Source organism: Larus michahellis, chromosome 3 (genome assembly GCF_964199755.1).
Source record: "Larus michahellis chromosome 3, bLarMic1.1, whole genome shotgun sequence".
NCBI lineage: Eukaryota > Metazoa > Chordata > Aves > Charadriiformes > Laridae > Larus > Larus michahellis.
This window is the reverse complement of record NC_133898.1, coordinates 92,858,671-92,930,759: the sequence shown is the minus strand read 5'-3', so window position 1 is coordinate 92,930,759 and position 72,089 is coordinate 92,858,671. Positions and strand designations below refer to the sequence as shown.

The following is a 72,089-nucleotide window of genomic DNA, read 5'->3' as shown; positions in this document are numbered from 1 at the left end:
CTTCTCCAGTAGTATAGAAATCCGATCCCCAGCAGCCTATAACTGGTGTTTGCCCTTGGCTGCCTCGCCTATGGAAAATGTTGGACTCCAACCCAGCTGATCATTTGCATGCTTAAAAGTTTTTCTCTTCCATTTCTCCCTTTCCCAATCTCCAAACATGCTTCCCATGCAGTTGCATTTGCTTTTTCTCCTTTCTTGCCCACTTTTAGTTGGGATTTCCTGTTTTTACTTTGTTGATAAAGTTCTGTAGCGTCCAAAATCTGCAGTGCTCTTTGGAACACTTCGATGTATCATAAGCTTGGAAGAGGGGCTTGAATTGACAGTTCGGTTTGCTTGTTTTTTTATTAATTTCTGCTTTACTCAGGAACTCAAGGACTGGGGTCATGTATCAGGTTTCTGACAGCATGCTTTGAAATGTCAGAAAACCACTAGATTGACTGCCACAACATTGTTTATCATGTCTTCCAAATATAATAAATTTTGACTGTAGTCAAACTGGTACCTTGCCATCTACCTGAAATTAACCCACAAATGGGAATAAGTTATCACCGCAAAAAAATGATTGCATTGTACTGAAGCAAACCCACCTCTTCACAATCCTACACATAGTTTGCTGCCATTTTCATTCAGATAGTGTGGACAAGAACATTGATGAAGAGATGAGTTTCAACATTTTCTAGTGAGAATGTCTTGTAGACTTGTATTATCCCTGCTGGCATGGTCTGAAGAGTCTCCCTGGCATATTTTAGTTGCTGCTTATTAGTTGAAAGTAAGCTTGATGCAATCAGCAGCAGTTAGAAGGGGAGACCTCCCCTAAGAAATGAAATTAAAAACCAGGAAAATGGGGGGGATGTGGGTTATTAGACAAGTTTCTGCTTTCCAAATTCTGGTTTCCTCTGTAACCTCAGCATCATATAGTCAGCTATGGAGAGCTAAAATAAAGCAGAGCAGAGCACTGAAGCTGTCTTGTGAGATAGGAACTATACCAAATATCACACAGCATCTCCATCCCAACTGCACTTCACCCACCACTACCACCTTCCAATACAACCCTTTGTGAAGGGATTTTCAGACTGTTGAGTTTTGGTGGTCTTTAGGGCTTCTCACTCTTGCCTCTTGGGAACAGACCTTTTAAAACACGTAATCGATATAAGGGACCAGAAGGCTAGCAACTGTCTTATCCCTTGTTTTTAAGCTGCTGACTGAAGGGGACCCAAGAGATCTCAGTGACTCTGAATGACCTATGTATGTACTCTTCAAAATTCATGTGCTGTCAAAGTCAGGTAGAGATTTGCAAATCAACTTATGAGAAAGTAAGTGGCCCATCTCATTTATCAATGTAAATGCAAAGTGGTAATTTTGTAGTAATAAACATACACACCCAAAACATATATTTATATTTGATTCCATAGATCAATAGCTTAGACTCATATAGCCAGAAGTCATGACATTTAATAGCTCTATCAACTCAAGAACGTGGTCCCTCCACACAGCTCAAGTACGCAGGCTGAGATCAGGGATGTTCCAAGGGATTTGCTGGCGAATGAATTGGCAAAACTTCCGGCCTCTCCCAGATCAACTCACCTTCAACACACTGCTTCATTCAGTTGTAAATAAAACCCATGATGCAAACCGCTCCAAAGAGATTTTCTATATTCTGATCAGTTTGGGAAACAGATCTGCTTCAGTTCTCACTCAATAAGAGGCGCTAGCAACCTCCATTCCCTCTGCATCAAAATAGTTGACTCCATATGGAAAATAGACACAGTCCCACGCCCCTCAACAACCTAAAGCCAGAAACAAACCACTGGTGAGACGCAAAGCCTTAGCTAAGGTAAACTGCCAGTACATTCTGGTTGTGGCACAGAATAGAGGCGCTCAAAACATTAACAAAAACCCAACTGTGGAAAATTTGCCAGGTTCATTTTTCATAATAAATGGCCAGGCCGGGCCAGGTCTGTCAGAAGATTTACTTATGTTTGAAACTTTTCAGGCAAAGCCATCCAGTACAGTTATACATAACTGAAGAAACAAGTGGGTTTGAGTATTTTTAACATAAGGCAGTATCAGACTCTGCTATGCCAATGAAAACTTACTTTTCAGCTAAAAGCAAAGCTTGGTGTAAACTGGTGCATAATTAAGCCAAATAAGATATTTACACACATCTACATAGTAAAAACACTAAGTTCTACCTATATATAGACTGTATCAGCACGCATGTTCACTCTGGTAAAGACAACATAAACTTGTCTTGATTAAACCAAGTTGATTTCACAGTTTTAGATTTGTTTGTCCTTTAAACCATATTTGTCTGATTTATTGTCACAAAAGAAGGTGATTCTGTATTTGGGACAGGTCCTTACATAGTTCAGTGGTTTTTGGAAGTGTCATATAACAGGGTGGTGTAAACTTCTACTTCAGAATTTATCAAAGTAAAAAAAAAATAATGCATGAAAACAAAGGAATACAAAAGAAAACCTTACAAAAGGGGCACTTGAAATTTTGCAAGTATGGCAAAATAGTTTAAAGCAGCTAAGGAAAAAGAAAACAGTGAAATCGGCTATTAGGATGAGGATGACTGTGGTCATTTCCTCTGGCATTTTTAAGATCGTGAATCTATCTGTGGTATGGAGTATGTTTGGGTTTGAAATATATCTTGCTTTTCTGCATCTAGTCCTTGCTTTTTGCACGAAAAGTATGCATTGTCATTGTAAGTTTGGGGTGGCAATGGAAAGACAAATCAGAGGGAGGTAAAATGGAAAATGAGAGTTATGGGAGGTTCTGTTGGTGGGGCTTTTTTTAAATGAACTGCTTGTTTTTCTACCAAGTCTCACTGACTTGTTAACTGCTTAGGTTGCCTCAAGGGTGTCATCAATTAATTGAACTCTGGCCTTGAGGAATTTGATTGATAGGCAGGTGATTGAAACACAGACTGTCTCACCATTAATGACCCTTCCCAGAATGCTGGCTATTACTCAGCACCCCAGAAAAACTGCAGTGGTGATAGAAGGGTGGGTTTGATGTCTAGAGGTGTTGGTGTCATGCTTGCACTATGCTCTGAAAGCTTTATATTTAAGAACATAGGAAAGAGCAGCAAGGCACACAAAAGGTTCTCTTAGAAGACGGCCCATCTCTCCCTGCCCAGACAGCAGCCGCATAGATTACAGGACCCTGGGCTGTTTATGATTCCTATCAGGACTTTAATATTCCCAGTGAATTTTTGTCAAGGCTTAAGGCTCCCTTAATAGTCTTGGCTAAGAAATAATAAAATAGGCATTGAATAATCCCAGTAGGTGGGATTATCATCTTCTCCTTGCTAACGCTTCACAGCAAAGATGTTTATCTTGTCCAACTGTTAGAAAGAAAGTGTGTGGTCAGACAGGTATATTACTGTCCATATTGTAACAACCCCAAAGAGGCCGCAGTGTTACTGAGTGAGACACTGTGAAAAGCACGGGTTCTTCAGAAACCACCTTTCTGTTTTGTAACTGAACTACCTGAAATTGTACTGTCAAATATTGTATCGCCTTTGGAGACAGACCAAAGTACATTAAGTCAAATAGAAAAGGTTTCAGGCTAACAGTTGCACACAAAATTATGTCTTTGTCACCTCAAATATGTCTTAACAGCTTTACAGGTTATAAAAATAGGTTGACTGGACAAGCAGAAAAAGTGGATGGATGTTCTTTCTTTAGTTAGACGTGGTTTCTTTGGAAATTTAGTATCTATGGCTTTAAGAAAGCCATCTCCAGTAAATTTTTGTACTTTGAATTACTTCATGTTACCTACAAATGCCAAGTGGCCTGTAGTGGAAGGCTAAACTCTACAGAACTCTGTAAACCCTGGGGATTCTGAGCAAGAAAATTCTGTCCCACCCACTTTTAGGTCTGGCTGTTCCTGTTACTCACCATGTACTGCTTACTTGCCTTACTTGTCCTGCACTTCAAGAAGATTACGGAGGTGCACATAAAAGAGATCCCTTCTGCGTGCACAATACAATCTCTACATCTATACTCATAAATTAAATATCAGTTTATTAACTATTACAATAAATGCAATAGATTCAATAGTCTATATTTTACAAAGGTCCCAGGCACGGTTTCAGCCTGTGCTCTGTAGCACCAGGAGTTAGCATGAGGCAGAGATCATTCCCAGCAAGATGTTAATAATATGGCTGCGGGTGCTCTGTGCCAGCTGGCCTCACAGCCAGGGAATGGTCTCTGGCATATTTAAGTTGCTAGTGCAGATACAGCCAGTGAGGGCAGTCTGAAAACAAGGCCCACTGTGACCAAAGATGGGTGGGGCAGAATGTGCTACTCTAAAAAACATGTATTTTTCTAACCAAGAAAACCAGGAAGATGCCTATGTAAAACCCCATCTAAATAAGACCTTTACTTCCCTGTATGCTGCTGTGTATTAGTAAGCTCTGCCGTTCCTGTACTTCCAGTTCTAATCGTGGACAAGCAGCAGGTATGCAAAATTCTTTGAAAATGGAAATATACTGACACAGCATATTTCTTTAAAAAGCAAAGACTTTCATTACTTCTTATACAATGTCAAGCATTTGTATGGTTGGCTATGTGGGACTGAGAGGACCATAAGGTAGCATTGCTTCTTAACCCTCCACCTTAGTCGTATTTTTCTTCAGATCCAGTTAAGGATCTGCTATTGTGATTCGCGTTGACACAGTGAGGCTATTACCACGTTGCTGTTCTTAAATCAGGACTGTATGATGGTGAAGACACTGAAAAAGTGCTCTTCTACTTTATTTTTGTATTCTGTGCTCCAAGAAGTAAAACATCATGTACTCTAAAACAGCAACAGCAAAAAATATGTTACTTGAAATCATTAGATCCGTGGTTTTAATGATTCAAGTAACTAGCCATGAGCCACAAGCAACCAGGAAGAATGTTTTTTCCCCTACAAGAAAGCATTTTTATAACAGATAAACACTGCCTTGAGCTCAAATTTTCACACACTGAGCAGTAAATTGAATTATATAGTGCTGGAGAGCTGACTGGATTTCTTAATTATTTCCAGACTTGTTAACTTTGGGAAAAATGGGAGAAAGAGAAGAGTGTGTGGGGAAGGAGTGGGGCAGGTCATTCCTGGGGAGTAGTAGAAGGGGCCCACACATACACATAACCTTGCTGAATTTCCCAGAGAAAGATAACATACTTTTTTGCTACTGCTACTGAAACCATGGAGTAAATGCGTAAGGAATGAAGGACCTTGATTTCTTACTGTTCCTGGGCTACAGCAAGTACTACAACCAGTCCCCTTGGAAGGCAGAAAAGAAATTGCCCTTTTTCTTACCTGTATGAGACAATTTGGGAAGAGACTTTTTTTTTCTTCTTCCATTTCTCCTTCCCTAGTTTTTGCAGAAAGGACTATTTATAATAGCATCAAACCCCAAATCCCCACATTTGAAAGGGATTTTAACAGTCAAACCCTTATCTCCAAGACAGAAGCAATGATTTCTCATCACAGATTCACCACATAGCGAAACTTTTGACTTACAAAAATTACTGATACGAACCTTTGATTTTATGGTTGAGTGTTCTTGATGTGAATGAGAGGTCAGCAGTCTTCTCCCCCTCATTGTTTTTTCTGTATACAAGGACTTTCTGAAGGTTTATGATGTCACCTTTAACCCAAGTTATAAATACACAACACTGAGATCATAGGACACATTAATTTCCTGCTCTGACACTACACATTTTTAAAAATCTGGGTGAGACATAAACATATAAACCAAATTCATCCCCAATTTAAACCCACTTGCTTCTGAATTTGTCCTACTATGTTGGCAAACACAGAGCATTTATTATCAATTAACACAGTAAAACCAGAAGGCAATGTCCATGTAAAATTCTCCTCTTTGTATCCATACAATTACTCATAGCAAAATGGACTCTAAACTCTCAGTGTAAGCTGTAACACATGTAAAGCATGTAACACATGTAAAGACTGCATGCTGCAAATACTTGGCATTTTTTTATGTAGGAATAGATGCACTGCATTCAAATAAGTTGTCAGTATATGCAAATTTAGGCACAAGAACAGGGAAAAAAAACTGCAGGGAATCCCAGAACATGTGGTTTTGGTCATCCCAAGTCTATTTGCAAGTTTGGGTGGGGAGAGTTGAATAGCTTTGTCTGTGAAAATATTTTCCCTTGTTGTTTTTGTTTTTTTGGTTTTTTTTTTAGAAAAGAAAGAGGTACTAATTATCCTGACTTTTGCCCAATTTGTTTCCTATAGTTTACTTGCGTTACCTGAGATTTTGTTTGGGTTAAACAATGTTTTTTTCAGCGTGGGTTTTTTTCAGCTTCCTTTTGAGGAAAAATTATGAAATAATAGCAAAGCTATAATTTTCCATTTGTTTACACAGCCCTAATCATTACATCCTAAGTGCTTGCCAGATTGGAGCCCACCTAAGTGAATGAAATGATCCAAGTGTCATTAGGTCTTGAGTTCTCACTTCCCGCTGAGGGTGCCCAGCAGGTCTGAGAGTCTCTTGATTGTTCATACGCTCTGAGACTGAGGGAGGGTAGTGTTGGTCCAAATTTTACACTAATGATGGTTTCCTGAACACAATTAAGAAGCTTTGTACTTTCAGAAAAACAGCCCTAGAAATTATTTGCTTTAAGGATACCCATATCTGCTCCAGATGCAAAGTTTAAGACATTCTGTTTTCTTTTCCTGCTCTCAGATTCTTGTTACAAAATATCGCTGCAAAATATGAAAGATATACAGTCACTGATGAATCCTTAATTTGTTTTTAAACTTTCCATTTTTTACAGTTTCCTTGTCTCTGTTGTGAGGTATTCATTCACTCCTTGCATGCTTTTCTAGTCCGTGCACATTTTTCTCATCTTGAGAGATTGTTGAATCTGATTTAAAACACAAAATAGAAATGGACTTTGATTTTTGTTAAGTGTTTGCTCCTTAGCCTGTCAGCAGACTCCTCTGACATATTAGCTTCATTTTGCATCAGTAACCATTTCATGCTGGTGATGAACGTCTTGTAGTGGCCACAGAGAACTTGTAAGATACCAGGGGAGCAGATTGTCAAATATATTTAAAGGTAAGAAGTCATGTAAAGCAGTCCTAAGTTTAGTCTTCTGGTTTGGAGATAATGTCTTACGTTAGATTGATTACATACAGCCTGAAAAGCGTGGCTCATGCATCCACTCTTGCTGCGTGCTGAAAGATAAAAATCCCATTTGCTGTATTTTATATTGGTGGTCTTTGACACTGGTAATGCAGATCTGTATGTTCCTTGTAAATCACAGATATAATGACTGCCAGATAACAACTCACTTAACTGCCGAATGAAGTGTTTCTTAGCTGGAAACTGAGCTATGCCATTTTCATGGTCTAATGACTTACAACACAGAGCACTGGGTGAGTCACTCATTTGTATCCCCATTAAAATACACACATGCAGAACTCTCTGTAGTATGATGCAGTAGTCATGATCCAACATGACTCACTAGCCAAGCCTCTACCCTGTACTTTAGCTAAATTTGTTTGTTTCTTCATGTTCCTCTATCACTATCCTCAGCACAGTATCCAGGAACTCTATGTACATCCAAGACAAGTTATAGCACCTGCCTGGAATGTGGAGAACAAAACAAGACCGCTTTCTCTCTAAGAGTTTCCCATTCAGTAGGTAGGGCTGCCATCAAACCAAGAGTGTCTGCGGTCACTTCTGAGCCCACGGTTATTACCACTCATTGTTTGAGGAGCAGTCATCCTACTGTAGTAACAGGGCTGCCAGGGCTTCTCTGAAAGGTCCCCTCCTGCCAGCTTCCTTCCTTCATAAACTATTTTGGTATCTTAAGACGCTGTAAGACCTAGGTATTAACATCAAGTATGTCTGCAGCACTAGCACACACCTACCCAATTCTCTAAATTAAAACTTTCTTTTCTGCAATCTGATGTATTAATTATTTTAATCAAGAGATATTCAACCCTGCTGCACCTGCAGCACTTATACCTAGGTTGCCATCTTTCCTGAAGCCCTCACACCACTTTTGCTAGCCCGGGAGCTGGTAGTCCCCAGCAGGCAGGTAGTTCCCGCAACGGGATTTCCAGGTGGACAAGGGTTCGGGCAATGCCTGGAGCAATATTCATTTTCTGTCCTTCCCTGGGCAGTTGCGTGTCCCTTTCTGAGCAGATGAGGAGTGTCCCTTGAGAAAATCCCCATTCCTGCACTGACACCCTCTCTTCCCTCTGGTTGCCCTGGGAAGACATTCTTTCACCAAGCGGTCTCTTGGCCATGCACGTCTTCTCCTCAGCTTCTCCACATGAACCAGCCAGCCCCAGAGGGAGGCCTAAACATGGCCATCTCCTCAGAGACACCCACACACGGCTGTCTCCTCAGTGAGAATGATCTGTGGCCATGTCCTCAGAGACACCCCCACACAGCCATCTCCTCAGAGAGGCTCGCGTGCAGCCATATCCCTAGAGAGGCCCAAATGTGGCTGTCTCCCCAGCAAGGCCCATGTGTGGCCATCTTCCAAGTGAGACCCACATGTGGCCATCTGCCCCGCAAGGCCCAGACATGGCTGTGTCCCTGGCAAGGCCCAGACATGGCTGTCTCCCCAGCAAGGCCCATGTGTGGCCATCTTCCAAGTGAGACCCACATGTGGCCATCTCCCCCGCAAGGCCCAGACATGGCTGTGTCCCTGGCAAGGCCCAGACATGGCTGTCTCCCCAGCAAGGCCCATGTGTGGCCATCTTCCAAGTGAGACCCACATGTGGCCATCTCCCCCGCAAGGCCCAGACATGGCTGTGTCCCTGGCAAGGCCCAGACATGGCTGTCTCCCCAGCAAGGCCCACATGTGGCCGTCTTCCCAGTAGAGGCCCACGTGCAGCCATCTCCCCAGGGAGGCCCAGGGTGCCTCTGCAGCCATGCCGGGTGCAGCGGCACTGCTCGAGGTAAGGCACAGCAACCATCTGGCAAAATTTACAGCCAGACCCAAATCTGCAAGCATGCACATTTCACGGGCTTATTTGAAACTTCGCTTAAAGCGTCACACATGGAACTGCGCAGGACTTGGCAGCGGAGGGTTATGCAATATACAGTCATCCATCTGCCGCCTCCGCGAAAAGCGCTTATTCAGATGTCTGCCGGGCGGCAAGCGGAGGCTGCGCTACCCAGAGGCTGGCTATTAAAACCAGAGCTATTACTTATTGACAGTGACAACAAACCAGTAAAATCTCTCTGAACCTCCTTTTTTTTCTCACTGCCAAGCCTATCGCGATCAGGGGGAGGAGGCTACGCCAGATGACGGGAGTAATAAAGCCTGTCTAAATGGGTTTCTTTGTATGTCTTCATCTGGTGATGGTATTGCTCCAAAGGAAAGCAGGGGCTTGAGCACGCCAGGCCTGTCCGTGTCCTCTGGCAAAGGGGATGCCAGACAGGAGCTCTCATCTGAGGCTCTGGGGAACCGCTCTCCCAAATGGCACGGCCATGTTGAGAGAGGCCAGGGTGGCTGGTCCTACCCGCCGCCCGGCCCCTGACACAAAATGGACAAATATTTATTTGCCTTAGATCCAATGGTGGGAGTGTTTAGGCCCAGAAGGTGACAGACGTGCAAGTTTGTTTTTTAAAACACCGAGAGGCTTACAGAACAAATACAGCTCCTCATCTTAAGCTGAATATTTTTAAACACGGTTGTCATAACGTCACGTTTGCCAGTGCTTTACTGCGGGAGCAGCACTGGGGAAAAATGCCTATAATGCCATCCCGATAACGGGAACAGCTTAAAGTAAACAGAGTTTTTCATCAGTGCTACACCAAGAACTGGAATAATAAATAGAGATAGGAGGTAGCCCCACACTTCAAATAATTTGTGGAAACCTACTTCCACAAACTCAGCCCATTTCATATTTGTGCAGTTGCTGACCATAAGGACAGCCATAGCCCTTGCTGTGTCTTGGACAAGTGCCGTGCTAATCACTCCTCACATCATCTCCAGCCTCAGAAACAGAGATCACTTGACACTGCACAAGTGTCCAAAATGTAATGAATTTCCTCAGCTTTCAGGGTAGCCCGTTCAGTTTGACTGGCAGGCCAGCACAACTGTCTGCCTGGGTGGCAAAGAGTTGCTCATTTCTATACCTTCTGGAAGTACCAGCACCCAGAGAAAACACGGTCATTTAAGATTTTTAGGTAAAGAGAAAATGCAAGAAAATACACCAAACTGGGGTTCTCTTCAGCAGCACTTAAAAGCTTTAGAGTTGAACGTACAGAGCTAAAGAACAGAAAATCAACAGTCTTTCAAAAATTAGGCTCTGGCCGCTAAAATTACTAAAACTTTCTCTGAAGATGTCTGATTATTCATTTATTTTCTGATCTTGACATTAGGAGTCACCATTCACTCTGAAATCACAAGTATGACTGTGATATTTAAAAACAAAAACCCTAAAAGTAATAATACTTACTGTGGGAAGAATACGCATTTTCAGTAGACTTTCTCTACCTTTGTTTCTTTATGATTTCCACCTTGGGTATTGTTTTAGAAGGATGTATGTGAATTTCCTCTCCACATAACTGCCATTCTTGATAATACCATAAGCCAAATGAATTCCTGGTGAAATTTGGCTTGCTTTGATTACAGCTGGGAAAAGCTGCTTTGGTAGCTTTGGAATCAGTCACTGAGTAACTAAAAGTTATGCTGCAAAATCCACAGGAAGGATTTTTCTAAGTCTTCACTTCAAGAGGATTTCCTTGTTAAGATTTCTCATCTTTGACAAGGGTAACGCATTTATTCCCTGCTTTTGCTGACCAGAAAAGTATGCACAAGCAGAGCAGGTTTCAAGGATTTTTTGTAAGGTCACATCCATACACATGGAGGTCACGTGTGGCTCTGCGACAATGCACATCCCCGAATTCACTCCTGGATCCTGGCAATGCCATCCATGTTGCCAAAAATACCAACTCTCAGTCTCCTGTTTTTTCACGGTGAATCTGGGCAGCAAAGGCCAGACGTGTTTTCACACAGAACTATATATCTTATAGTTACAGTTACAAGGAAAAAAGACATAATGGATGTTCTCCAAGCTGTGTATATACTCCTGGCCCCACATCTAGCTTACCTTTTCCTCCTACTTTTCTTCTATTATGTGCTAATGACTTATTTAAACAGTGGCAATAAGTAGCAGTACCTAATAGAAACAACAGTAAGTAACAAGCTTTTGGCACGTCCCAGAGACAGCTCTCAAAGGTCTGGAGAATGCAGACCCGTTTGAGCCCCCAGCCCAGCCACGGAAAATCTTGGAAGGTAAGATTATCTTGCCGTGTGTCACTTAGGAACTAAAAATGAATATCACAAAGAGTTTGATTCCTGGCACTTAGGGGATGGTAAATATTATTATTATTTTTAAACCAATGTTATTATTGGACAGACATTAATAATTTGAAAATAAGATTAGTGTTGAAATGACTTCTTTGTTTTGGGCTTTTTGTAACCTTTAAATCTGGGTAGACTATTCCTGGACAAGTATTTCCCATGGAATTTTATTTTCATTTTTCCTCTATTTACACTGTGATCTATTCCAGTATACACAGTGCAGTGCTGACTTTGCCTTGGGATATCATCTACATTTTTTTAAATTTAAAAGGTTTCAAAGAAAGAAAGTTAAAAAGCTCCTACCACAGAAATACACTAGGCCATACACACCATTCCTTGAGAAGCTCTTACGTATTCTCGTAGCTTTGGCCATCATACCAAATAGAAGTGTGGAGCAGGCATAACAAATACATAGATAATTCTATCTACTACTCTGTATTTCTTGGACGTAATTTTTTTTTAAATCTTATTTTCCTTTTTTTCTAGAGTGAGTTTAAGATACTATTTCACCACTTTCTAGAAATATTCCTATGCAACCAGCTGTTCCTACTCTCTAGTGGCTAATTCTGATGAACTACGCAAACATCACTGGCTTTCCTCTTCACACAATAATCTTTGATATGCAATGTATCGGAGATCTGCATGGTAAAAGTGGATCGGACACCTGCAATTGCTACAGAGAAAACATAGTAGAACAAAACCAAGCAGAATAGAATGTGATGTATGCATACAGACTTACATATTTTAGAATACTGGTGTAAGAGATATTAAATGAAATAGAAATACTAATGAATGTAGTCCTGAAACCAGTGCATTTAAATCACCAACACTAGTTACTCATCCAAATAAAGCTTTGCATATTTATGAAGTGTGAAGAGAAACACAGCAAATAAAGACACACAAATGTGGGGTAGATATGACAAAGGAAACTTCAGAAAAGAAGTGCCTACGTCAGATGTTTATAGACATAAATTAATATTATTTGTTGGATTTTTTTTTTCCCCTTTGGTTTCTACATGGAACTTGGAATAGGAAGGAAAATCGGAGGTACATCATTGTGTCTTACAGAATTCAGAGAGTAATGTCCTTCAGAGGTGTAAATGGCAATTCTATTTTTCTCTCTTCTGCTAGATAGATAGTCCCTGCTGACTGGAAAGCCTCCAGGTCTGTAAATCTCTTCTGGCACAAACACGTAGACCAGAAATTAAAAGTGTTCTTGTTAAAAGTTCTTACTTCTTTTCCAAAATGTCACAGGTATGCCTTCTGCAATTTATCTAAGCACAGAATAGAAAACATTGTTTCTGTGACAAGGTTGCAAGAGAGACCTGAAAAACATCATTAGTAGTCTTCTGTATCGTGAATACTCAGAGATGCGTCTCAGAAGCTTTTAAATACATAGAATATTAATACATCTATGAATACATATATTGATAGATAGAATTGATAGAATTTTAGTGAAAAGTGCTTGCTTAAATAAATAAATAAGTAAATTTACCTCATTGAGAGGGGGTTTGCATTAGTCTAAAATGAGTTTGTTGAAGAAAGGAAAGCTTTTGGGTCATTGTTGAGGGGATTCAGAAGGAGCTGAATTCATGAAGCAATTTTTGAAGCAACTTGCCTCAACAAATGTTATTAACCAGAGGTTGGGGATGTGTAAAGGGCACACAGAAAATTAATCTGTAATTGCCAGGATGTTGAGAAGAAGGAAGAAATACTAAGAAACAGCCAGTAATCCCTTTTGTTCCAACCTTAAGGAGATGGGGGTAGGTAAACACTCCGATGAAGTTTCACAGGCATGAAGTCATGCAGCAGGTATCTTGAGTGGGGTGGCCACTCTCCTCTCTTCTGGAAAGTGGAAGGAGGCATTTGGGCAGGAGCAGGTAAATCCACTGTGTACTGTCCAGCAGTCCTCATGGCCTGCTTGGCAGGCTCAGAAGTGCATTGCTCTTAACAACAATCTTTTTCCAATACTGACTTATAATAACATATTTGGCTTGCATCAGGCCTATAACGTGCTGGGTACATTCTAAAAATAGGACCACATGGGACCTGCCCCAAGCAGCTCAATATCTAAGATGTCAACCACTAGATTAAGGGAGGGGAAGAGGGATAAAACCTTTTAAAAAATAGTATCAGCTACTTTGGTGTGTTATCTAACCACTATTATCTGGGAATTTCTTGCTCAGAGGCATGTTCAGCGTGAGAGAGAGCCAAGCTCCAAGCACCCAGAGGGCAGCGCAATCATAGTTTGAACAGCTGCACAATCTACTGCGAGCGGCAATTCATTCTGACATCTCACAGGGACAGAAGTAATTTTGTGGGAGGACCCTGAAGAGCTGCATCGTCTTTCCTTCCTGCTCCAGTCTGACCCCAGATACTCAAGCAGATCACCCACATATGGCCAGCGATATGTGTAGGCCCTTGCTGCATAGGGACTTCTGGTTGATTTCTCCCTCTCTCCCTCAATGATATATGAATCGTGGCCAGACTCAAGAAGATTAAGGTCCAAAATCTCCATTCCTCTCACTCAGAAGCTGTTCACATTTATACGGCACCTCCCTGTTTCTGATTAGGATGCTTTCCTGGGAGATGGAAATTTGAGCTCATGAAGACTGAGCAGGGCACTGAACCTCCCATTCGATTTTCTGCTTTACGGACAAATACTTGAATATTACCAAAGGACAGGCAGGGCTGGCAGATGCTGCCTATTTTTTCAGGTACTGGTTTTGGGGAACTGCCTGTGTGAGAGGATGTGAAGTGTGCAGGTGGGTATAGGTGACTCCTTGCAGCCCCCAGCCAGGCGCCTACTTTCTAAAGGGAGGGATTTGTAACCACTGAGCATTACGCACTTCTCTCTCCCCCACTGGACAATGCTGGAAATTTCTGTATTTTTACTGCGGGGACTGGATTCCTCTTGAAAGTCTGGCGTTTAATTTATAAGCACCTAAATGTCATATCTAGATCTTAAATAGAAGCCTTTCAGGTCTGACTGAAGTAACTGGAAATTGCATGCACATGTTGTAAGAAAAATTTTCATTCTATTTATCCCTCAAATATATTGAGTACTTCCTTTCCTTCTCCTGTCCTACTTTCAGAAAGTTTTACTGTTTTCCTTTAACAAACTATACCTTCTAGACTATGTCTCTCAGATGTTGTTCCTAACAATGTCGTGGAGTGGAAGATACCAGTGTGCCTGTAAGAAGTGCCCAGTGCTGACTCTTGCTGTGAACACTCACTCAGGTTGGGTGCCTGGCACTGCAAAATGAAGTGCACACTCCTGCCAGTGCACCAAAGTGTCAGCCATATATGATCAGGAGCTTCGTAGGCACAGGGCACATTGTTAAAAAGCAGAAAAGTTCTGAGGCACCTGCAGGAAGTAGCCAATATCATACCTTAATTCTGAATATAGCTATCTAACTTTTCTTCAGATCTGTCTTGATGGGCAAATCTTCCTCTACGCAGTAAGTCTTGTTCTACTCTTTTTAAGGCTAGCCATTTCCAGCTTTTCAGTCTGAAACACATGGGGAACATTTTGAGGTTTTTAAGTGTTATTTTTTTAAGGAGCACAGTCAAAAAATCTCTTTTGGCCAAGACTACATGAAAATGATCTGAGGGTAGTTAGGAGTGGGTTTGTTGTTACTATTGTTATTACTGAAAATCTGAGCAAATAAAAAAAAATTAAAACAGGGCTGTGCTTAGTATCTTGCAGCGGATTCTAGAAAAAGCTGTAATATACATTTATACCCTGCGTTTTCAAATTTCTGGAATCATCTTGTCTTCAGAAACAGTAAAAGAACTCCAAGTATACAACTTCAGAGTTTTAAGGAGAAGGATTAATAAAACTAAAAAGTGATGCCTCATAAACATGCCATCGGATTAATTCTGTCAGTCTCCGAGTATGTTTTTTCTCTTGCTTGGCCGATAGCATGAATGACAATGAAATGTATTGTGAATTTATGATCTAAAGATTTAGTTGATAGACATGCCTGAGTCATTTTTTTCTTACCCTTTCCTAGGTTTCCATTCTCATGGGCATGGGTGTTAAATGTTTCAGATGTTATGAAATTTTACACAGGCTGGTGGTTAATGAGTTCTAGAAGTTGTGAAGCTCAACAGTGTTGTATTCCTAGCTTCTCTTAAAAGCCTCATCTACCTCCTACAGTCAGTGATGTTGTGCTAGGGACTCAAAGGAAAACAATATGAGTTCTGATGTGTGCTACTTAAAAAGAGCGTATCCATACTAGCATATTAACATGCAAATTCTATGTGTGGGCCTGCCAAAAAATATAAGCGTTCCATCCAAAATATATAAATACGGTCTACTTCTCTGAAGAGGCATCATTTTAATCAAATGTACATTTGGAGCACTGCTCACTAAGAATTTATACTCTTCTTCTCAGTGTTTATATTAATATGAAACAGATTGCCAAGTTTTAATAAAAAGGCAGTTATCTTCTTCTGCTAATGGATTAAACACAGGACATTTGAATTTCAGTGCTGCATCCAAGAACATAGGTGGCCCAAGTACTTTTGTCCTATTTCAACGTCTAGTTATAACGTCATATAGACAGAAACGTATGTTTCTGTCTATACATAAACCAGCTGCCGTTCACAGAGGGGATCAGGAGGGTGTAAGGAGTTTGTCAACTTCTGTCCACATTGCAATACGGCACCTCTTCAGAGTACCTCTAAAGGAATAGTCTGCCTCTCAGAGAGGATGGTTTCTCACGACTTCAAGGAGATCTGAAGGTTTCGTGGCAAGGCAAAATGTAACTCGATGCTTGTGTTTATCAAATTTGTATTTTGATTCATACAAACCGAAATGATTTTGTATTTGAATGTCCCCACTTTGCTAACTGTGATTCACAGAAGAGGTGACGTGATTCAATTATTTTGTGCGTTTTTGTGCATTTTGTCCATGCAGTTTGCTTTGATGACTAAAGCAACCACATGGCCTGGTTGCTGGTGGAGGTGGAAGACTGACACGTGGAAAAAACCTGGGTTGAATATGTTTAGTGGGGCTTACCATTGTCTTAATATTAGGATTTGTGTAGATTTAAGTCTTCCCAAAATCTGCTGTAAGAGTTTCAAGAGAGGGCTTCTGTTGTGCTGTTAGTACTGATTCCTTTTTATTCAGCTTTGGAAAACTGGTGAAACTTCATTAGATGCAGAAAAGAAAAAAACCCAACAAACCTAGAAGGAGGAGTCAGAGAACAACCTGGGCTTCTGGCTGCTCTGTGGACTTGCTAATTGCACATATCCCCCTGCATCTCTTATCTTGTCTTTTATTGGTGCTTTTTCTGAGTTTAGGTGACAGTGCACTGCCCTGCTACCTCAGGATCTGCCCGATTAAAGGGCAGTAACTGAAGTCCTCCTTCAGATGATCCGAGAACCTTCCTTCCTCCCTCCTTTCCAATACACTGGTACATACTGGGAAAGATGTATGACCCTTCTTAAAGGTGCTGGACCTGCCAGCTGAGCTGAGAGGAATGCACTGCCATCCATCACAGAGTGTTGTAGGGGAAAGCTTAGCTCCCTGCTGATGCACAAGAAAGCCCATATTGTTTTAACGGTTTAAATAGCTGTTTAATACATTCAGGCTTGGTTTTGCTGCTGTTGTTGGGATTTGTTTGTTCTTTTCAAGAAAGCATAGGGCTAAATTCAGACCTGGTGTAAGTGGATACAACTTTATTTACTTGTGAAGAGCTGCAGTCAAACCCAGCAGGATTGTGTTCGGTCCGTGTTTGGAAGCGTGTTCAGAGAATTTTCCTTGTCTGCGGGACCATGCTGTACTTTGAAAACAATTCTTTGCATGCATGTGAAAGCACATTTATGTGTATCAAAGGATTTTATGACATAGGGCAAACTGAATCACTAGAAATGGGAACCTGATGGCAATTCCTGCCTGTATTTCTTCTTGAAAAGCTAAAAAATTGGCAAATGAACTAAAACCACGCTTAGACAGTAATGAGGGAACTATAGCAAATAACTACATGCGAAAATGATCCCCCGGTCAGGCAGTGTGTACACACAATGAAAGCTGGGATTTATGTATATGCATAGCCATTATATGACAACACTATAAGTGCTGTGGAATCACAATGTCGGTTATTAAATGATTTGAATTTCTGCTAGAAAATGACAGAGTAGTGCTACTGTATTGCATAACTTTTTAGGATAAGAGCTGATGACCTAAAGAGGATAAAAACTGTATCACATACACATTATATCCACATAGCTAGCTGTAAATAGTAGATTTTTATGGTCTGACCTTTGAGTTTAATTTTTATGAAGTAATACTGATTCTCAGAATAGATTCCTAACCCAGAAGCACTTTTAGCAAATGAGGCCACAAAAAAGATGAAAATATGTTTGGGCTGTTTTAGTCATTTCCCTTTGTTCACCAGCAGATGCTCACAAAGGGCTCCCGGCCCTATCCATCCTCTGATACATGGTGCTCTCAGGCCAGTCTGAGCTGCTTTTCTCCCTCTTCATCAATAGATGTCAATAGCAAGCTTCCTACTCCCAGAGACTTTCAGCCATTTCAGGGCTCACACCAGAACATTAAGAAGGAAACAGTGACTCCCTTCCTAGCAAGAGTTCGGCTTGTTGTGTACTTTCAGTTTGTCCTTAGAAACTTGTTCCTAATATGACTAGGCATACTTCTGTATTTCATGCTCTGAGGCTCTGAAACGTTTGTGAGCTTCAGTCATCTCATGACACATAGAATCACGAAATTTGACCCAGATTCAGTGAATTCAACAGCATTTTGCAGATTCGCAACAAAATGACTCAAAGTCTCCTCTTCATCTTGATGAGTGCTAAAGAAAACACAAGCGATGAAGCTGGGCAAGGCACACATTCTTATCTTCTTCTGTTTCTCCTGCCTTTCTTTGGTTTTGGGTTTTGATTTCCATGCATGAAAGGTTCTGGAAAAGGATGGCAATTACATGCGAACTAACCTTGCTGAAAACAAACGACTACATTCTCCAGTCATGTATACTGAATGAGAATGAAATGTAAATGCACTTTGCTTATACAGTAGTGTAACAGCGCAGAGAATCAGAACCTAAATCTGAAAAGGCAAATGTGGTGGTGTTGGTTCTAATACCCTCTGTCTTTCCTTCATTCTTCCCTTCCTTTCTTACCTTGCAAGATAGCAATCCATAGGTGATATTTAGCATGACAAAATCCAAGAAAGAGGCTGGTAGCAAACCATATGTGAACTGTGAACTGTGCTGGGTAACTTGCTTTGCCACTTTCCTCTCCGTCCCAGATAAAAATAACTAAGAAGGTGGTGGTATCAGCAGCCAAGAGAGCAGAAATGGCCATATGCTGGCTCTCTTATATCAACCAGGGATTCAGATTGTGAGGACAAGTGCCCACCAGCTAAGTGCACTGCCTGTGTTCGCCTGCCATTCACCTGCCCAAAGAGCAGCTCATAAATCATGCCAGTTGTTCCAGAGGCATCAGCAAATGTCAGCGTGCTTTAAGCGCAACAGCCAGCAGCCCTGCTGAAGCTAGCACATAGCTGTAATGGCAGGAAGCCTGTGTCATAATCTTCTTCTGAACGGTTTCTTTTTTACTATTATTTTTTGCATGGGAAGTGGAAGAGTGAACTCCTAAGAGTTCTGGAGGATTCAACTACTGAAAAATGCTGAAGTAAAAAGAGTTAATGTCTGGGAATCCGAGGAGTTTGCAGCAGAAGAGCTCTGCAGCCTCTCCCAGTGCCTACTTCAGATAAATTTGCTTAAAACATTTTGTTTTTCAAGGCAAGAATTTTGCCATATATTCTCAGTTTCCCTGCTTCAAGACTTCTTCACAGAGAGGCAAGGAGAAGAGATATCTAAAACAAGTTGCATCAATTCATTCTTTTCACATATTCTTCCGGTACAGAACAGACCATACCTCAGTAAATTCACCTTGCATAGATCACTAAACCAAAGAGAAACAATGTAGGACCATATATAAGTCACTATTGTCCCCCATTTGGTCTTGCAACACAAAATTTGGAATTATCATCATTCTAAACCAATTACATATAATTCCCTGATGTTGCTATGTGGTAAAACAGAGCTTTGCCAGAAGCCAAAGTAGGTTCTCGGAAATAGTAAACCAGAGGCAATCGAGGGGAAAAAAAAAAAAAAAAAGAAGAAAATATGATGTTGGTATCTGGCCAAATCTGTCCTTTCAGACAAGAAGTTGTCATTTCTCTGCTAGGTGAGAAACTGGCTAAAAGCATCAACAGTTGTAATGAAAGAATGCACTTCAGGACATGCTATTGGTAGAATAAGGAGAAGCCCTCAAGGAGAATAGGCTCAGGTTGTTACAAATCCCATCTCATCTCCCTAATTGTCTTATGGAGACCCTGTCTTCTGCAAGAAGGAGGATCAGAGCTCCAATTTCCTATGACTTCAGGAAGTTCTTCGTTTCAGTTTGATCAAGTTTATGACTGGGTGTGCACAAAAGGTTGCCCTTGTGGTATCTGAAGAAGAGGAGATCAGGTATTGTCAGGGTGAGCTCTTCTCTGAAATGGAAATGGATTGGCACCAAGCAGGAGTTCCTAATTTGGAACCAGACCTCTGGCCTGATGAGTACTCAAGCAACCACCAAGAGCTTTTGAAAGTGTGGGCTTCAGATTGCTGTTTGCACTGGCTGAGACCCCTGAGCACTGGCTCAAAGTGGCCTCTTCCCAAAAAGCCCATTTAACAGCTGATTCTGACAGGCTGGGTGCGAATTCTCAATCGTAAGCGTGACTCACTCTAGGAGTCCTACCTTTCTCTGCCTATGAAAGGAACACATTGCTTTTCAGGCTCTCAGTGATACAGGACTTCCCTGACTGAATTCTGGCTTGAAGCTCAAGAGCTTGCATTGAATCAAATGTGTGTTCTAGCGAAATACCCAGCCTTAAAATTTCCTGGAAGAAAACTTTCATCATATCAGTTATTTCAATGGTCAGTTAGGTTTCTGTTTTTCAGATATTTTTCTGTCTTGAGCTTCCAGTCATTCAAGGATGCTCGATATTTGTATCTTTCTCTTACCAGAGTTATATTCCCCATTAAGTGTAATTAGGTGACCCTGCAATTTCTTTCTGATAAGCTAGAGAGACAGAGCTCTAGGGGAATCTTACAGGTAACGCATTTTCCAGATCTTAAATAATTACTGTTAGAATTGAGAAGGAAGTAGTTACTGGTGGTAGAGTCTTTCTTTTCCTTCTCTCTCTCTCTTTCTTTCTTATAGTGAAATCAAGAAGGACATGGACCTGTTGGAGCAGGTCCAGAGGGGGGCCACGAGGATTATCAGAAGGCTGGACCACCTCTCCTATGAGGACAGGCTGAGAGAGTTGGGGTTGTTCAGCCTGGAGAAGACAAGGCTCTGGGGAGACCTTATAGCAGCCTTCCAGTACTGGAAGGGGACCTATAAGAAAGCTGGGGAGGGGCTGTTTGCAAGGGCGTGTAGCAATAGGACGTGGGGCAATGGTTTTAAACTAGAGCAGGGTAGGTTTTGATTAGACATTAGGAAGAAGTTCTTTAGAATGAGGGTGGTGAGACACTGGAACAGGTTGCCCAGAGAGGTGGTGGAGGCCCCATCCCTGGAGACATTCAAGGCCGGGCTTGAGGAGGCTCTGAGCAACCTGATCTAGCTGAAGATGTCCCTGCTTACTGCAGGGGGGTTGGACTAGATGACCTTTAAAGGTCCCTTCCAACCCAACAGATTCTGTGGTTCTATGATTCTATGAAATATATGAAGGTCTTCAAATTACTTTGTCATTTTAAGTGAGAAGGAAAAATCAAAATTATTTTTTCTCTAAGCAACAACACAAAGAAAATGGTTTTGGATTATGTTTAGCTTCAATAAAAAGCATTTGCAGCTGAAAAAATAATAAGTGAAAATGTCTCCCATTGATGACAGTGAAATTAGAACCAGTGGAGTGGAGCATCATAACCCAGAATGTCCTAACAATTTTTGAGTATTTCTGTGATTGGTGGCACAGTTAGCATAAACATGGAACATCAGAAATGTCCGTAACAGATTCTGCTGCAGCAGACAACTTTGGCTAGGAAAAGTTCGAGTACAGACTTCACAGTGGCACAAGGCTTTGTTACTTTTTAAATTTTCCATCCCCGATGATGGTTTTTGCCGCATGAGTTCTATCTTTCACTCCTGTTTCGCATCACACTCTTGCTTTGCATGTACTTTGGCTAACAGGCATCCCCTGACTTAAAGATGTTCTGCAGGGATGCGTTCTGCCTGCCTGCCAGCCAGCCAGCTGAGAACTCCTTATCATCACAGCCTGTCAAAAATCCTCTTGTGTTTAGCAACAGTTGCTCTTGCTGCTCTTCTTTCTGGTTGGTAGCATTGTTATCTCTTCTGCAAGAACAGCGTTCATGTCTGTCATTTCAACGGCTCTGAATTTCTTATTTTTGTCAGGATTGATTGCAGTGCTGCTATTCCTGTTTGTTGTACACTCTCCAGGACTGAGTCATTCCTGTGTGCTCTGTGATTGCCAGGTCAAGTTCTTTTCATACAGGGGAGAGGCTTGTAGAAAGATTGGATAAGGAATATTGCCCAACTGATGCCTTAATGTAGCTTTCTATGATGTGACTAAACAGTGTGTCTCAAACCAGTTTGACATATAAGATGATTTTATTTTAGTGAAAAACAGCAAACGGAAAGAAACAAAAGTTTTTATGGTGCCCCATGGAAGTATTCCTGTTGCTTTTCCAAGAGCAGGATTAAAAACACTGGAGTGATTTGATGCAGAAGATAAATATGCAGGTGAGTTTATTGAGCACGAAGGGAAGGATTCACACTAATTGTCTTTGTTTTTCCATGTGTAATTCAAATGCTCAAGGAAATATTTGTGATCATCAAACTATTTTCTGATTGTAAATCATTCTTCAGCTAAACTTATACAACAATTATACTGGAAAAACTTGTTGGGGTTTTGTTGGTTTGGGGAGCGGGAGGGAAGCATTTTTACTTTTCCTAGTTAAAGCTTCACTTGTCCACTGAGGTGTAACCAAGCTAACATAGATCATGAGCAGCAAATATAAGAACATGTGTTGTTTGACTGGGCCACACCGGAGGTCCATCTAGCTGAGTGTCCTGTCTCCAGGAATGTCAGTAGCAGATGTCTAGGGAAGGCAGCAAGAAGAAGGCAAGTCTGCAGTAGTATTTCCCCAAAATACAACCTCAGTCCCCAGTTATTTGCAGTTTAGGGAGTATTCTAGTCTGGAACTGCTTTTTTTCGTGTTCGCATACCTTCAATGGGGTTTTATTTCATTTCTTTTTCCACTAGACTTTTCAACCCAAGTAACTGTTAGCATCCAAATTATCCAGTTGCAAGGTGTTCCACAGTTTACTGTTGATTTGTGGAGGAAATATCGCCTTTGTTTCTTTCACACTTGCCACCCATGAGTTTCATATAAGGTCTCATTGTCCTGGTTTGTCTGGCTTTGTGTTGGAAGAGGCAGTGGGTGTCTATTTCCTATTTGCCTTCTGTAGGAGAAGCATCATTTTAGAAAGCAGTACTGTATCTCGTCAGGTGTCTCCTGTTTTCCTCAGTTAATCCTCACAGAAGCTGTGCCCTATTTTGACAGCTTTTCTTCACCAGACCTTTTTCCAGCGCTGTTACATCCTTGTGGAGGCAAAAAGAGGCCAGAAACGCATGCGTTGTTCCAGACAACACCACCAGAGGTTGTGTGGTGGCATAGTCATATGTACTTTTTGGTCTCTGTTTCCTACCGGTGCCTAACATCTTATTTATTTTCTTCACTGCTTCTGCACATGAGATGGTGTCTCCATGGAAGTGTGTATTGTAATGCAAAGATCTTATTCATGAAAGACAGTGGCATCAGACCTTGGGGCCCACCACTGAATAGGTAAAACTAGAAATGTTTTTTCTTTTAGGCATTATTTTACGTTTACCTACATCAAATATCTTTCATTTACTCAGTTACTAGATCTTGTCAGGTCCTTCTTCAACCATGAAAAGGCCCTTGTCCTTACCACCCTAAATAACTTACTATCATCAGTGTACCTCGTCACCTCATTATTCACTCCTTTTTCCATATCACTTATGAACACAGTGAACGGCACTGGCCAGAACACAGATCCTGCAGGATTTCACTCATGACTTTCCTCCACCTTTCATTCCTAACCTTTTCTTTCCTATCTTTTAATCAGTTATTTAGTCATGTCAGAGTTTTGGTTCTCATCCCATGGCAGCTTAGTTTCCCTAGCAGGCATTGGTGAGGAAACCTTGCTGAAAGCTTTCTGGGTTTTCAGGAAGGACAAAACAGATGAACCTTCCTGATCTGTGTGCTTCAAAGAACTACTATGAAAGCTTGTATCTGTTAACCACTGAATGCATTAAACAAAATACAGAGATATTTTTTTTTAACCGAGATCACTTCACACATAGTTCTCCTTCCAGCGATCACTTTGCCATGTCTGCTGTGTCTACTTAGCTGACAGAAGACAGTGATACTTATTCAGCCTCGGCAATATCCTTTCTTCTAATCCAAATGATATCACAAGCTTGACTGTTGTTTTAAGCTGTGACTTTTTTTCGCTCCAGAGTTTGATTTTGTATAAGGCAATTGATAGCACGTTTGAACCAAGGCCAAGAAGTGTGCTGTTTGGTTGCTTGAATGATACCTCCTGGCAAATAATCATCTTCTCTGCTTGTTATTTTGGCCATAAAACACACCCTGCATAAAAATCCTCACTGAAGTCGGCTTTGAAAATACACATACCATGTTATAAACATATACTAGGCTAAAATATTTTTGACATGTATATCCACTCAGAAAATTATTAAGAAATATTCAGCTTGATATTATTTGAAATGAGGGAAACACTGAAGTATGAATATCAGGAGTTTTAATCAAAATTCCATTGGGACTTCGATTTGGGATTGAAGTTATACAAAATATTTGCATCTGAAGCAAAATCCACAAATATTTGGATTTTCATCAGTTCTGCTTGGATGCAAAACTGTCAGACACTGCAGTTTTGGCAGTCAAAAATTGCTTTTCCTAAATGTTAACTGCGTTTCCCACCCATTGGAAAAATTGCAGAAGACCCAGGGGGGCTTCTAACTCATATAAAGCCAAGTGCCAAAGAAAAGAGCTTCTCCAGGGGTTCCTTGTTTCTCCTCAGGGGTAGTCTGTCACCTCCAAACCTATGCTTCATTTTCACGGAGGAATAATTCCTTATGGCAACTTTCCATGGTTCTGCCTTGGAACAGGGCAATTCCCAGCAGCCGCGGATGCTGCAGTCTTACAACTTTGTTTAAACATCTGCTTAGATTAAGAAAATATTAGCACAATACTGGGCACAATGGTCTTTCCATAAAAGGACTTTAAAATGTCTCTGTTCACAAAGTATTGTTTTCCGCAGCACGCAGGGGAGGGAACCGATGGCAGGTGTAAACTATCAATGTGTGTATATATTTTTCCAAAATCCTTATGAGGAAAGCGTCACAGGCTTGTGTAATAGCTTCAGAAATGCAAGAACCTAATTCCTGATGATGAACGTTTTGAAACCTTATTGCATGACAGAGATACTGAGTCATTCTCCCTTCTCAACTTTTCTCACATATAAGAGCTATCAGCAAAGTCATCAACTTTTATGTCGTTTTATTAGCTCAAAATATCTTTTTAAAAACAATAAATTATTTAGTGAAGAGTGTTAAGCAATTAACAGGGGAAAACCCACATGCTTTTCCTCTTTCTGTTCTTTGTCTTTGTAAGACCTACTTTGTTTATACTCACTTTATGTTTCTAGATATCTAGAAAGTACATCCCACTTACAAATAAAGTTCAGAAATTAATTTGTTATTCGGAGTTGACCTCTTCAGCAAATGATCGTGTAAATGTACGCTGGTTGTGAGATTTGCTCATGTTAGCTGTGTGCCGTGACTACTATTGCCAGAACTTTTTTCTCTCCATTCACACCTCGGGCTTTGCAGCTGACTAAAATAGGAAACATTCCTGCCTCCTGCCTGAGGAAATCACTCATGAAACTGCAGAGTTGTTTCCAAGAGTTTCAGGAACTTGGTGCAACTGTGTGTGCATTAACACCCCTCCTTCTCTGAAAACCTTCTCATTGGCACGAACGCGCTCACACGGGAAGGGAGGGAGGATGCAGAATCTAAACACGACAACATCTGTATCTAAAGAAATACTTTTGGCTTGTGCGTGGATGAGCTATTTCACACCCACCTCTCCCCTGCAATGTCAATAGAAGAATAAAATAGTGATATCGTGCAGCAGAAGAAACAACATGAAAACGCAAACATATAGATCCTTCCCATATACACAGCAGATCAAGGCAAATCCAAAGTTGTGGCACTGAATTTAGCAAGGTTGCATTCTTGGATTCTTGGCAACAAACTGCCCTTATTCCTTTTTTTTTTTTTTTTTTTTTTGAGGAGGAGCTACTTATCAATGTAAAGTTTTTGTGTTGAAAATCAAACCTTACTCTCACTTGTATTTTAACTACAAGACTGTTCCTCCTGCTAAAAATAAGTTGACCCTGGCCTGAGTAAAGTATTGGCCTGAGTTTTGTGTTAGTAATGAAATCTTATAGCCAGTAAAGTTTTAAGTTTCATTGTGAACCTTTCACTCTATTCTAACTTCATAATTCTTTGAAAGCCTAATGCTGAAATATTTTTCCTTATCAGTTCATGTGTTTGGGTATGTATGTGTAAATATGTATATATACTCATATAAAATAATAACGTTTTATATGTAAACATAATGTATATAATATGAAGGCAAGATTGTGTGGATATTGGTATGACATAGAAATGACTACATTACTCATGACTGATAAAACCATGAATGCCTTTCTCAAATGAGTGCAAAGACAATGTTTCAGCCAAGCAAAGTTGGTACGAGATTAAGAACATTATAATTAGATATAAAAGTGGGAGCTGTAACGGGAAGTTTCACTTCAGTCTTAACTGTAACAGTCACAACTGCGGCAATGTGTTTATTCCAGCATAGATAAGTAAATATACGGGCCTGTTTTACTGCTAATGAGTTACACCAAGTGAAATAATAACTATTCACTTTATGTTAACTACCATGATATTGGTAACAACCCAACTTTGTGGCAGTATGGAGGGGGGCATAGCTCAATTCTTTGTTAAAAAAAGCAAGACAGAGAGAGAGAGGCTGGCCCACACCTATTCTTAGTTGTACTAAGGCTCTTTGACAACTTTGACAAAGGAAAGGGATTTTAACTTTGCTGAAATTATGGAACTCCTCTGCTCTCAGGTCTGTGAAAAGGCATGGAGTACCAGCAAGAGTCAAGGCCTGGTTTAAGAACAGAGACAGCTAAGTTGTGTTGCCAATATTATTTTACAGTGCCAGAAGAATTAGCCCTCAGCTGATGTTCAAAACACTAACGTTTTAGATTTCTGAACAGCCAGCTGTGCACCTCCAGAACCAAGAGCAAAATGTTCCCGAGTGTCACTTCAGGGAGGGAAACAGAAAGGGCTCGTGTTCAGTCCAGCCAAGTTTAGAGGGTGTTGCTCCAGCCACAGGTATAAATGTCACTCTGTCTAACGGATAGCACCTTGCAAAGCGTTGATAGAAAAGCGCTTCCTTTTCCAAAGAAACCACAGGGCTGGAAGGAGCAAATCTTGGACAAATGACAAGCAGTTACAGTGCGCAAGGGCTGCCATGTGTCGAACATAATGCCTGGGCATATGCAAGGAGGGCCAGAGGAAGTCAGAATCGTTAGCACAGTGATTTTAGATAAGATTCATCCCACCTAATTACAGACATCTTGCTACAGCTGAGCTGAGCATCCTAGGTGCCCTTTGTAATTCTGGGAGAGTTAGCAGTGCTTGTAGAAAGGAGTTTATCTATCTGACCCGATGTATGTGCCTTCTTTGGGGAAAAAAAGAGGAATGGAAACCTAGAAGTTCCAATTTTCTGCCGTGGGTTATCAAGTAGTAACTAGACAACCAGTTCATGAGTTGTAGATATCTGTGAAGAACATGTATGTGCCTGGTATGTGCACTCTGGTCTTTGATAAATGGTGGCTGCTCAGTTCCTGGTTCCCAGGCTGCCTTCTTGGTAGAGCTTCCATCATACAAAATGAGATGGTCCAGGCATGATATATTCATGCATGCATGCATGATATATTCACATTTCACTCTATTTCTACATTGTTCCATCCTCATTCCTGCCTTCCACCCCTACCCTCCCCAAATTGTGCCCTTGGATGTGCCCTAGAAGGTGCAGGAAAGATAACAACAGTGGTGTGCAGCTGAGCCTTAACCTTGGTTGTTCAGAGGATCACTTTTGTGTGTCACTTTGATCTCCAGTTTAGGCATCTTGTTAACTAAAAAGGGCAGGAGCAGGAGCAAAAGTGGTTTCTGCTCAAAAATTTTACATGAGAAAAATGTTCCCTTCTGCCTCTAACTACTTTTCCATCCATGCTTGCCTCTTATATTCTTAGTTAAACACGGGAACCTGGATAAATGTTTTTGAATTTTAAATCTGAACTTCTGCAGGCATCATTATAGACAATCACATCCTTATGAAAAATGCATCATGGTTCTAATTAATTTTTGCAAACATCAATACCTAAAAGCTTAAAAATATTTTTCTTTAACAATGTTGATTATCAAAATAAAAAAAAATCTCTGTGTTCACTGAAGCCTAATTGTTTGCTAAGAATCGCACCAGTTAGTTAGAAATCTGTCTTTTAGTAGTTTTTTAAAAAGTCCTTTGTTTCCTTTTCTTTTACCACTTTTTATTTGTGGGAGAAGGTATATGGAAGTAATGAACAGCATGTTAAAGAAAAAAAAACAACAAGGCTGACAGCTTTTTGGGCAAGATTCAGCTCAATGGGATTTCAAGTGGCAAGATTTAGAAACCCTCCCAAATCATGGCTGACAGGGGAGAGACAAAGCAGTATCTGCTGAAATGCATTCCCTTTCTCGAGACCTAGATGCTTCACATTGCAAAAGATTGCGAAGTGCAGTGCTATGCAAAAATTTTCCATTTTACCTCGCTAGGATAAGACAGCACGGCTGCCAGCTAATAATATCCCACATCAAATATACTTTTTTAATATGAAACCCCTTTAACATAACTTGGTCTTAACACCTGGTGCATAGAAACAGCAAACCCGAGAACAACAAGAGCTTAAGAACATGTGGACAAAATCTGCTCATGTGCTGGCATTTTAATTATGTTTGCCCTGACCCTTTTCCCATGTTCTATAAAACAGACCAACAGTATAGAGCGGGGGGGGGGGGGGGGAAATCCCCACCTCAGTAGCACCACCTCAGCTAAACCAGATGAGTGCCATGCTCAGGATATTATTACCAAATAAAACCAAACCAAAACAAAAATATACTGGAAAAGAATAAGGAAGCTGAAGCTGATACTTAAAATAATAGTGTAAAGAGCTGTCACATAGTTCCTCTTAATAGCTTCAAGGACACCTTCCTCTGGCTTTTAAGGAGGGTCACAGGCAGTGTTAGTGCTTTTATGGAGTCAGACCGCTTCTCTTCCCATCCTCCGTGCAAAAGGCGAGTGGGGTGAAATGGATTACAGAGATTACAGATGCTTGTGATCGAAAGCACCACAGAATCGGGGGAAGCAGCCTCCAAGGTGATGAATTCCAGCCCCCGAATTCAAACCTGAAAACAACCTGGGTGGAATTATTCCACGTGGATCCTGAATCAAGGAGCCAACGTTCGGTGTAGCCAGGGCCCTGCAGACAGCCAGGGCACCTCCCCGGGCATGAGCACTATGTGAGGAACCCTGCTAGTAACATGCCAAGGAGGGGTTGGCGTCAGTTTTTTAACGGGGAAATTGTACTGCACGTAAAATGATATCACACTGCAAATCCTCTGGGGAGCCAGCTGAAGTTGCCCAAGTGAAGGTGCTTTTTCTTAGTGTTCGAGTACTTTAATAGTCAAAGCTTAATCTTATCACTGATAGCACTGCTTTCTGCTGTTGGCAATATTTATTTTCAAAAACTAATTAAAACAAGCTGGTAGCAGGTCCACCTGGGGCACGCTTTTCTCTCTGAGTCCTATCATTTAACGGCTGAATGAGGTTATACAGATTGCATCTAGGAATATGAAAATCAATAACCAAAGAACAGCGCAGAGAAGGCTTATTTCCTCTGATGGTAATACTTGAACTAGTCACGGTGAGGGGCTGAGCAGAGCATGGATTCACTGCCCTGAGCCTCCAAACAGCAAGAAAAGGAGAAGGTTAGCTGCACCCCAGTGATCCAAGCCACAACTCTCCATAACACCTTGATAAGAGCAGTAGAGAAGAAGGGGTAAATGCCTGAGCAGTGCTGGGAGGTGGTTTGGGGTACCTGTAGGCTCCCCAGGGATGATCTGAGCCTCTCCCACAAGGACAGGCTATTGCAGACCATTGTAATGACAGTTTGCTCCCAGACAGATATTCCTGTAATATCCGTGCTCTCTCTGCTCCCTACCTGATGTCGGCAGGAGCAAGGCAACACCTCATGGCCTGATCCTCAGAGAAAGCAATTACCTGCCCTTCCCACTCTGCTGCACCTCACTCGGAGCGTGAATCCACAGCTGCTCCAGTATTAACATAAAACACATAAGCCTGAGCGGAGGAAGGAAGCTGAAGTGGCAGGGACTATGACAGATGTTGCGAAATGTCGACTTATTCATAACAGAAAGTCAGGCAAATCTTTTCAAAGCTTTTTTTTTCCCTTCCCCCCCCGGCTTTTTTTTTTTTTTTTTAATGTGCAGACTTCAAAGCAATGAATTGTGGCATCTGTAACAGCTACCAAACCGTGCCAGTTGAAGCCAGTGGAGCACAGTCTACAGTGATAGAATACAAGTCATGCAATTATTCGAGTTTGCAGTCCTGGTTTTTGAAACAACATATGGTCTGCAGCAAGGAAGCCAGGATATTTTAAAAGAGCTCCTACAGGGTTTCAAACTTTGATTTTACAGAGGTGTGGGAAAAGAAGCAGACTCCATTCAGGCTCTGATATTTAAATACATGTGTTGTCGTTTTCCTTATGGAAGAGAGCTGTGCTGTGCTTTTACATATGCAGAGTATATTCTGGGTTTCTAAGGAGCAGGCAGTAACATATAGGTATTTCACACACTTCCTCCTTTTTGTTGACATTTAGGGAAAGAGGGTGCAGTACTGGACTCTTAGTGAACAGCAAGTGGCCTGAACAGCTTTAAAAACAGCCTAACATATCAATGTGAGAAAATTCCTGTTAATTGTCGCAATGAAACTGTCTATCAGAGTATTCTCAGTCTCCGATTATTCTACACTGGAGCACTGTTGTCAGTGCAAAGTGAGGGTCTATGAGGTCCCACCAGGACTTACGGGCATAAATCCCTATGACAAAATGATGTGAAACACTCTGGTTGAAACATCTGCCTATCAGGTCAAAGTGGGTGACGAGGATCTGTGCTGTGTCCTTACCTGTTCACTCCGCACTGAGGGCTGCCAGAGTTGATAGGCAAGCCTAGCCCAGTTGTGATAGCATGAGCTCCAATTTGAATGTATCGATGATTTATATATGCAGATATCCCTTCAGTCTACTCATTCCCTCTCAACCATGAAGGGTTTATAGTCCAAACTCCACCTTTTAAAAGACTTGGATCTCTAAATCGGGCTTCTGTGTCAGTGCCTGTCTCCAGGACACGGTCTTTCTCAAGTTCGACAGCTATGTTTGCTTTAACGAAAAGAAATCTAGTAGCTGCTCTGTGCCTTTATCTTATGGCTAGCTACCTACATCCCTTCAAAAGCCCTTATCACTCCTGGATTTTGAAAAGCTAATCCTGGACATAAAGCAAGCCTTACAGAAAGCATAAAAAAATCAACACTAGGCACAACCACAACCATGGTATAAGATCTTTCTGTTTATTAGATGAATTATAACTCAAGTTTCCAATGTCACTTTTTTATTGTCTGCCTTTTAACTCTATTTTCTTCAGTATATATTGCCCAAGGCTAAGCTCCCAGGAAGTGTGAGACACCTTCCCAGGCTTTCAACACCAGAAAGTATCCCTGTCACATCTGGTTTGAACCTACACCTGACACAAATCAGAGCTCTGACTAGTAACTCCTGCAACAGGTCCAGATTATTTGGCTGAGCTGCAGCTGCAGCAAAGCCCTTTGACCTCAAATACAACGAAATATATTAAACCTATTCTGAAAAGTTGACTGGGTTAGCTTCAGAGTGTGAGATCTTAAGTACATATTTTTCATGAAGAGGAAAGAAACATCAGTCAGCTCAGAAAACTGGATTTGTTCTCATCAGCAACCAGGTGCTGATGCTTTATGGGACTACCCAAACTCTTTACCACAAGGTTGTGTAGGCTTTCACCAAGCTTCCCTACTTGCTACTCTCCAACTCCACTCACTCAGTCTCCTCCTACACACATCATATTGGTCCCTGAACTCTCTCCAGTTCATCAGGAGTCATCCTCTATGAAGCTTCAGCAATCTTCTACTCCATGCCCATGGTTTGAGTAATCCAGAGAGAGAGTCATGCAGGAGGGGAGGACCAAGAATACCAGTTTTCTTTTGAGAGGCTAAGAGGTCCCAGCTACTCACTCTGCTTTCTGTTAGATCCTTGCATGGAGATGCAGGTGCTGTCTCAACTTTTATTCTGGTGTCTTCTCAAAGGGAAGGTTGAAGGAATTAAATACATATGGCTTGCCTACAGGGTCACTGAGGCAGGCTAGGAAAACACTTTCCAATATCTGAAGTATATAAAAACCTTTGAAATAGTGGAATTATTTAGTCTTATAGAGAATATATAACTATCAAGAATGGGATAGTAATTATTGAAGCACGCAATGCCAGAGCATTTCCTAACACAAAGATCTACAGCTTATGAAATCATCCCTAAAAGAAAGTTATCAACAGCAAGGTCTCAATCAACTGTAAAGCAAACAGAGCATTTTATAACTGACACGCAAATGACATGCAAAAGTCATCTGATTTTGCTTAGGCCTTCGGGAGCCTCTAGCGCACACAAGGTTTGTACAGAACTGCCAGGTATTTGCAAGGTCACTCCCCTGTTCACACTGAATCTCTGCTTTTTGACTTGTGCCCCCATTCTAACCGCTCCACACCTGTTTCTGAACCATCAAAGTCTTAACTCATACTCCTGTGTAAGAAGCCCTCTTGCCTAACATAGTGTATTTGGGTGTAGTTGATAAATCTCATCCTCTGCAAATTGCTGCAGAGAAGGAACGGAGAAGTATGCACGCAGAAGTGGTTTTAGTTAAAGCAAGTTCCAAACCATTTTGACAACTGTTTGGATTCTTGAATATGGTCTTATGGCTGCTCTATGCCTGCTTACGGAATAGAAGCTGAAGCTCTCCATTTTGCAGCCTTGGAAAAAACCTGCAAAGGATTCATTGATGTTTGTTTTGGTTTTATGCATCTGACTGGTAAGTGCAGAACTTGCTTCACCAGTCATTATGTGCTTAGGAGAGGTTTTGGTCTCCCGGGAGAATAATGCCACTCAAATAAGGTAGTCAAGTACATCCTTTTTTCTAAAGGCATGTATGCAATATGTAGTGTACGTATAGTTTTGCACAACAGCAACAAGCTATTTGCTCATGCGTGTAGACAAACTGCCTGTAGCAGATCTTGTGCTTATACAAACTCTCAAGTAGCAAAAAACCCAACAACTACAGCAACAAAAAACAACTAAAACACAGTCCTTCCAGATGCAAATTTGGTGTGCAGAAGCACACATGTAGTAGTGGAAATCAACCCCTCATGGCTCCTTTCAACTTCCTTTGAAGTCAGTAGCAAAATTCCCATTGAGTTCAATAAGAACAAGAGGCGGCCCTTGATCTAGTAAAAAATCCTTATGAGGTTTTATAAGCTCTTGATACAAAACTTTATTCCAGTTGTATATGAAATACGTTTTGACCCTATATCCACCCAAAAAATTTTGCAGCTGGTTGAGAATAATGTGACACCTCCACTCTGCACAGCCAGTGACTGTCACTCAAAGCCCTGGCTGTGCAGATGAGGGGGGATTCCAGGATACCTGAGCAAGTTTTGCTTTTCAGAGAAGAGCCACTAAAGAGAGGATGACAGCTCAAGTAACTTGCGTCCAGCTATTCAGGAGCAGGTTAGGTCAAGGCCATTTCTGGCCACTGATCCAGCCACCCTCATGACAACAGACACATGACAAATGTCCCTGCTAATTCTGCTCAGTCTTGTGGTAGCCTTGGACACAGCTCGTCACAGGGGATTTAATACCAAGACTGGAGAACCTGGCACGAGCAGATGGAATTGCATTAGAGCAGTTCTGTTTCACTCCTTTCTGATCAAGTCCAGAGAGTGGTGATGGGCAGCTATTCCCTCTGCTTGAGGGCGCTCAGCTGTGAATTCCCTAAGGGATCACTCGTGTTGCTTCAGCTGTTCTACATTTATATGAAGTCTCTGGAAATTTGTGAGACAATTTGGGAAAATTATTATACTTGGTACTTTGTCTGCTTTCCAACTGACTCAGAAGCCATGGTCACTGGGCTCAACCAGTACTGACAGGAGTCATGTTTTAGGCAAAAGCCAGCTGGCTGGAAGTCTACCCAGAAAATATGGAAAAGATGGTGATCAGCAAATATAAACACTGGTGGACCTGGCAGCAGCAGGAACCTCAAGATGGCGATTTCCACCTCTGTTATCTCTCAGTTTTGTGGCACCCAGATAACACTTTGGGCCAATTAGGAGAAACTCCAGAGATTCCAGGTAGCTCCATAAAACTGCTCAGAACATTGGTAGTCTGCTCTAGAGGAAGGAACCCTCTTCTGTATGAATGCCGGGGTCATGAAGTTGCAATACACAAGCAGGTCAACTCAGTCTAGACTGTGCAACCCTACACCTCAGCCCTAGAAAAAACACTCCTCAGACTCTGATCCACGGTTCATATTGTAGGCTTGAAAATAGGAGCTTTGTCTACCTGATGGTAATTTCACTACACAATGTACAGCAGGACAGAGACCAACAAGAAAGGTCTGGTTTACAGGTGATTCAGATACAAAAAGATGGATGTTTCATGGTTTAAAATATTTATATGAAAATAAATTTTCTTGGATCTTTGAAAACTTTGAACATTGAATTGTACCCAGATACTGAACAACCTACTACAGGAAGACAGATACTATTATGTTAGACATTGAAGTCCTTTGACTATCTGGAACAAAGGCAAACTTTTTGTGGAAAAGTACACATTAGTAGGCTGGATTCATTAAATGCTAGTAATTTTAGCTTAGGTTAAAACATCTGAGCCCTTAACGGGTTCAAGGGCACTGTATTAATCAACAAAGAAACTTTCTAATCGAATTTGGCCTTGGGAAATTCTCTTATATATTCTTTCTGGGTGATGTTATTGTTTTTGGGGAGCTTATCTACTATCTTGCTGGGAACAACTATCCACTTTAATAAAGTGCCTAAAATATTGTAATAAACACACAGCTTATATCAATAGCATCATATTTCCCCACATAGTATTTGTGTGTGGTTTAATTAGATGGAAGGATTACAGGAAAAGTTTGTGTCATAATGATTCTTTAAAGCGAAACCATAGATCAAAGTTCATAGCTGCCAAATATACAACTTTCAAAACAAGCTCAAGTGCTGCTATTAATCATGGCTGCTGGGGGATTTGATGACAAAGATTAAACTGCTGTAAAGGATACTGCTGTGCATCAGATTCTTGCAACTGTCATCAAATAGTCTGCCAACTATTAACAGGTCAGAAGAGTTGTCCAGCATTTACCATGGGTGGCTCCGTCACTGCAGTTGGTGAGGCCGTCTGTGCCATGGTGACAACCAGTAACACCCTCCCAGACAGACATTTGTGGGTTGTTATTTTTCACAGTGTGGCTGAAGTCCTTAAGGTCTGCCTGTAGAGCAAACAAGAGAGGGAAACTGCTGGACCTCAGCCTCACAGCACTGTATCCTCATGGGAACATCGCTTGTGTGGAGTATTTTCTCCCTTATTTTCCACATGGAGTACCTTCCCCTTGCTTATTGCATGTTAAGAGTGCCCACCTGTGGAGCTGAGGTGTTGTAAGTTCACCTCCTAGTTTATTTCTCAGCAACCACTCTGTACAGATAAGCCCTCAGAGAGTGCCTCAAGGACCAGCTTTCATCCCATTTGCAAATTGCACCAACCCTCTCTCTTTCCACACAGGATCATGTAATATCCCTGTGGGAAGCTACAGCATTCGCTTACACAGAAACATAATATGAAGGAAGTATGTAAAGCATACTTCGCAGGGTGGGAGCCAACAGCCTGTGACCCATCAGCCAGTGCTCTGTGGTGGGTCACCGATGGCCATTAGATGGCATGTAGAGAGCTGTTAACCTACAGACCTGCAATATGCTGCTGTCGCTGCTCATATGTAAGAGTGGACTTGAGAAGATGCCTTTCCGAGGTTCAACTTCGCAGTGTCTGAAACTGGTATCGGAGTTTTGCACTGAGCTGTCAGTGTAACAGATGGGAATGACAGTCTGATGCAACAAGCAACTGGAGATTCAAATCCAAAACCACAGATTTGACTACAGTCTTCAAAGTTTAGGGGAGTTACAGATCTGAATCCAAACTTCACAGCTGTGGCCAGCTATAAAACAAACTTATCTATATAATGGGTTGAATCCAAACTATATTTGAATATCCTTCATCTCTGGGAATGTTTGGAGACACATCTGGCTGGTAATTTTTAAGCATCATCTCATCTTTGCTAAAAGTATCTTTCAAAAAAAATTAAAAAAAGAACAGAATGTTAAAGACTTAAAATGGCAGACATTCAATCTTAGATTATTTTAAGTAGTTCAGCCTCTAACTTACCAAACAAAGGCCTTCATTCTACCCAACACTTCATAAAGTTAAAGGTATCACAGATCACTCCTTAATGTAACAGTTCTGTCCTCTGCTGAATGCAAGGACGTGACACCAGACAGACCATTTTTAGACATTTGCGATGGCACATTTTGATGTCTAAAGGTTCCTTGCTCAGAGATCAGCCTTCGTTTGCCCTCTTTTGATTTAAATTTTGTTTTCCAAGGCTCCCCTCTTTCCACAAAAAAAATTCCTCTGGGGCTGAAAGATTCAACACTACAACTGCCGGATATTCGGTCCCCTTCCCCTCCCAAAATATTCAGGAAATTAACATATCCTTTTTGGTAATAGCAAAGTGAAATAAATGCCTGCTTAGATTAAGCGCTTTTATATTCATTGTAAGATGCTATTTAATTACCACCATGAGGATGACTGGATTGCATAGGCTTGGCACGTAACTCCTTCTCCCTGAGAGCTGGTCTCTTAACATAGCTATGGGGTCTGGTTAACACTTGTGAAGCTGCACTTCTGTGTAGGATTACCAGAACCACATAAATGGCATTTGCTCACACGTCTTTGTGTGGCACTGACAACGCCCTGCCTGAGCATGGGGCAGGTAATCTGTCGTGCACACTGTGTCAACAAGGCATTTATCATACACAAACAGCGATCTACTTGGTGATATATCAAAGGGTCTTTGCGGATGTCTCTGGAAACATCAGTGTCCATATTGCACTTCAAAGCATACAAAGACTATCCGGGAACATTTCCCTGAATTGGCACCCATTTTTCTGGTTTTCTGGTTTCTGCCATCTTACATTTAAATATGGCATCTGGTTTTCTTCTTACTGAGATCCATATACTGAGTATGGTAACCAGGAAAGGGTGGGGAGGTGTTTTCCTTTGGGTTAGTGAAAAATATTGCCTGAGGAATGGAAACACTGCTTTGATTGTGATACAGCTTCTATTTTTATTACTTTTCTCTGTAAAATACAATAAAAACATTGTGGGAAATATATAGTCAATTATCTGCAGTGGAAGGGAATACACCATCCATCGGCAAGGCTTCTGGGGGAGGGAGCACCGAGTTCCAGCCTTGTCTTATCTTTCAGTGTGAGACAGACTGTGGCTCAAAAACTGCAGAAGCACAAATTTAAAAAATAAAAAATAAAAACTGAGCACGTGAAATGCAAAAAGCCCGTTATCCACCTGAAAAACACCACAAAGGGCCAAAAGAGCATCCCTGAAAACAGTATGACTACAGCTGCTGCGTGGGTAAAGCACTCGGCAACAGAAAGAGGGATGGCTTAGGGTCTGGAAAGGTGGTATCCATAAAGCTCAAGTCAGTGACAACATTACCACTGGCCACAGTGGAGTCCAGATTTCCTCCAATACGCTCCAAATTTACTCTTGGGTCTATATTATAGCATCCAAATAAAACTCAGTGGTGTGCAAATGAATGCAAGGTCACAGCATGGTCAAAGTGGCTGCAGTGCTGACACAGGTTACGTCTGTGCTGGGGCTACACGTAACGCTCACTGCAATAGTCCAGCTTTCGGGTAGCACATGTATTTTCACATCATACTTTATCCTTCCTGACCAGCCTTTGATGTCAGTTCTTGCTTTAGGCTGCAGACTCCTGTGAGAGGTGCACTGAGATATATTTGGATAGAACTATACATTGTGGGTGCCATCACAGTACCTGTGACATTTCGAAAGCGTGTGGTGGGATTGCAGGGTCCGTTGTGCTATCTCCACTTCTCACGCCATTCCCTGCCACAGAATTGGAGCCCAAGCACTTGTCTTGGAACCCATGCGTTCCCTCCGATGTTTAGAAAGGCCACAAAGGAAAAAATTGGAAATGTATCCAGCTCCTGGAGGTGTAATATTCATTCTGATGGAGCAGATGATGAGAGATACTAACTATTTAAGGGTCATAAACCTCTGGACAGAAGGTGACAGGCAAATAAATTTCAGGAGAGCATTTTTATTTGCCCACAGTATTTGTATTTTCCTGATAGCAGTACTGATCTTCTGATTTACTGATGCTTCTTAAAAACGTTTACTTTACGGACTTCACATTCTAAAATTGAGGCAAACGACACGGCTGACATTTAGTAGGATTACTTACTTCACTGTGGGTAATGAGGCTTTGCTGTAGAAGCGTACTTTAGGGTAGTAACTAACAGTGGAGCAAGGACTGACCTCTTCCCCTGCAAACCTGTCCGCTGCTTCTGCAAGCAGAGAGCTGAAAGGAGGGGAGCAGCTGGAACAGTGACAATATTTCAGGAAGGGACAAGGTTTCAGCCAGGCTGCAGCAGGTTGATTGGCAAGGGATGACCTAGAAAATTCCTGTACAAAGCTCTAGTTTTAGCCTTTGCAGATGATGAGGATTCAGATCTGATGTAAACAACAGATAAAACTATCGCTAATTCAGGTCCATATCTTTCTACAAGTATGTCCAGAAGATTCAGATTCTCATTTGATGGAACCGCTCTGTCTGGACTCTGGGCACCAAACTATCTGAGATAGTTTTGTGGCCTATTCAACACTGCATTGAAAGAATACATGGTGACCGTGTAGGACTTCTGTTTTTTTGGGTAGCAAGCAGCTTTTCAGAGCATGGACATAATGGCACTGGCAAAAAGCATTTAAAGCAAGTTGAATTCTCTAGAAATGTTATTTCCTAATGAAGTAAGTCGTCACCTCTTAAAAGTGGGTGTCGCCTTGGTGCGTTGGTGTTTTGAATTAACTGGGTAACTGAGAAATATGGTGGAACACAAGGCAGAAAGTGAATTTTCCTGTAGTTCTGCATATATTAAATTGACATATCAGCAACTTTCTGTTAAATAAAAGGTGAAACATTGAACCTGAGGACCACATTAATGAAGAGCTCAACTGACAAGTCAATATATTTTGTCAGCTGAAGTGCAGTCAGCCCACAAAAAAGTAACCATTACCTCATTTTGATAAATTGCAGTTACTGATATTAAAACTTGGGCTTTGAAGTAAACTGCAACACCATTGTCATGAGTTTGACAATATTCAGAAGAGTGCAACAAGGTAATAGGTTGATATATGAAATTGGTACGTAAGCCTTTAAAGGTAGCTACTCTTCAGCCTTTTTAAACACACTTCTATACAGACCAATTAGATACATTATCTTTACAGCAAAAATACACCCACAGAACCTGTGAGCTACTTCTGACGATGATTTAAGCTCCTTCTGTTGAACTGCTCATGGTATAGACTTGCTAGCATTAATGCCAACACTGTCCATGATTTTAAAGTTTCTCCTGTTGTCCTCTGTTGAAGCAGAAATGAGCCCTCTCAGAGTCTGATTGTGCTATTCCAAAAAAGGCTCTTCTCTTATTAAAAACAGCAGCTTTCTTTCTCTCTCGAGGCCTGATATTTATGATCAAGCATTTCATGCCTACTTCTCTTGCCCTAATTCTGGTCATTTGCAACAATGCTGGTGTTAAGTGACTATGAAACCCTAGTCTCTAAAGTAATCAGATTTTCAGGCTCTGTGCCCTACATCACATGGAATCATTTATTGCAATACAATAGGAAATAAGGCCACTATGCATAACAGCGTTTCTGGAGGGAGAAATGTTGGTCATTGCTGAGTAACAGTATACCCAGCTGATTATACGTTGTAAATTCTGCCTTAGGAATCGATGGATTTTTGCATTTAGAACAAACAGAACAGAGAGGGAATGACCAAAGTAAGAGCACAGAGAGAAAGTATGCAGGGTACCCAGCTCCCGCTCAAGCACCTGGTCACAGGGAGATAGTAACTTCCCAGATCTGGCTGATATGGGGAAGCTGAACTGGTCACGGCAGCTGAGATGAGCTGGGCTATGAGGAACCAGCAAGGATTCATCACTGACTAATGAGCCCAGCAAGCTGCTCAGTCCCTTCTTCCCATGTAAAAACCTCACAGCTCTGCTATCAGCCTCAGCATCTCCTTGTACCCAACATCTGTCATGACCTCTGCGTACAAGTAACAGAGACATTCAACAGCAGACGATTAAACTGAACCATGTAAGAATTGTGGACTAGTTGGACCATTGCAGTGTGTCGTATTAAGTCTTCGAATTTCAGAGCTTACCTTAGAGTCACTTCCTTTGGTCTTGCTGAAGTTGGAGAGAAAAATAAAAAGGCCCAAGCCCCTCAATTTTCCAAATGTAGTAAAAAGTGTTTGAATACACACTTTAATATATTTTCTGTGGCATTTTTGTAAAATACAGATATATAATTATAGATATAATGCATATATAGCATTTACTATATTGATAAAAAGCTAGTCTTTTCACAATGACACACCGGTAAGTATTTACAATATGATTCAAATTTTAAGGAACAAATGTTTCAAACAATATTGTGTGGTTATATGATAAGAATAATTTGAGGAAAAATAAGAGACCAGTTCTAAGAAATTCCCAGACAATAAAGTACATACTCTTGCCAGGAGCACCTCCATGATCATCTGTGCACAACCTTTTTTTTTCCTCTTGTAGGAACATGCATGATTTAGCTCTTCCACATTTCTACCTAGTCACAGCCCTTAAGATGACATGGATAATTATCCTTAACCTGTTTCAGATACAGAGTAATTGTGTCATTCTTCCCATTTAAAGATTTGTCCAACTGCAACATTTCAAAGTTTTGGCTAAGAGCAGGAATTACTATACACAAGTTTCTTGTCAATTTAAACCAACAGAGCTATGACAATTTACATAATTGAAAATTTGCCCATCTTCTACCCATCTTAGAACCATTTCACAAATTCTTAGTGTGAGGTTTTTGAACAGTGTTTTTAGCATTGCAGGTCTTTGCTACAAGGACACTGCAACACCAAAACTACTGACAGACCTGAAGTACACGAATGCTCTTTGTTATCCTCATATATGAACACTACCTAGCCGTTCATCTGTAATGTACTGTCCACAGTGCAGTAGATGTAAAGATGATCGTCTTCACCTTTAATGTACTGGCAGCATTTACTGTAAGGCAGAGAAGTGCTATTATTGCACTTTACAGAAGAAAAAAAAATAGATAGAGAAAGGCTGAGTGAATTGCCCAAGGTCACTTAAAAGTTTGTGGCAGCAAAGAAGCAAACCCACATCTCCTCAACTGCAGGCTCATCGTCTTGTCTTTGCAGCTTTGAATGAGAACTTTCTACGTGTGTTCTTCAACATAAACAAATATGTAACTAATAGAAACAAAGCCTTCTCCAGGCATGGGCTTAAAGACTGCTGTAGATTCTCTTCTATTCCCAAATAATAAGAAGAGATAGTGAGAGGGCTGTTTCTTCATGCATTATCTCCAACCCTCTGAAGAAATACTAGCTGCAAGGAATTTGTCTTGAAATGGGAGCAGTTAAGCCCACTGTTTGCCAGAAAAGACATAGGAACTCTTGAGAAACACAACAATCCACCTTCACCGAAAAATCTAACAGAGAAAAATCTGAAAGGCCTTATTCTCCTTCAATGCTGACCAGGGAAGCAGCTTCAACTACATTTGTACCCACTTCAAAATGCCTTCACATCATCTGCACAACATAAAGGAGGAACTGTTGAAGATGACCCATTCTCTCAAGCATTAAAATCTGTTCTACAACCTCCATGGTTCAGCTCTGACAGGCGGGCAGCTGACAGGCAGCTTTCGCAGCAGGACCGATGCACACCTGGGCTGTGCAGGTGCAGACGAGGGCAGAAATTTCACCACGACAAACTGTCTCTGCATGTCCTTGTCACTCAAGAGAAGCCTGGTCAGGAGCAGGCTGTGATCTGTGTTCTTACAATCACCAGCTAAAACCAGAGCTGGGGAGGAAGGGAAACTCTCCAATTCCAGGGCAAAAACTGACTGAGACAGAGCAGCAATAACCTCATGAGAGAAAGGAGTAAGAGGAAGACAGATGGCTCCCTGGAGGGGGGAACATAGGCTGTAGGTGTCATGCTGGAGCATTCAAAGTAAACTATTAAAGGAATTTTGCCTATTGTAATCCTGGTCCCATTTTGGTCGTGTTACAGGGAGGCAGCTATGACAAAGTTCTGCTTCCAGCACTTGTGGGCAAACCGAGTAATCTGCCTAATTGCTACAGGCGATGTATTTATGAGATACTGAGGATGAAGGACTTTTTGCCCTTATTAAAAAAAACAAAACCCAACAACAAAAACCAAACCCAAAAAACAACACATACACAAAAGGGTAAAACCAATAGTGAAATTTCTTATCCTGCTCACTTTTTTTTTTCCTAAATCAAACCTGCGTTTTCCTTTAAAAAAGTAAAAATACAAAAACAAAGATACATTCGAATATCCTACTGTTCAGTAAATGTCTTATAGGCAATATTTATGGAGGAAAAAAATGCATCAAGCCCTTCCTTTGACAGAAATGAAGCACCCCAAAGTTCATTCTGTACCAAGGAATGCCCCTCCTTCTGCTGTTGGTTTAAATTACTCCTATCACCACAATTTGAATATGCGTTATTTGTCTTCAAATACCTAAACATAAATCTAGACTAATGCTGAAAAAAAATAAATCCTAGTAAGAATGCTGTGCCATTGATAAGCTAAAAACAGCATATCATGAGAAGGCAAACTAATCTCTCCGTTTACTTTGTAAATAATCCATTAGCTGAACTTCTATTTTAGGCTGGATGCTTGATGCTTAACACTTAAAAGTCCAAATACCCTTCATATCCCTTATAACAGAGAAGAAATTTGTAAAATGCCTTTGGTGCGTCAGCTTATCTTTGTACAAACGTTTTAAAGAAACTCACTAATACTGTAGGAAATGTAAGTGGGCTTGTTTGTGTTGTTTAATACTCCAAGTGTCATTTCATTCTTTAAAGGGGTTAGAGGAGAGGAGGGGGAAAGGGGAGGAAGTCTTACTTAATTTGTTGCATATGTCCCAATGTGTTGTACAACTAAGTGTATTATACCAGAAAACTAAAGCAGTCTGCGCCGCAACAAACTCCGTGTAACTCAAAATAGGAGAATAATCTGGCCACGAGCAAGTCAAAAATTCAGTGAAACTTCCTCTCATATTATATATACACACACTTTACAAGCTACATCGAGTGTCCTTTCATATTCCAAAAGAAATACATTGTAGACACCAAACATACTGTACTTTTACTTAAAGGCTTCATCAAACCATATGTGCAGACACTTGAGAAGACGAGAGTGTTAAGCTTCCTAGGGTCCTAGAGTCAAAGAAATTCTGCTGCCCCCCGCTGCTAAGTAAGTGCACTCCTTCCACGGGGGGCAACATCTGCCGATCCGTCATGGTTCCACTTGGCGAGGACCCCAAGAAACTTCCTTGGGAAGAAACGATTTTCTCAGGACTGGCAGCCAGTTTAGGGGATGTGGAAAAGTTATATCCATAGAGCGCACAGGGACTGTGCAGTCTAAACGTGTTGTAAGAGCCTTGGTGGGTTTGATTAGTGGTAAAGGCATTGCTGGATGGGGATGGCATGATGTACTGGAGCTGTGGAGACATCCCTGAAATCTGCATAGATAAGCCAGTCTGTGGGCAGCTGAAGGCATCCCCATCATTGCCACTCATAGACATATTCACAGTTGTGCTACTCGACACACCGACATAGGAGGGAGTCCTCGGGGGTGCAAACGTCTCACTGGTTTGGTTTGTGAGCCTGTTGTAGGTTTCAGCCAAAGAAGTGCTGTATCTGTTCAGGGTCAAGCCTGAGCGGGCACAAGCTGTGTAGTCAGCTGGAGCAAGGCTACAGAGCTGGCTAGTGTTGGGACTGAGGTGGAAGGCTGGAGATGAGCAAGGGGAACCCGGTAAAAGGTGAGGGTGGGTAGATGGCACTCCACTGCCAGATCCCTGGAGTAAAGTAGAGGAACCTGCATTTCCTGCAAGAGAATGTTACAGTGTAAGAAGCATGTTGGGAAAGGTTCACCTCCTAGGTGACAGATCAAGACCTTTGTCTTTTATAATAACCCTTGACACGAAACATGATGCAAATTCAAAAAATGACATGTACATACATGTGCAGGGGAGTGTGTGCGTGTGTGGCACGTGTATTTTTTAAAGAAACACCCTGTCCAAGAAAGAAAACGTAAGTTATGCTTTTGCACCCATCACTCAATACTTAGAGCTACTGCCCAAAAGGTTAACTACTCTATTTGACACGGAAAGCAAGCAAGGCAGCTAAGATGTAGACAGGCGAGTACCACATCATAGGAAGCCTCCTTCAAAGTTATTAATTTTTGTATTGTCAATGCTGTGACTACACCAGAGTGCATTTCAAACGCTCTGTGCCTGATTCACTGTCAGAGCACCAGCTAAAGAACCAGCTCCTTAGCTCAAATGATAGGGGGTCCCACAGTTCAACAGCTTCAGGAAAGTTCATAACTTCAGAACCAAAAACTTCCAACTACAAAAAACTTGAGAACAAAATTTCAGAACAACTTCAGGAAAAGTGTAGGCTGAGTACTGTGCATCATAGAATCATAGGGTTGGAAGGGACCTCTGGAGATCAGCTAGTCCAACCCCCCTGCCAGAGCAGGGTCACCCAGAGCAGGTTGCACAGGAACGCGTCCAGGTGGGTTTTGAATGTCTCCAGAGACGGAGACTCCACCACCTCTCTGGGCAGCCTGTTCCAGTGCTCTGCCACCCTCAAAGTAAAGAAGTTCCTCCTCATATTTAGGTGGAACTTCCTATGCTCAAAAAAGCATGTCTGCTTCATTTCTTGAATGGGTAGGTGGAGGTTTAGGTTTGCAGCAAACTGTTCACAAACTGTTCATTTACTGATATCAGAACTTTTTACATGGCAAATACCAGTGCTGAACGCTCCTGGGAACATGCTGCTTGCTACAGGTGAAGCCTTTTCTCAGGACTGTAAGAAACACTTCCTTTTCTTAGAGATTATATCTCCCTGAAAAAAATGAGCATAGAAAAAATTTGGGCCTTTCCAAGTCTCCCAGGCAGAAGGCACTTAATGCAGAAGACTCTTCTGTTTGTGAATCACATTAACTATCAAACAGCTTGATGCTGCAAAGAGATAGACACTGTCAATAAGTTAACAGGTTTTCACGATAGGTGAGCTAGTAAAAAGAAAAATACATTATCAGTGAATTCTGCCTGCTTCTTCTTGCTCTGTTGACAGGCCACAACAGGCACAAAGCACCATGAGATACTGCCACATTCCAGAAATCCTGATGTAAGGCATACATATTTTGCTTCCAATCTACATCAACACCTCCGCTATCTGAAGATGGGCACTTCCAGCATTATCAATCAGGAATAATTTCTAATGGGGTCTTTCAGCAAGTCTCTAAACTACCCCACTGTCCAAGGTATAGATGACAGAAGGATGAAGGAATGTAAGGATGCCAGATCCCATCCTCTGAGCATCAACGAGCTCCTTAACCTCAGGCAATAGGAGAAAAGGAAGTGGGAAGTTCATGGCAGCACTTTCCCTTCTCTCAAACAGTGCGACATATACAGTCAGTCTTACGCAGTCTGACAAATTGTTCCAGGTCTGATCCTGGCTTCTCATTACCAGCCTTTTCTATAAGGACCATCTCCCACTCCCATCCTCCAACCAAAACTTTGCAAGCCCTCATCCAACATATGTGTGACTCAGCACAAAAACTCCTTTTTAGTTGCCCACATCAGGCATCGATGCTCTAGATTTCTCAGAGGACTGGGCTAAGGAGAAGTTGATAAAAGTTATTTCTGTGTATTTCCATATTTTCTGGGTTTTTGGTCTGAAGATGCTTAATAAGTCTGGAATATATTAACAAGAAAGCAGGAAATGTGAAGAATCAGGAGCAAGATGTCTGATTTAGTTGGGAAACAGCTGAGAGGTTTTCTATATGCCGAGGGATGCTTTGGAAATAAAGAGACTCAGAAAAAAGCACTGAGACACCCCTCTCTGTCGAAACAGGCCATTTAAATACCCCTCCCTCCCCTACAGCACTACCTGTATGATGGTGAAAGTGGGAGCCAAGAGGTTATGGACTGGGGAGCAGGAAAAAGCAAAGTGGAGAGAAAGTCCATTTTTTAAAGTTCTAGGATGCAGATAAAGCTTGCTGGGACTTTTAATGAACAATTTTTAGATCCTTAGGAATCAAGGAGGCTTTCGCAGGCAGAAACCCAATTAAGCTTGCCACTATTGATTCATTACTTAGAGGACATTTCTTCTCTCATTCCATTTTCTTTTCTTAAATACACAAGTAATTTCTACATTGGAGTGTGGATGTGTACAACAGAAGTCATCTATAAATGATCTCTGCCTTGTGTATCTTGCCAGGCCATAACACTAAGTTATACCATTCTTAATGGTATAACACTAGGTTATACCATTCTTAAATCTGGCATCTTCTCCCACACGAGATCTGATCTGTCTTTACGATCTAACCTTATAACTGCCACAGTGGTGAAGTCAGCACTAATTTTCTAACAGAATAACTCTGATGAGAGGTGATGGCCTGCACTGGGGTTGGTTCATTGCTTTTCCTCTGCAAGTGACACACTCACCTAGATTTTTGTAAAGAATGATGGGTGAAGCTTTATCTTCGTGTATTTTTGTTTTGAAAGAACACAAAGAAGATGGTTACCTTGTTTGGGTATCCCAGGTATATCTTCAAATGTAAGTGTCCTCAGTGAAGGTCTCCAGAAGGCATATGACTCTACCAGAGCTTCCAGTCCCATTCTGTTTAGAACAAAACCAACATGGCATCATGAGATAAAGCTGTATTTTCTCACATTTCTCTGGATACTTTACCTCAGAAAAATATAGACATTAGTAATATTTCAGGATTATTTTGAAGTTGATTTTGCTGTTTAGAAGAGAGCCTTGCATCCTCACCCATGAGATCTCTGTGATCTGCAGTCACTGGGCTGGCAGCGTGCAAAGAGTTTCCCAGTTCCGCAAGTCTGGCAGTCTATTTCAGTTTTGGCTTTTTTGGAGTTTGGGGGTCTGGGGTGGACTTGACTAAAAAGACGTTAAATGTTTTCCTAGTACAACATTTCCGTAATAGAAACTGCTCTAACTGCCAGAGGGATGACCTCCTATTTCTGCCCAGAACAAAGGTGATCCACTGACAGCTTCTATTAAAATAGGATTCCCAGTCATTACCATGAGTGGGAAAATCATGTTTACAACATGAGCAAGGCATGTATAAAGACATGTTGTTTCTTGGTTATTACGTGCTGAGCAAAACGCCTTTAGAAACTAAAAATATTCTGTCATTTTCTTTACACAGTGCCATGACAAAACAGAAGTAACCGGGCAGACAATCATGACAGACGGTATTTAGAAGAATCCCTATTTCCTGAAGGTAAAGGCTCATTTGTTTTCCGGCAGCATTTTATGAATAATGTACCTCAGAGGTATAATTTTGCTGTTATTTTTGGCTGCTGGGCCCCAAAGGCCTGTTAAGTGTCAGCATCAGGCATGCACCAAATACAAGTGCTTGCCTCTGAGCAGCAGCACTCTGTAAACTCGAATTATGCAAATAGCCCAATCTGAAGCTACCAACATGTTCTTCTGGTACTGCTTCTTCCCCACTGCATTTCTAGCGGGATCACAAATGTATTTCAGGAAACAGTTATAAAGCATTTATTAGCTGAACCTGGACTAAAAAGATAGCCTTCATTTTGTGCAGTAATGGTGAATTTTCATTTCTAGTTAAAGTGGAGATAAAAGCCACCTCCTGGAGGAGTGTAGCCAAGGCGATAATTTATACAAGATGCCTTCGAACAATTTCCACATTTTATCACCACCCTAATTTACGCTATCAAATGGCCAAGTTTATTTAACAAAACAGTTATGTTTTTCCTGAAGTATTTAAAGGGAGAAATTCTGGTCCTTTCCTGAGTAAAAGTTTTTATAGGGTCAAACTTAAGGCCTAACTGAAGAATGAAACTATTCTCAGCACATAAATTCTGTTGCACTTTGCAAATGCACAGGGAATGCTTTTAAAAGGTGAAGCTACTGACTTCTGTAAAATAGCCTGTGGGACTGAACAGGAGTGACCTGAAAGGGAATATTTTTAATTAAACAGAATTACTGCATGCAGCAGTGCGTAGTAAGATAGATGCAATTATTAAAGCAATAATGAAAAGTTGGATATAATGCTTCCACAGTATTATTTTATTTTTTTTTACAGTTTGTTGCAGAATATAATGCCTAGCTTAGAAGTACACGGGCTAGAAAAATAAAGATAACCGAATCTTAACATTCCCTTTCAATGTCCAGTAACAGCGTAAAATAATAATCAAATGAGTAGACTGGCAATTTAAATTAAAAAAGGAAATTTTCCTTGACAACTAAAAATCTGAAGTGCATTCCCAAACACACTTATTCAGTACCACAGGGCCTATCAAAGAAAACAGCAATACTGACTTCAGTAAACCGACATCGAATTACAATGGACAAGAGTTTGCAGAGTCACTTCTGTAACGAGAAACACTACAATAAAAGCATTCAGACCTCATCTAAAGCCAGTTCCAAAACATTTATTCAGAGGCTGGCCCTTCCTACAGGACTGGCCTCCAATCCATTTCTGTAAAGTACAACTGTCTTTCAAGTCAAATATCCTGCTTTTTTTCCAATGCCCGAACCAAACTTATTCCTAGCGGACAAACCAAAAAACCACTCTGAATAGCCCCAGTCCTACAACTGGATTTGCAGTTCTCTTGCTGCACCTACATCCGCCTCGGATAATACCAGGTCTGTCCCGCCACGTTAAATCCAGTTCAAAAATGGTTTGCGAACAATCCTTTCCTCTCTCATTTGAAGGTCATCTTTCCTTGTTTCATAGAACATTACGGAAGAAATTCAAACCTCACTTAAATGCAGAAATTTCAGAGGAGTCAGGGTTTCACACTTCTCTCTTTAGAACTTATTTTATAGCTCTGCAAAATAATGCATAGCAGAGACACTGCCTACGGAGAGCTGTCAATCAGGGCACGTATGGCAACTTTTTCCTTCCCCAAGTACATACGGCATGTTTTCTTTCTTCAGTCACTGCAGTTACCTGGAAGTTACTGTTCACTTAAATGAGGACAAAACTCTATTTATGCGGGTGCCTGGGGCATCCCTTCCAGGCCCCAGGATGGAGTGTGGCCAATTGTTTTTTGCTAGAAGACAAAAATCTTAGGGAGCAGCAAATGCAGAGTGCAAACTGAAAAGATACTTAACAGTGAATTCCTGTGAATCTTTACACTACCCCCACCCCTGCCATAACTGTTCATCTTCTAAAAACTGCTCTCGTTTGCTGTCCAGGTTTAACGTTTATGTGACTCAGGTGGAAGCACAGAACAGGCTTTACTGCTGTGGCCTCCGCTAAAAGAGAAGCTTAATAAAGCAGCTACCAGAAGATACTCTCTGAGCATTCCTACCAGCACAGTCTGCTGCCTTCTCTGCAAGGCTGTCATAAATATAGCAGCTGTAGACACCAAACGCAATGTGGTCACTGGAACTGATGTATACTATGCACCACAATTAAATGCTGCTTTTTTTAGCTGAAATGGTTTAACATACAATTCATAACAGGCTTAAGTATTTTGCATTAAACTGTCTTTGGATAAAATACCTCATCAGTACTGGCAGCAGGGACTAGACCCAAGTCTCCACTTTGCACTACTCAGATTCCCCATTGCTATTTTGAAAGATTCATGGATCAAGAGAGAACAAGCAATTAATCAGTCCAACTGCAACAGAGGAGGTGGAAACCAAGCTCATTTCAAGGTCAACTATAGCATAATAGCAAAAGTATTCACCTAGGAAGTGGATTTAAAACTCCTTAGGCTAAAGAGACACTTGAACACAGGTCTCCCATCTCCTAGGCAAGTGTACTAAACACAAGGTTACTGCAAGAGGCGACTTAGTTTCTCTCCCTTTAAGTAAAAACAACAAGCCGTTCATCCATACTAAATGCCACTTATGGGCAAGAAAGCCTGGGCTTACAGTTTGACACCACTATCTGCAATTTGTGTCTCCAGCCAGAAGAAAGAGGACATTTCAGAAGCAGAAGCAGCCTGAAATCACACACCTGAGTATGCATTAATGGCATTTGCAGCCTTCGTGGTATGCCGCCGCTTCCACCGAAAGGAAACTTGAGGACACGAGTCAAGCCATGTGCCAACCTGTTCTTGACCGCGATGGTCAGAGGAGCAGGAACGGGAGCCCATCACCGAGAACATTACTGGGAAATCTAAGTGCTCCCTCAGGGAATCTAAGTCCCCAGACTAATTTTTCTGTAAATACAGCCATTCCCCTCTACCAGCCTTCACAAACCAATTCTGTCAGCATTAACAAGCCCACCTCCTTCCCCAACACCTACCTGTTACGTCCCGAATCTCTAAACCCTTTGGCGAATGGATTCCTATCAATCTTCAGACGAGTTATCTGTGAAGACAATTAAAGAAATTATTACATGCAAATTCAGCTGAGTAGCACCAAAAATGACTATCCTGACAGAATTAAGCCAACAGTGGAGTAGAAACATCTTCATGTTTGCATGGTTTAAGATGGTTGTCCTGAAACACAGCAAAATAAGGGCTAGCCTTCTAATCATTATTTTTGCAAATCCCCAGAGAAGCTAATAGGTATTTAATGCTACCAAATGGCAGGTTGGAATTCTTGAGAAAAATCTTCTGGCAAATGTCATTCTTCACCTAACAGAGTATACTGCCTAACTGCAATAAAATTTAAATTAAATTTTATTTCTGTACGGGTCAAGAAGGAAATGTGAAAAGAGAGATTATCCCTAGGCTATTATCCTCCATAAAAAAAACCAGCACACACATGCATCCGAATGCTTGTAATTTATTTAAATAAATGTGGTAGACACCAAATAATTACATTTCAGTATTTACATGCCTCTCCTGCTCTTCTCTTTGTAAAGATAGCAAGGCATATATAATTTCCCAAAATATAGCTGCAATAACTTACATGGAATTAATAAAATGTCACAGCATTAACTATGGTGTCTCTATGTTTAATACTTAAACAAATGGTAGTAAGAGCCAAACACTGGAGTCATGCAACCTGCAGTTTACTTTTGACTTTGGATCCGTGTGGACCCAGACAAACTGTAGTTAATAATATACATTGAATGCAGTTAATGAAAACGACTCCAACTTTTTTCAGATCCCAGCTTCTCTGTTAAGGTCCTGGGAGTCTTGAAATACTTGGAGTCAGTACCAAAAATGCTTTAAAAATTCTATACAGACATGTATGTATACTTAAATGTACAAAAACACCTTTAAAAATTAGACTGCTCTTTGCCTTGTGCTTCAATGCTGTATTTATAATTAAGACATCATTAATTATGCTAATTAGACTGTGTGATCTCCATAATAAGAATGACTTTTTACATGCAGTGTCTAGCCCACATGGCCTGAATTCTCAGCTATAGCCTCCAGGCGCTGCTGTAATACTATTAGTAAAAGCTATTTGTCATATGAAAAGGGTTTAGGCAACGCTTTTTAATAAGTGGTGTAATAAAAGCATTCGCTTTTCTCCAATCTCTTCCTTCCCTGTCCAGTCTGCAGAACCCCTAAAGTGCTAAGCAGAAAGCCGACGTTACCTGTTGATTTTGGTACGCTGTGACAGTAGTGAAAACTGTCTCTGGAAAGGAGAAGGCTTTCACCCCTTCTCCTGAAGGGATGGGCTTGACCGGGGACAGATCATCTCCACAGTCTTTTCGGATGACGTGGACACGAGGCTGGTATTTATGCATAGAGTGAAGGATAATCTACGCAGTCATGAAAGGCAAAAGACAACATTTATTAGAAAGGACACACTGCTGTTTCAGGACTAATAGCTTTTTGGAACAGACTATGGTATGTGTTTACCATGCCACTTACTGGAAATCAAATGTTTTCTTTAACCTCTGAAGGTTCTTATTACAGTAGTCTAATCCCCGTGCATTTATGTTGTTGCCAACCCTAAGCATTTAAAAATTATGACTCGGGAGCTCCAAATTCAGAGACTAGCTCAATTGAGAATGGCTCAAAAAAAAAAAAAAATTACAAAAAAAATCAGGGGTGAAGCCCTGCTCCCACTGGAATTAGGAAACGTTTGTCCCTATTTTCCACTGGAGCCTGGATTTGATCTGACGGGATTAACATCAACAGCATTTGCCTTTTGTTTTTGGAACCTTCAGAATATGCTCGGAGCAATTTTCTTCCTGGTATCCCAAAGGCTGGAAACATATCTTGTTTTGAATACAAGCTGAGACTCTCACACTCTGAAGGAGCAAAAACTTAAAAGTAAAATAATACTAAAATCCAAAACTCTAAAGTTTTAATAACCCTAGATTTATAATACATATCCACACAATACAACCAATACACAAACCCTTCCCGGCATACAAAAGCTCAATTAAGAATAAAGGATAAATGAGAAGTATATGAACTCATAGTGCATGAAATTAAACACAAAAAATACCTCTTCATATAGTTCCCAAATTTTAGAGAAGATTTAAAATACTGATTTTTTTCCTCCATTTTACACCACTTCAGCTAACCACTACTAAAACAGAAGACTTCAAGAAAAAAAAATAATTGGAAGCTCAGCTATTATTGTTGGAATGCCTAATAAATTAGTAACTCAATAAATAAATAGTCCTATGCCTATTGGCCTGTGGAACCCCTAACCAACATTCAGGGGAAGCTTTTTAATTTCCTGCTCCTTGAGTAGCCTCAGACCGTGTATGCGCTGAGGCACTCGACGGAGCCCCTATGCCAGACACCGTGGAAGTTCATTCATCCAAATGACACAGAGGACATTACATTAATTTGGATAAACTGGAGTTTGGCTAGTTCAATACACTTGGTCCTGGCCAGATGACATGACCCCATTTTGGATAAGCCAAGATTCTGGATAATCAGGGGGTTTATCAGCCTGTAAGTAAGGTTTTGACAATGACATCACAGGCTCCAATTAATTTGCTGAGGGAGTGTCCTATGGATGTCCTCATATGAAGCCTTTTCCCGGTTTCTGAAATCTTGCACAGAGCAAGATTTTTATCATGCAAATGTGTATTCTCTTTTACAACACTCCTTTCAGTTCTCCGCTGGCAAAGATCTACAAAATGAAAATGCAGAGAGGACAGCACATTCCTGACCCTGTCTTCCCGTGAACACCCAGTGATAACCGGGGGAGATACTGGTGCAAGAGAAGAAAAATGATCAAGGAAAGCTCTGTTCCACTGATGAAACCCATCGCTATTTGGTGCCTTGTCGTTTGCCTGGGTGCCACTGAGCGTACCACGTTCCGCTCCCACCCCGATCACTTCACCCCACCAGCTCTGCCATGCAAACTACCCACTTGCCTACACGGCGGATTTGACCGTACGCAATGATAACCCAGGCAGCCACGAACAGCTCTGCTCTCATGTGTCAGGACAAGTGAAGCCACAGCAGCGTGGAGATGACCATCTCCCACTCCTTACCCGGGTGGCTCTTGCAGCTAAACCGATCCTTGTCATCGCTTAAGAGCAACCTGGCTTGGCTCTCTGCTATACTGAAATTTCCGACTCTGACATACTGTCAGACAATTAGTGAATCCATAGCAGGACGGGTTTTTTTCTCTTGATTTTGTACCATGCCTTGTACAATAGGAACTCTGTTAATGATCAGGACTCTGAATTTTGAATAAATAATATGTAATAATACGTAACAGCAGAGCCCTGGTGAATTAAAGAACAACACTATGTACACAGGACATAAAAGGAGAGGGAGATGCAATGGCCACTCTGAAAACCACGTAGGCCTATTATTCTAATCATCGCCTAGACTTACCGTGTTAAAAAAGCTAAGGAAAAGGAGACTCCTGCTTTTCATTTCACATTGCTTGCGTATTCAACGGCGCAAATGGGATCTAACAGTTTATCTGCAGAACCAGCAACTTTCCCTTCGTACCCCGAAAAGCCAACAATAAAAAAACCCCAACCAGAACAAACCCCACCAAATGCCAAGCACGAACTGGCATTGCTTTCAACCCACAGCTGAAAAGCCTGCTTCTCTCTACAAATCCCTCACAGGGCTCGACAAAAAAAAACACTCTGGGGAGGAATAAACCTCTCCCGCCAGATGTAAAATTACGCTTTGGCCCCTGCAAGCTGTCAAGAAATCATTATCAGACAGAAGACGCCGCAGCAGGGAGCCCACAGGTAGGCAGCAGGGCACGGCTGGGAGAGCAAAAGCGGCCAAGGCACCCTCAGACACACAAAACTGGGATTACCTTTGGGATTACCTTCGCAATACAGCTTTTGAGAGATGCTGCCGTGATGAGGCCTCAGAGCTGACCCTGGGCTCGGGCACCGCCGTAGCACAGCCATCACAGCCAGCACAAGCGAGAGCCCCATCCTCTTTCCTGGGGGAGATGCCGATCCCCCGGCAACTCGGCGGTGCACAGATTCCACAGCCACCTCTCCACCCTGATGGGTGCTCACCTTGCTGCTGTTTTCACCAAAAATCCTCCTTTGTTCCTCCCTGCAAAGCCCATGTATTCAGGCTTTCTGCAGTCAGGGAAGCGTGTGGGGCCAAGGAGCATGGATTCCCTCTCCACAAAGACAAAAACTGCAAGTGCAAATGCTGATGTTTCCCAGCTTTTCATTGTCACAAGAACGTATAACTACCCATTGACTGTAAGCAGAGCTTGCTACTTGGAGCCAAGTCTGGGCAGAGTAACAGTCCGCCTCTGCTTCCAGCCTCACCCCGCTTTCAAATGGTCAAAAAAAAATAAAAAAAATACCAACCACCAAGGAACAATTAACACGCTAACAGCCTCATTTTCACTAAAAGTTAAAAGATGTTTCTCTGCATCAAAAAATACTCAGTTGAAAAGCATGGAAAATAGCATCAAAAATATTGACTTTTCCCCCTCTACTGAAATTCAGATTAAAAACTGCATCAACACAGAAAAATCAGCCAGCTCTAACCAGCCGGAGGGAGAGACTGCTTTGACAATGCAGCACTTACTCCACAGATGAGAGAGGGATGAGGGGCATTAACAAAGAGCGCCCAGAACACGCACTCCTCAGCGTCAACAGCAAAATGCAGGTTTACTTTTCCTTGCCATCACAGCACAGATGAAAGATACAAATGCCACAGTATGTGTCGAAACGGAGCCATCGGGCCGTAATGCCTCTATAAGCACACAGTCTTTCCGAAGTAGGGAGTTCACCCTGAGACTCCCTTTGGAGGTCAAAAATACGCAAGGCAAAAATACCCTCACAAATTTTGCTTGACCTCCTCAGCCTGCAAGTGGAACCCCTGTATCAGAGAGCGTCCTACGTGCAGATGCACTTCGAAATCTCTCCGCAGAACAGCGCTATAAAATTCCATCGTCACAAACTCCCACTCAGAATACTGATGAACATAGCAGCAGGCAACGCGGAGCCCGGAAAGCGTTTGAGCAGCGAAGCGAGTTGTCTTAGAGATGGCTGATCTCCTTTCACAAGAAGCTAATCCCAGGCCAACGCAACACGAGGGGAGCTGGCTGCCATGAACTACTACTACAACATAAATACTGCACAGGAACACTACCTGAGTGTCTGTTTGCAAATCCCGTCCCCATTCCCATGGACGTGGGTCAATTCTTTCACTGCTTCGGAGAGGTAATACTCTGGAATAGGTACAAGGGCCTTGGGTCGATCTCGTGTCAGCTCCCTACCTCAACACCCACAAGATCAAACCTTTCTCTAGGATTTTAACACAAAAACCCTGCAAAAGCTGATACCTCTGAGGCACGCGGTTAGAATAAAGGAACAATTTTGACAAGGATTAAAGCCCCAGAACCAGACAGCATGGAAAGCACACCCCAAGAACAACAGCTAAAGGCCAACACTGCTCGGACTACTGGAGGAATGATGGCAGGGTGTAGAGACCTCACTGAGGTTTCTCTGAGCCATTCTGGCTAAGCAAGAGGGGAAAAAAACCCCAACTTTCCAATAATCTAAAGTATACCCCATCTCCCATAGAAGGGTGGGAGAGTCAGAACACTCGATGTAAAAACAAATATTCGAGGGACAGTGCAGCCTTGACCCCTAGCTCTTCTAATCCCCCATCCCTCCCCTGGTACCCTCTTGAGAAAAATGGTTCCTTCCTGCTTATGAGAAACAATTGTTTTTTATATTCATCACAAAATATGATTATTCGTTTTCCATTATTGCTGGAGGCATTCAGAGGCTACATAGCTTTTTCAATACAGCATTCCACACTACCATAGCTTTAAAAGAAAAAATGTACCCATTGGAAGAGACACTTTTCTGCTTTCTGCTTTTGCCTTTTCTGGTAATTATGAATGACATGTTTGCAATTTCCCAGATTTGAGAAATATGAAATTATTTTACAGTCATCCTTCTTTTGTCCTTTTATTTTAATACTTAAATTTCCATTTTGGGGAGGAGGGGCGCTGCCGTAACTCTGAATCAGTTCAATGTGTCTCAAATAGCTGTACTAGGGCTTCGCTTCACTAGTTTCCAAATCGAAACACTTAACTAAAGACCAGAAAATTTATATCTCCCCAACATTATGAATAATGGTGTGCTGTGTACGCTACACAGGTTTCAGTTCAGAATGAAAACAAAGCTAAGATCTGGGATGGAAAAAATACAGTAATACAATTCTCTACATAGCCAAGATTTTATCACAGTTTGCGACTGCAAAGTGCATGGGTGGACCATGGTACCCACGTATCGCCCCTCCGAAATGAGTGAGTACAAAATCCAGCCGGCCTGCCCGCTCGGCCTTGGAAAAGCGACATTTTACCCATTCGCATCCGCTTCACTTTTTTAAGCCCTTACAACAGAGTCAGGACCCAGAGAAAGCAGCTCCCACTCAAGAAGAGTCACAAACACACAAACGCTAGGAAAACTAAGGGAACTGAGTGTGCTAACCTTAACTCAGATGGACACTGCCAAATGAGACCCCACAGCTGTAATTCTGGAAAGAAGCAATGTCAAAAGTCTTTCTTACAAACCAAAAGAAAAGCACTGCTAACTTAAGAGATGTTAATATCCCCATATTCTTTTTAAGGAAAAGCACAATAAAATTATGAAGAGCGTTAGAGGAAAGGGAGGCTTTTTTTGCCTCTGTAACATGAAATTTGTAGCTCCTGCACCATTTGACCACAGTCTCACGTTAATCTCCTTTGCAAACACAAATGGAGGAAAAAAAATCTCATGCTTAAACTTGGACTACGTATTGGCAAAATACCTGGCCTAATGTCACAGAGTTACAACTATACTGAAAGATGCATGTAGTATCTTTGTTCTCTGTGCCAGGTACGTTTTCTTTCACTCCCTTCCGTGAAGGAGAAAGTATCCTGGTTAATAAATCGGGCTACACTAAGGACAATGGAATCCACATCCTGTCTCAAAACTTGCCTCCAATATCTTAAAACTCTACCACTTGGAACTCGATGCTCCTTCTGAAAGGAAGCCAACATTTGCCATTTATTATGGGATTCTGCAAAACTAAAGACTTCACCCTGACTAAAAACAATTCTAATTTTTTAATTATTTCCTAAGGTGTCAAGTAAAACTATTTTAGGGATTGCTGGAAAGATACTGGCTTACATCTGTCATGTTTCAACAGTTTTGAAGAGAAAAGGAAATATTAACATAACACATTTTGTCACATTAGATAATGTCATAACTAAACAATTTAGACCTTGCAAACAGAACACTCATACTGCATACGTCTTCGCCAGTTTTTTCAGAAGTAATGAGCCTCAGCTGTGAAAGGGTCTTGCTTCATAAGGTATGTAATAAATCATTATCGGAGCAAACCCAGCTCCCATGTTGTTCGTTTTTGACTGCAATTATTAACACCTCATGGGATTTCACACAAATGTTTAGGTTAAGAAAATAGTTAAGTGTATTTTTATTCACATGAAGTTATTACACACTATTAATGTTTCTTCTGGCCGCTTGTGAATTTAAGCGTCCTTTTTGATCGGAGCAGAAGTTGCGAGTAACACACTCGGTGGGAAAACATGAGAGCAATTCTGCCCCTTCGTATTAGGCAATTTAGCCTTGTAAAGTCTAACTTTGCAGAAGGAGTTCTGTTTTTGAGGGGGGAGTAAAACAGCAGGCTCTAATAAGCAGTTAATTATCGGAGCAGAAAGTAAGCAGATTTCAGATCTGGACGGTAAAGTTCCAAAACAGCTTTGAAAAGTCAAGCCTATTTCTGGCACCCTGAAGCTGTACGTCAGAGTCTTCCAGGGCTGAGCAATGTGCCTACATATAGTCCTGCAGAAGAGCGAGTACTCACATGCCCTTGATCGTCCAGCTCGTTATTGGTAAGCTTCAGTTTGTCGAAGCTGATCACTTGTCTCATCCACGTCTCCCCAGAGGCGGGTGAATCGGGGTGAATATAAACCCGAGGTGGCACCGGGGAGTCGGCATTACCAGCCACCATCCACTTGGAGCTATGATAAACATACCTGTAAAAAGATAACAAATACCTATAGCCACAAAACACAAAATAATTTATCAATCAGACCCATTCAGTATTAATAAATTAGGGCCCATACCTATAGCAAGAACCCACCAATTAACAAAACCTGAAAGGACAATAAATAAAAGTGGAGTTTTTTTAATTTCAAAACATAGTTCTGGTATCTGCAAAAGTAAGGCTCTGCTCTGACCTTAGTCATCTTAAAATCAGGAACAGCCTTAACACCGGGCTCCACACTGAGCTTTAAGCTGGTGTCAGTTCATTGATTGCTACAGCTCCGCTCTGAATAGGCATCAGCAAGCAGGGAAGAATCTAGTCCCTCATTTATCAAATCGAGTAGTAATTCCATATTTGGAAGGTTTAACATGTTGAGTCTAATATAAGAGTCTATAAATAAAGCTATTGAAGGGAAAGAACGTTATGATTGGGAAAAATAATGAAACTATGTCAGACTATGCTCTTGGTATTTCTGCAAGACCATATTAATTTTCTGGAATAGTATTGCAGAAAGGCTTAAAAATGAAAAAACACAGCCCATATTTCATTTGATAGGCCAATGCTGACAAAGTCATTTTCTAATAAAAATAGTGCCTGCTTTGGTAGAAAACTTATTTTGAAGGCAGACACCTCACAGGGCAATTTTAAAAGCACCAATTAAAAACTTCAAGGCGTTTTTTTCCAAGTACAGTGAAATTCCAGTAATTCAGCTATACTTTTTAATAAAAACAAGAAAAACCTTATCAAATCATTTGTTTGTACAATTCAGTTCCTTATTAGAAAAAGACGAACGACATAACTGGAAATGAAAACAAAATGATCCAATACACGCACCGCTCCGTACAATTCATATCAAGCTGTAAAACTAAGATCTGGAGTGGAGATGAAACTCTCTCCTGGTGACAAATTCTCAGCCCCAGATCACACAGTCAGCTGTTGTAACATTTTTCATTTATTTTATATTTGATGGTTTATACTAAATACATGCTTTCCCTACAAAAGTAACTAAAGTCATAAAGACGCAGAAAATATTTTGAGCAACAGTTTCATGTAAACACTTCCAAATATTTACAGCAGGGTCCAATTTTGCCAGAAACCTAGACCTAGCTGTAATTTTCTTCATTTCCATTTAGCTTTGCCGTCTTCCCTGACAGCTAAAGACTAGGCTCCATATGTGACTGCTGTTGTATCTTTCAAATCTAAAGATCTACAAGACAGTTTGTAAAGCCACATGAACAGCCAAAGTTAAAATAACAGTCAGCAATAAAAGAAAAAAATCATAGATTGCACAGCAAAGAATGAAAAGAGGAATCAAGGGAAACATGTGAAACATTCATATTCAGCGGGAAGGTTAAAGGCATGGTGCTAGTACACGGTTACAGACATTTTAGTTTGCCAACTAGGAAAATACTGCCCTTCATACTTAACTTCTGTTAAGTTCCTTCAGTTATCTGGGCACCACGTATCACGCTGGGCAGACAGCGCAGCTCATTATGACTGTATTTATTTTAAATGAAATGAGGTTTAAACAACTCATATGCAATATAACTGTTTTGAATTTTTAATACTGACATTCTTATTCAATTTGGAATAATTACCTTCCTTTTTGTATGAGTTAAGGAATTGCTCAGACCTTCCAGGAATGATATGCTCAGATTGCCAAGTAATGCACACATGCAACACAAAGCAAGAAAAGGGCTTTCATTTGAGCTGCACTGCACTGGGCCAAAGAAAAAAAAGCATTTTTTCTCTACGACACAGTCAGAAAAGCCTCCTCTAACTGTATGTACTGCACATCCTCAGCTCTGGTATCTGCACCTGGTTGAAAAACACAAAATCTAAAATGGTCCTGAGAAATGTCTTATACACCGCACAAGAAAAGGACAAAATCGCAGCCAATGAGGTAAGGACATGCAAAAAACACAGGGCAGTGTTTGCTTAGGAAACAAGGCAGCATTCCTGCAGAACCAACCTTTTGGTCTTAGCCTGAAATATTCCTAGTTCTACAATTAAATCTGCAGCGGTTTTCCCTACATTAGGCTAAGTACAGGGTTGAAACAATCAAACCAGCAATTGGTAAGGACCTGATCCTGCCTCCACTGAACTACTTGGCCAGGCTCCTCCTGGCTAGGACGGAGCATGGGATCGCATCTGTAAAGCAAGAGCTACAAAAAGCCCACAACTCACAATAATAACTCCTGCAAACATTTCTACAGGACCAGGGGTTTTCAGCAGAGTCCAACTTTATCCTTCGAAACACAACTGCCCTCCAAACAGCAAGACTTTCAGCACATAGTTCTTACTTACAAATGTTCAAAGAACTACTTTTGTTCCTCACATTATTCTTCAGAAAATAATGCCATCAATTCTTTAAAAAGCAGAAATTAGAAACATTACCCTTTGTGAATCCAAGCAACCAAATATCTAAGTGATAAACAGCTTTTAAATTAAATGATATAATAAATTTGAAGCTAGACATCAGTGCTAATAAAGTTATTAATAAATGTGAATGCCATTTAGCACTAGAAAAATGTGCATTTTCATATTTGTTAATAGGAAATAATTCCCACCTACATGATGAGCAATAAAATATGCCAAGATTTCCTGACCGCACTAGAACTGCACTCTCTGAAAGCCAAAACCCGAGCATCTGCTCACACTACATAGACAACATCAGGCAAATGTATAAAGAGCTTCAAGAGAAACTTTAGTTGGTTTTGCATACTTGGCACAATTTGTGTTTTTTCAAATGCACTGGGATGAAAATGGGAATCCGAAGGAGAGTTAAACACAACCCTCGGCTAATTTATATAGTGTTAATGTTTTCTTCCAATAGCCAAGCTCCCTATGGCTTGCATCGTATGTTTTTTGCCTTAAAGTCACCATACCTGTATCTTTTGTTATCCACTGGCACAATATCCATAGCAATATAATACTGCTGATGTGGGTCTAAACCTGAGATCTTCACTCTCATTGCGGGAAACATCCGCCTGAACATGGAAAGAGAGAGGTCATTTTTAATATGAAACAGACTCGGGAATGGTTGTTTAGGAAAAGTAACCGGTTCGTGGGATTTTTCTCGTTCTTCCTTTTAGCCTACAGAGTCCTTTTGGACGATTATAGTTACATAGCCATGAAATGGCCCGTTCGATACGTCAAAACAGATTTCTAAAGTGCATTTACTCGAACAATGCTTCGTATGTTTTGGGATACGCTTTGGGAGTACAGCTATTACCACATCATTTCGACTTTATTGTTAGACAGTAAATCATTTGGGTTTGAGCCTTCACTTTAGCAGGACACGCACTTAAAGCCCGTCTGAGATGCTATCTGGAAATGTATTTCTGGAGATGCGCAAAGACCACCGCCACCCAGGAAAACCAACACTTACAGAAATGCAAATTGCCACTGGAGTTGCAACTGACAGCAGCAAATGGTGTCTCCTGTCTGTAGCAGCAAATTAGGAAGCTAAGTCCACGGTGATACAATTATAACACTGCGAGGATGCAGTTCTAAAAGCCAACGTGCCATGCTGTAACCCAACAATATGGTCTTTATTGAGACGGGACTTCCTGTCTGCAACTTACTAAAGGTGAAGTGCAAGAGCTACTCTGTTTTTGAAAGGTATAGTAAAACTTCTTTATTGAAAGCAGAAACGAATCTACGAGGTAATTTCTAAAAAAAAAAAATAAAAAAATACGTTCACAATTTAGCTTCTTCTGCAGAGAAAAAGGAGTAATTAACCGATGCGGTGGTTTTAACATACAAAAATGCATTTCATAGCTCACGTTTGGCATGCCTTTTATAAAGAAGGTTCATTCTCGAAGCAAAAAAAAAAAAATTACAAATTTCTAGTGACGAGCTGACTGCAAGCTAATGAGAGGTACTTTTCTGTATTTTATAAACCTGCAAGCCATTCCAGTTTATTCAGTATTTGCTGCTGCTCTAATATATATATATATAAATCAATTAAAAGCCGTTACTGGAAAGAAAAATCCCATCTCCGTTATTTCTGAATAAGCAGGAGGGTAAACCTGACTGCGGTTAACTAGTTTTCCCTTTTATTTCAGTGCACCTGTAAGATAAAACAGAAATTCCCCGACTGGACTCTCTTAAGACAAATGTTGCTTTGTGCTGTTCAAGACTGCATTTCAATCATTAATAAAGCCTCTCTGAAAACGTAGAAGGCAGCATATGGATCCAATAAAATATGTTTTTGTAATTTCTAATAAGTTCGGATACTTTTATACTACCCAGGTTTTTACCATGTGTAGCCACGGGAAAAGGGGAAAAGTTTCCCCTCCGAAGGACACGGCGCTTCCAGACCCTCGCCCTAATGAACAGGAAACCCACACGCTCCCGTGCCCAGCTAAAAATTATCGCCATCTACCTGCCTCGTAAATCTGGGTGGGTTTTTTTTCAACCCCCCCCCCCCCAACCCCGGTTTTTGTTGTGCCCGCCCGCCCGGGGACAGATCCCGGGTGGCGGCCCCCGCCGGTGCCCGTTACCTTCCCGCTTTGGTGATGATCATCTCGGTGCCGATCTCGTGGAAGCGCTTCCACAGCTCGGCTCCTTGCAGGTCCACCCGCGGCGTGGGTAGCGGCGAGCCGGGCCTCGAATTTTTCGGGGAACCGCCGGGGGAAGCGGGAGGGGAAGCCGCCGGGAAACCATCCTCCTCGCAGCCGCCTGCGGAGAGAGACCGGCAGAGGAAGCCAGAGGGGACCGGGGCACCGCGGAGCTCCGAACCGGAGGAGGCGGGGGGGTCTCCCTCGACCCCAACCGGACCCCACCGACCCGGTGCGGGTTTGAACCGAGGGGTGCTTCCCCCTCCTCATCCTCGGAAACAACACCCCCCCTCCAAGATGATGCTCTGCCGGCAGCCGCCCCGCTCCGCGCCGCGCCGCCGGACGGCGGCGCGGCGCGGAGCGGGGCGGCTGCCGGCGATGGCGGGGCGGGGGGATGCCGATGCGAGGATGGAAAGACAGAAGGGATAAGGAGGAAGGAGGGAACCGGCGGCAAGAGGCGGCGGGTCGCGGGGTGGCACTCACCGGCGGGGGCGCGGGAGGCGCAGCCCAGCTCCATGTCGCCGCAGGTCCTACCGGTGGCGGTGGCGGGGGGGGAGCTCTTGGAGCAGCAGCCGCTGCCCCCTTCGTCCTCCGCCGCTTCGTCTTCGCCGCCCAGCTTCCGCCGCTTGGGTTGCCGCGGAGGCGGCGGCGGCTGCTGCTGCTGCTGTTGCTGCTTCTCGGCCCCGATGAGAGCCTCCACGGAGAAGGCGTGAGCCTTCAGGCTCATGGTGGTGCCGGGCGAGGACCGTCGCTTGTCGGCCATGCCCGCACACCCCCCACCACTCCCCCCCCCCCCCGCCTGACTCCGCTACAGCCCGCGCATCCAGGCGCGCCGCGGCCGCCGGCACCCGCGCCCGGCCCGCCGCCCTCCCGTCCTCCCGACCGCGCCGGCAAGGGGCTGGGGCTTTTCCTCGCCTTTCTTTTTAAATCCGAGTTATCAGCCAAGTCTTTTTTTTTTTTTTTTTGGGGGGGGGGTGGGTTGGGTTGTTGTTTTTTTTTTTTTAAAGAGGGAAAAAAAAAAAAAGAAATCTATTCCTTTTTGCAGATGCGCTCCTTCTCTCCCCCTCCTCCTCCTCCTCCTCCTCCTCCTCCACGTTCTGCCCCGTCTGATGGGCCAGGCAGGACTGACATGGGTAACAAACGCTCTGCGGACACAAATTAGGGCTTGTAATTGAAATTTGTTGCCTTGATCTGTCAGCACTTCCAGGCAGGAGACCGGTGGGAAGAACTCGCTCATTAGTGTCACTGCGGCGGCGGGGGCCGGGCGGAGCCGCGGGGCGGGGGCTACGACCGCCCTCGGGCGCCCCACCACCAATCAGCGCCGCCCCCGCCCTGCCGCCCCGGCCCCGACGACCAATCAGCGCCGCCCCCCGGCCCCGGCCCCACCGCCCTACCAGGGGGCCCCCGCCGCGGCGGCCGGGCGAGGCGGGGGGGGGACACGGGGACGGGGGGGGACGGGAACAGAACCCCCGTCCCGCACCGCCATCCCGCCCCCGGCCCCGCCGCCCCGCGCCCGGGCACAAACAGCCCCGCGTCCCCCGGCCGGCGGCAGAGGCACCCCACGATAAACGTTAATGAGGCACCCCCACATCCCCCCCACCCCACCCCCGGGGCTGGTCGGGAGCCCCAGCTCCCCCCGAAACGCAGAGGGAAGGGTGGGCCCGCCCGGGGAGCCGCGTTTCGCTCAGGAAAAACGTTCGGACTTTAAAAAAAAAATGACGTTGTGGCCTTTTTCGCTGTTAGTGATTAGATGGTGGTGGTGGTGGTGGTGGTTGTTGTTGTTGTTGTTATTATTATTATTATTATTATTATTATTCAGCTGTTGCACCGCGTTGTTATCCAGGCACGGGCTGCAGAGGGGCTTCGGCGTAGCATCCGTAGCCCCCTTTGAACCCAACCGATTAGGCGCTGGGGCTGCAATAAAAAGAGAATTAAACCGAACCGTGTTTGAACACGGATGCATCCAGCCGCAGCAACTTTAATAATAATAATCATATTCAGGTGCACAGAATAGTTACGGGGAAAATCCTTTCCTATCTTTCCAGTGAGTAAAACTATGAAAAGTTACAGATTTGGACGCAGATATTATTTTCTTTGCATGCCCAGGGAAATGAAAAAACTATCGAGATTTTTTGTGTGTGTATTTTCTTCCCCCACCCACCCTCCCTTGTTGGGAGATATTTTTTTCCTTTTTTTTTTTTTTTTTCAGAACTAAATGGGGCGACACGCTCCCCTGAAGGAAACAGAATAGAAATCCTCCTTCTGTAAACAATCACGGGGCAAATCTCATGGTTTCGGGGCATAGGATCTCGGCTTCGCTTCGCTGTTTCGGGCAACAGAGAGAGAGAAATTCGTAGCGTGGGTCGTCTGTGTTACAGCCTCGGAGCTCCTGTTCGGGCCGTCGAGTGGCACAGCTGAGATTTCTGATCGTAATCTAAAAAGGAAATAGCTGCCATTTAGGAGACTTAACCGTTTCCACTATAGCATTTTTACCTATCCCTAAAATGCAAATTTACCCCTGATTTTAATAGTTGCTTCGTCAGAGAGTCTGAGGAAAGGCTGACTAATAAATATACCCCAGAGATAAATTATCCCTTCAAATAAGGTTATCGGCGTTAAAACCGTAGAAGTGCTTTCCAGACGTGAAAATATAGGTATGTGACAGAGAGATAAATGATTAAAGAAAACAAAACAAAACAAAAAGAAACAGCCGCAGGAGCACTAACTCTCTCCACATTGGAAAAGATGGCAATTTGTCTGAGAAAAATTCAGCATTACGAAAAAAAAAATCCCCCTGCAGTGGCTGTCGCTCTGAATCGACAGGAGAGCAGAAAATGCCTAGTGCCTGTCACCGACCAAGAGTGCTGCGGAGTTAGTTTATCTTTACGTTAAATCTGGGACATATTAACTGTTCCGTGGTCTAAAGTCTGTCTGCTCTGCCTGTTCCAACCCTGATTGAATCTGAAGGAAATCAGATGTGCGAGAGTGGTCGAAACGTGCTAAGCTAGAGGATCTTGCAAGAGTTTAAACGCCATCGCGGTGGGGATGAGATCGATAGGGAGAGGAAGGAAGGAAATGGATGTTATCTGTCCGAGGGCGCTCCGGCAGCCTCCCCCGCCCGCCCGCCCGGCTCCGACGGCACCTTCCGCCGCCCCGCTCCGCTCTCCCGCCGCCGCCGGGCCACCCGCCCCACCGCCACCGCCACCGGTGCGTCGGCCCCGGCGGGACCCGCGGGGAGCAGGTACCGACCCCCGCCCGGCCGCGGCGGCCCGGGGCGGGGTGGGGGGATGCGGAGCAGCGCGGGAGGCGGAGAAGGGCTGCGCTCCGCGGCAGCGGGGACCGGCGAGGGAGCGGCGCGGGGCGCGGGGGCTTTAGGCCGGGGTTGCGCTTCTGGCGGGCGGGGAGAGCGGCGTCGGCCCCGGGCGGCCGCCGGGACCTGCCGGGGGGCGAGCTGCCCCCCCCCCCGCCGCCGGGTTCTCGCCGCCGCAGCGGCTTGGGCGCACGGGCGGGAAGGCAGCCGGAGCGGCGGGGGTGCGGCGGCGGGGGTCCCGGAGAAGCCTCTGGGCCAGGGGGGTTGCTGGTCCTGCCCAGTTTTTGTTCCTTTCCCTCCCCTTAGAGGCAAACCGCCGCGCTTTCCCGCGGAGGAGACCCTGACCCCTTGCTCCCCGCCGCTCCGCGGGGTGCGCACAGCCTGAGCCTACCCGTCCTACGGCCGATGGACAAATCGTCCGGATTATTTTTTTCCGGGAGGGTGGGCGCTTCTCGTTGTTGTTGATTTTTTTTTTTCCTTGCCAGATTTTTGTAGGTTGATATGTGGCATGCTGTTTTCATTTCTTGACTTTTTTAAATAACTGGGTGGATTTAAATTTATCGAACAACCTGTGATCCATATGTCTGTCCGATTAATTTTTTTATGGGATGATGAAAGAGAGAAGAATCTCTATATATAGTGATCTGCTAATGGAATAATATATATATTCAAAACACCTTTCTGGGGTTACTTTTATTTCCGGACTTTAAAATACGGTCAGGGTTTTTAGGCAGTTGGGTGAGGCTCTTATTTGATGTAGGAGAATCGCATATTCAGGCTTCCTGAAAAAAAAAAAAAAAGTGTTTAAACTGTTTTCCACCAGAAAGATATTTTTCTGAGCTCCCTTCGAAAATCTCGAGTGTCATGTAGGGTGTGGTTATGGCCGTGTTTTGCCATTCACGGTGTGATTTCCGCAAACCTTTTCGAACGTTAAAGTCGGGTGCCATCAGAGAGTAAATTAGCCAAAGCGTCCTTTTCTCCTTAAAGGCACGATTTTCTGTAACTTCCCAGCAGGGGACCATAGGAGCGGTCACTAAGGAAAACACATTTATATCATTATCCGCTTTTTCCCCCCAGTGAGCCTAATCGCTTCACCCTAAGGAGACGTGGCGTATAAAACTGACAGCAGGTAGCTGACGGGGGCTAGTCAGTCAAATATCGCCGATTAGAAAAAAATTAGAGACGCCGGTGAGAACAGCGCATGTAAACTCGGTTTCTGTACTTCCCAAGCGCACCTTCGGCCCCGTCTCTCTTCCTTGCTCTCCGCCGCTGTGGCTGAGCGGGAGGACTCGGGGGGTGTTGGGGGCGAATTAGCACTTCCAGTTTTCCTAGAACACGGTGCACGCCAAGCCTGGAGCGACTGTCCCCGAAACACACCTTCAAAGCAGGCTTGAGAGAAGGATAAGCGTGGCTTAAATTTAAAAGAGGCAGGAAAGCCCCCCTCAGCCCCCCTGGCCGTGGCGGGGTATTACAGCCTGCCCGTCCCGCTCTGCCGGGGATCCTCCGGCCGGGCTGCTCCCGCCGCTTCCAAGCGGGATCCAGCCCGCCGGCGGAGGTGGCATCGGGGAACCGGCAGGAACGGCCGCCCGGAGCGGCGGCGGGGGTCTCCTTCGGTTTCCGATGAGAGCGGCCCGGACCCTTCCCCGGCTTGTGTGCGTCGCCTTCCGCGGGCGCGTAACGAGAGCGGCTGACAGCGAGGGGCGCGGGGGGCCCCAGCTCACCCCGCGCCTAGCCCAGGCCCACCGAGCCCCGGCGACCCTGGGCTCAGCCGCCGGTACTCGTCCCGGGGCCTGTCCCGGACACACCGCCCCGTGCGCCCGCCCGACGGGCTGAGCTCCGCGGCCGGACTGGGGCGGGGGGGAGCGGGGCAGGCTTCCCCGACACCTGAGGCTCCCCGGGCTCGAACTCGACTGGCGGCTCCCAAAACAAGGGGAAGGCGAAGCCGACCCGGCCCCAGCATCCAGGACCAGGGTGCATGCAGCATCCCGCTCGGCGGTCCTAGCTTAGGAGCCGAGAAATGGGAACGGGGAAGGGGAGGCCAAGGGAACCCCCCGCGCCCTCACCGCTCACAGAGCCGTTTGTCGCCTGAGGTGACCCAGAGTTAACCCGGACAGCGGGGAGCCTCGCTGCGGGCGTCGCCGGTCGCCCCGAAGCCAAGCCCAACCTGTCAGGAGCGCGGCCACGGAGGCGCGACGGCGGCCCTCAAACAAACAGCCGCCGTGAGTGGAATTAGAGGAGGGCTTATCGGTGCGGCGTGGCACATTTTGTTCCCGCTTCAGCATCGCGGTGCGCTGCATCGGGGCGGCCGCGCACCGAGGAGGCGAACGGGTCGGGCCGGCCCGCCGTGCCCGCCGACGGGGCGCCCGGTCCGGCAGCAGGCGCGCGTCATCCCCCCGCGCGTCGGCCACCGGCCTTTCTCCGCGCACTCCACCGAGCCCCTCGGCCCCGCCGTCCCTACCGGCCGGTGCTCCCGCAGCCTCAGGTCTCGTTTTAAAACTGCGGAAAAAAAAAAAAATATTCACTCCCCTGCTGTGGAGTATAAATAAGATCGGCGTACGGAAATAAAGGCGCAGCCAACCGACCGGCTTTCCAGACGGGTGAAAATGCTGAGGAATTGCACTAAAGAATTGAAAACACAGTTTAAGAGCACCCGTGTTAAAATTATAAATATTCTGGTGATTGCGTTTTATAGCGCTTAAATTGCTACCTTAATTTGGAATTACGCAGCAACGAGTATGAATCATTTGTAAGGAAATCTCCAGTATTTAATACGACGCTCCCACTTACATTTATTGTTCGTTTCAGACAAACGATTTTTAAAAATAGCCTTTTCATTACTCCGGTCGCAAAATAAACGTTTGCAAACGCTAAATGAGGGTTGAAGAAACCTCTGGCTTTAGTTCTTTATTGCTTTCCTATAAATTTAACCCATATTTTCACTATTGTCTCAGGAAAAATATGAAAACATGTATGGAATTAAATTAAATTAGGTAGCCTTAAATCACTATAGTTTAAGGTAGAGTCACTAATTGGAAATATTTATGTTTGCGAGGCTGGGATTTAAGCAGTAAAAAGATACAGTATATCCCCGTTTTATCATAACGTGGGTCTACGGGAACATTTATATCATGCCATTGTAAGAAATGATGTGTAGTTAAACAACATTTTTTAAGCAAGGCTTGTGTCTTTTTATGGTAACCCTCGGTCTTTAGTCAGGGCTAGTTCTCATATTACACGAAATGTACTTTAAGAAGTACTACCTGCTCCAGCTGTCCAGGAAAAACTGAATTATGGAACTAGGAAACATATGGCAGTTGCATATTGCACGAGTAAGGTACATATGAAAGTTATAAATTTCTTTTTTAAGTAACCATTGTAAACGCATTTTTATAGGTTTCACAGTATGTATTACATCTGTAATTTTAATTTTTGCAATATACCTTTTTAAAGATACCTATGTTTTCTGTACTGCAGGGAAGGAAATGCAAAGAGACGTTTATGCGTAAAAAAAAAATAAATTGCTGCGAGCAAAACAAACAAGCAAGGTAAATAAACGGGGAAGCGGAGCTTCCTCACAATGGAAAGGACACTATGCCATCTATTGGCAAAGCAGTTATTTACAAAGCCAAGGGTACTCCAGCGAGTATTTTCCGTTCTTTGAATACTGCGCAGCAAAGTGTCGCAGTCATAGTTTTGGTATATTACAAACAAATGAATAAAGACATTTCCATGGAGGTCCGGGAAAAAAAATTAAAAAGGAAAGAAAAAAAATAAAAGAAGAAAGCAAAGACAGTTAGTGAATTTATACCTCACAAATTAGGTCATTAACTCACAGGGGGATTTTTCAGCTAATTGCAAACTCCCTTCTTGGAGCGTCCGAGTGGGAGAGGTTTAGCTTTTTCGATTGTTTTATTACTGAACCATGTCAAAGAAGGCTTCTTTTTTTTTTTTCTTTCGTTATTTATTTATTTATTTATTTATTTTTTTAATGCAAGGTTACTTAAGGACTTTATGGCCACAAAACAACACAGTAGGTTCCTTTAGAAGCTGACCTTAGAGTCTCTGCTCAGTTAAGATTTCCTCCCAACCTTAACTCGGGTCCGACTGCAGGATCGGGCCTCCCTTTCCACGCCTGGCAGAGCTCCCCCCAAACACCACCCTGCCCTGCAAAGGCGCTATAAGGCTTTGCTGGAAGGACAGCGGCGAGGGGGGGGGGAACAGGGGGGGGCAGCGGACCGGCGGTGCCGCCGGGCAGGGAGCGGCGCCGGGGGGGCGGCGGGGCCGGCGGGGGCAGGAGATGCACCGAACCGTCCCAACCCCGACCCGCCGCCGCCGCCACCGGGTCTCGCAAACTGCGCTCGTGCCCAGCGGCGGAAAAGCTTATCCCGTCAGGCGAGAGCTGCTAGCGCTTTTCCCGTTTCCAGGGAGGGGAAGGAAAAGATGATATTTCCCCGTCAGCTATAAATAAACCGAAATAATCGGACAGATGTGGAGGGAAGAGTCAATTTTTCCTGTTCCAAGCGCAGATCAATTTCTGAACGAAACTCCCTGTTTCTCCGCCTTGAACTGGCTTTCTTCCTGCTTCTCTCACTTGCTAAGGACTTGGCTTTTCCCCTGCCATAACTAGCCCGGTACTGCTCAGTGGGAAATACGAGAGCCCTTTGTTTTAGCTTTCAACGTCGTAATTTCCCTTTCGGTGTCCCGCAGAACCCGGCTCTGCGGTTCTCGCCTAGATATGTGCGTTGGGGGGGGACGGGACGGGACGGGGGGGGATAGAAATTCCTGGGAGCACCTGTATTTGTCGGCTCGAAAGGTTAATCTTTCCCCACACAGAAAAAGAAGAAAAAAAAATCCCTAAAATAAAAATAAAAAAAAAAACCCCAAACCAATTCTCTCTGTCTAAAACCAGACCCCAGAGGACAGGGAAATATAAAATCCAGACCCTGCACTCATACCCTTTTACTGCTCTTCTCGGTGTGAACGTGTGAGTGGATGGTGTTTTACAAAGTTGTCTGAATTTCTTGAAAGGCCGTTCCCGCGTTTATATGCGAGAGCAACCGAAACGTCTCGCTGACTGGAACCCACCTTGGCCGACTGGTTTTCCCCCCCCAGCAGCCGAAGGCTTCCCCTCGCAGCCCCACGCCCGGATTTTCGGCTCGGCCCCGCGCGTCCCTCGCTGTCGGGGGAGAGCAAACCCACGCACCCGGGGGCGCAGGCACTTTTTGCTTTTTTATTTCCCCCGCGAACATCCCCCAAGTCAGGCGAGCCGCGGGCTGGCCACGGGCGGCGGCGGCGGCCCACACCGCGGGACGGTGACGGGGCACCGCGCACCCCGGGATAGCCCCGGGGCTCCCCGCAGCCCCGCATCCGCGCCGGGGCATCAACACGGCCGGCAGCCGCGCTCCCACGGCTCCGCCTGGCTGCTTTTGGGGGGATTCCGTGTAGGAACGGGGACTTCGCGCCCCGACGGCCGGCCGGGACACCCCGGCGGCGGCGGGCGAACGGGTTTGCGGGGAGCCGTCGGAGGAAGAG

The 72,089-nt window shown here is 43.1% G+C and overlaps 1 protein-coding gene across 2 annotated transcripts; it reads right to left on the bottom strand.

The window, feature by feature from the left end:
- Positions 1-35,167: 35,167 nt before the first annotated feature.
- Positions 35,168-64,104, bottom strand: TBX18 (T-box transcription factor 18). 2 transcript variants are annotated; one of them, XM_074581243.1, is made up of 8 exons: positions 63,731-64,104; positions 63,191-63,368; positions 61,571-61,672; positions 58,500-58,671; positions 51,803-51,970; positions 50,555-50,619; positions 46,823-46,917; positions 35,168-35,286 (listed from the first exon to the last, which is right to left on the bottom strand). In XM_074581243.1, exons 1-8 carry the CDS (start codon positions 64,008-64,010, stop codon positions 35,276-35,278), a joined length of 1,071 nt encoding a protein of 356 aa, XP_074437344.1. In that variant the 5' UTR covers positions 64,011-64,104; the 3' UTR covers positions 35,168-35,275. The 2 variants fall into 2 exon arrangements, with proteins under 2 accessions (XP_074437344.1, XP_074437343.1); XM_074581242.1 differs by lacking the exon at positions 35,168-35,286 and adding an exon at positions 40,415-44,110.
- Between the last annotated feature and the right edge of the window lie 7,985 nt (positions 64,105-72,089).

Excerpts from the sequence above, each read along its gene's own strand:
- TBX18 (XM_074581242.1), bottom strand. The coding sequence starts at position 64,010 with ATGGCCGACAAGCGACGGTCCTCGCCCGGCACCACCATGAGCCTGAAG. Across the intron at positions 61,673-63,190 it reads ATCATCACCAAAGCGGGAAG|GCGGATGTTTCCCGCAATGA; the intron begins GTAACGGGCACC and ends TTCCATGTTCAG. Across the intron at positions 44,111-46,822 it reads ACCTGGGATACCCAAACAAG|GAAATGCAGGTTCCTCTACT; the intron begins GTAACCATCTTC and ends ATTCTCTTGCAG.